The 72,089-nt window shown below is 39.0% G+C and overlaps 1 protein-coding gene and 2 pseudogenes across 3 annotated transcripts in view; 1 reads left to right on the top strand and 2 right to left on the bottom strand.

Moving 5' to 3' along the window:
- The first annotated feature begins 17,168 nt into the window (after positions 1–17,168).
- LOC308494766 (DNA-directed RNA polymerase III subunit RPC10-like) lies at positions 17,169–19,630 on the top strand (annotated as a pseudogene). The gene is made up of 2 exons (XR_013995426.1): positions 17,169–17,493; positions 18,237–19,630. The product of XR_013995426.1 is annotated as a DNA-directed RNA polymerase III subunit RPC10-like (transcript).
- A 16,936-nt stretch (positions 19,631–36,566) lies between these two features.
- Positions 36,567–37,118, bottom strand: LOC308495107 (ferritin heavy chain-like; the record flags this gene model as incomplete). The annotated part of the gene is made up of 1 exon (XM_081043048.1): positions 36,567–37,118. One exon carries the CDS (start codon positions 37,116–37,118, stop codon positions 36,567–36,569), a length of 552 nt encoding a protein of 183 aa, XP_080899174.1.
- A 34,302-nt stretch (positions 37,119–71,420) lies between these two features.
- The window catches only part of LOC308495106 (ferritin heavy chain-like), a 762-nt pseudogene continuing 93 nt past the window's right edge, over positions 71,421–72,089 (bottom strand). Inside the window, exon 1 of the transcript in view lies at positions 71,421–72,089. This exon is cut by the window's right edge and continues 93 nt beyond it. The product of the transcript in view is annotated as a ferritin heavy chain-like (transcript).

Below are 72,089 nucleotides of genomic sequence, written 5' to 3'. Positions count from 1 at the left end.
AGCATTTTGTCAGAAGGTGGACATAATTCTGTTTATGTCTGTCTATCTTTCATTAGAAGAGCCATGACCCTGAATTGAAATGAGTCTAATGTCACTAGCCACTGGCCAACGCATGGAGTATATAAAATGATTGTGACAGAAAGAAATGTTAGTGGAAGGATGAAGTTGCTCAGATTTATATTTTAAATAGCCTAATGGGAAAGATAGTAGAGCAGGACTGCATTTAAATTGAATTAAATTCTTATAAAATGAGATACCTTTATTTTTTCCTGAGCATCAGTGTAATGAATAATTTTAAATGCCCATTCTCTTGTTAGAATTGCAGAAAGCAGTGAATTTTTCATATTCACTTGACAGGTTTATTGGCTAATATTGTTCCTTTCTTCAAAGAGGTCATCTTCCTGCTGAATTGTATTTTTATCATTTTGTCAATTATGTTTGAGATAAAATTCACATAACATAAAATTCATCATTTTAACCATTTAAAAATGGAATAATTTTCTGTACACAATGTGAGATAGGAGGTCAAATTCATTATTTGCATGTGGATATCCATTTGTTCCAGAACCATTTTTTAAAACACTATTCTTTCCTGAATGAATGATCTTGACACTTTTGTCAAAAATCAATTAACCATAGATGTATGAGTTTTTGCTAGATTCCTACTTCTGTTTCATTGATCTATATGTCTATCCTTATGCTAGTACCATGCTGTTTTGATTACAGTAGCTTTGCAGTAAGCTTCAAAATTGGAATGTGTGAGTCTTCCAACTTTGTTTTTATTCCTCAAAACTGTTTTGGCTATTCTGTGCCTCTAGCATTTTCACACGAATTTTCAGATCACTTTGTCCATTTCTGAAAAAAAAAAAAAACACGTTTGGAATTATGATAGTGATTGTATTGACTCTGTAGATAAATTTGGGGAGTACTGCCATTGTAACAAAAGTAAATTTTCTAATATATAAGTGTAGGATGGCTTTCCATTTGTTTAGGTGTTCTTTAAGTTCTTTCAACAATGCTTTGTGAATTTCAGTATACAAGTTCTTCAATTCCTTGTTTAAATTCTTTACTAAGTATTTTATTCTATTTGATGCTATTATGATTGGAATTGTATTCTTAATTTCATTTTTGGGTTATTCATTCCAAATGCATTGAAATACAACAGGTATTTGTATATTGATCTCAAATCCTGCAACTATGCTGAACTCATTTGCTAACTCTAATAGATTTGTGGATTATTTAGAGCTTCTATATATAAGGTCATGTCATCATTAAACACAAAGTTTTACTTCTTCCTTTCAAATTTGAATGCACTTTATTTCTTATTCATTCCTAACTGCCATGGGTAGAACTTCTAACACAGTGTTAAATAGAACTGGCAACAAAAGACATCTTTGTTGTATTCCTGATTTTAGGGGGAAAGTATTCAGTCTTTGGCCAGTGTTATGTTAGTTATGAATTTTTTATAGATGCCCTTTATCAGGTTGAGGAACTTCCCTTGTATTCCTAGTTTGTGGAGTGATTTTGTCACGAAATCATGTAGCGGATTTTGTCAAATGCTTTTTCTGTATACGTTGAGATGATCATGTGGGATTTTTTTTCCATCTTTCTATTTATATGGTGTATAATATTGATTGATTTTCATATGTAGATCCATTTTTGCACTCCAGGCATATATCCCATTTGATCAAGGTGTCTAATCCTTTTAATATGCTGCAGGATTTAGTTGGCTAGCGTTTTGTTGAGTGCTTTTACATCTATCGTCATATGGGAACTTTTTCTCTAATTTTCTTATGATGTCTTTGTCTGACTTTGGTATGTGGTAATACTGACCTTATAGAATGAGTTAGGAACTGTTCCCTTCCCTTTCATTTTTTGGAAGAGTTTAAGAAAAATTGGTGTTAATACTTAAATGACTGGTAGAATTCTTCAATAAAGCCATCTGGTCTGGGTTTTGCATTTGTTTATCTCTTCACTTATTATGGGTCTGTTCAGATTTCCTATTACTTCATAAGTCAGGTTTGGTAGTTTGTATTTATAGGAATTTATCCTTTCCGTTTAGGTTATATAATTTGTTGACATACAGTAGCTTATAATATTCTCTTATAATCTTTTTTAATTTCTGTAAGGTCAGAAGTGGTGCCCCACTTAAATTTCTGATATTAGAAATATGTCTCTTCTCTCTTTTTTGTCTTAGTCTGTGTAGCCAATGGCTTGTCCATTTTTTGTTTTTGATATGTTCAAAGAATCAACCTTTAGTTTTGCTGATTTTCTCTATTGTTTTCTATTCCCTGTCTCATTTATCTTCACCCTAATTTTTATCATCCCTCCTTCTGCTTGCTTTGAGTTTGGTTTGATCTTCTTTTTCTAGTTTCTAAAGGTGGCAAGTTACATTATTGCTTTGAGATAGTTATTCTTTTTCTAATGTAGGCATTTATAGCTATAAATTTCACTCTGAGCCCTACTTTTGATGTAAATTATGTTGGATCTGCCGGCAGTTTCGGGTGTGGGCCGGGATCCTGTCTCGTGAAGCCTAAGAATGGACGCACGGACCAGGGAGAGGCAAAGAGTTTTAAAAAGAGGATAGTTTATTGAAAGCAAAGAGTCAGAGCTCGCGAGCAGAAGGGGATCTCGAATGGGGTGCCCCATTACTGAGGCAAAAGTTCTTACTTCTGTACCTTCCTTTGCCTGCTTGGGGAAGGGGGCTGGAGCCTTCTAATTGAATTCATCTATCAGGTTTGTCCTGTTTGCCCATACTGAAGAGATTAACGAAATAACCCATTCCTATCTATCAGATCAGCTCCTTTGTCCAGCCAAAAGGTATTTGAGGTAATTTATTAACTTCAAGGCATGTTCTCATATCTTTGTCCTGGAGTGAAGGAGACATTTCAGAACCTGAAGTTTCAGGATATGGCTGTTTTTTTGTTTGTTTGTTTGTTTATTCCACCAGGGACCTCCCTGTCTACCTAGCAACATACTAACTAACCTGTCTCGCTTTCAATGCATCCCACAAATATTAGTATATTGATTTGTTGGTTCTTTTTAAATTTCAAAGTAATTTCTAATCTCTTATCCCTTTTCTCAGGTGGCCTGGGCTAGTTTATTTGCCATTAAATGCTTTTAATAAATGCCTACTGGGAACCCAATCCAGCCGTGAGAAAGTTCCATGGTGGGCAAAACAAAAGCAAGCCTCTGAACTAATCACTCAGAAAGCTATAATATCAGACAAGACAAAACTCCAGTTCTTTGAGAACTAAGTTTGTATTGAACTAAGCCCTCTGGTAGTTGCAAGCTGCAGTCAGAACTACTAGCACTGCAAAGCTGATAGGGACCTTGAGAAATTTTCCTCCTCTTCTACAGTATTTGTTCAAACTTTTCTAACATATTTCTGATCTTAGTAGTTATAAAAATTCTATCTTTTCTTCTGGACTTTAAATCCATGAAGTTGGATTGTGACTTCACTAATCTGTCATTTTTGGCCGGCCCGGTGGCTCAGGAGGTTGGAGCTCTGTACTCCTAACTCCGAAGGCTGCCGGTTCGATTCCCACACGGACCAGTGGGCTCTCAACCACAAGGTTGTCAGTTCAACTCCTCGAGTCCCACAAGGGATGGTGGGCTGAGCCTCCTGCAACTAGCAACGACAACTGGACCTGGAGCTGAGCTGCACCATCCACAACTAAGACTGAGAGAACAACTTGAAGCTGAACAGCTCCACAACTAAGATTGAAAGGACAATTTGACTTGGAAAAAAAAAAGTCCTGGAAATGCACACTGTTCCCCAATAAAGTCCTGTTCCCCTTCCCCAATAATAATAAAAAAAAAAATCTTAAAAAAAAAGAAAACAATCTGTCATTCTCCAATAGCTTTGACAGTGCCTGGCATATAATAGGTACTCAACAGATATTTGTTAATCAAGTCTTCTCTTTAAGGTAGAGAAACTAAGGGCCTGAAAAATTGATATAACTTGTAGCATCTCACATAGCCACTCTAGAAGGAAACGTAGCAGAAACCCTGGAGCTCCCAGTAAAGATATTGTGTTGTTTATTTACTACTGCTAAAAAACAATTAATCTGAGTAAATTTGAAGATCTAATTGACCTTATTAAGCGATACATGAATCAGGCAGCATCCCATCTGGCAACTAGAAGGGTGCTCCACAAGGGTTGTACAAAATGGAAGGTTGTTGTAGGAAAAAGGATGGGGCAAGGGAGCGATTGACAAAAGAAAAGGAAGAATTATTTTTAGACCAGGGCATCTTTTTTCAGCTCTTGGAAATTCAGTAAGGTAAATCCTTTGTAGCAAATGTGACCCTGTGACAGTATATACTACCCAGAGAGGAAGAAAAGTATAAATGTGTATCACAGGAACCTAAGGAACAAAGTGAACCACACAGATCTGCTAGATTTGATATAATACAAAGGGCGTCCCTTTCTCGTGCATAACACCTCTGAGAATGTTATCATTCTAAAATGCTCATGCTTACTCGGTGCCCTCAGACCTTGCCCTGATCCTCTAGGGGAGCAGTTCTCTCTGACTGTGGGCAGTGGTTTAGTCACCAGTAGGCAAGGGCATAAAACTGATAAACATCAGCCCCTCAGCCCTTAGCCAGGGAAACAGTAACTTCAACAGATACACAGTTAACAGGCTGCCCAGCTAGTGTTCTAAGCTACCCCAGTGGGGAATTAAGTCCAAATATGCACCCATGTGTCCCAAGCAGATGAAAAGCCCAGACAGAAGAGAAAACCAAGATAAAAACTGCAGCCTACCCCAAATTCAACAAGAGGCTTAGAAGTGCACGGTAAGCATAACAATGTGTTCAGGTCAAATACTAATACTTCTGCCCTTGGAAGTCTGCCAACAACTGCAGGCACTTGTTTAAAAAGGGAAGTCTTAATGCAAGCGGTGGGGAGACAGTATAGAGAGAAAAGACAAACGTTCTTGTGGCCAGCAGTCCATGTTTTGTTTTGTAGGATGTAAAATTTACTTCTTGCTTCTGAAAATTGTTTTTCAGCCATAAAGCTTTCAAAAATATAGTGTACCTAACTCAAAGCCTTTAAAATTTATGTTATAAAATTTATTTCAGTGCCCTTATAAATCAGTGCTTGTAGTAACAAATGATCAGAATGAGCTGTATATTAAAAAGACAAATTAGAATTTAATAGTGGAGATAGAGGTATTTTCAAATCAGGCAGCCAAAGCACTAACTAATGGGGACATTTGCAAATGTGACAGTGATTTATAGCAGGGCTCTTGGTTACACGCATAAATCCAGCAGAAGATTTTGCATCTATCAACTGGGAGTTTTGGTTCACTGTTTATAAATCGAGAAGTTAATGAGAAGTCAGGGGTCTGTAAATCCAGACACTAAATTAGAAATTTGTAACTTTTGTTTTTTAAATTAGTAACCTCAAAAATTACATATATATATACATATATATATACATATATGTGTGTATATATATATATATATATATATATATATATATATGTATATGCAGGAAAATAAGTTGCATTTAAAATCAGGTGAAAGTTAGCATTTATAAATCAGTTGTAAATAAAAAGATTACCAATACCAACTCAAGCGGTTCTACAATTCTGCATTTCGTAAGACCACAACAGGGGGGCATAGAGCAGAACGGCAACACTTAGCAGCTTCAGGGAAATAATTAGCTCCTTATTCTGTTCATTCACATAGAGAATTTTTTTTAAGTACAATATTTACATTTAAAAAATTTTGCTCTGCCAAAAATGGATAAAAAATGGTTTATGTGGGGAAGGAGAAAAATTCACCTTTCTCTACTCTGGTTCTTTTGGCGGGTCAAATAATCAAATCAACAAGAAACACTTTGACAAGAGAAAATCTCATTTAATTTCCGGCACACAGGAACCCCACATACATGAGAGAGTCAGAGACCCTGCGTACCTGACAGGTTCAGAGACAGAAAGGGAAATTTGAGGTATTTATGACATTCTAAGAGATAAGGGATAAGATAATACACCTCGGGGCTTCAGAAGGCAATTTTACAGAGGGCATAGGTTCAGTAATTATTAGTTCACCTTGACATATAGGTAGATAAAAAGTCATTTCTGGTGATAACTCATGTTGGTCTTGGTTCCTAAATTAAATTCTTCTAGATAGTTAAAAGGGGAGCACAACTTTCTCTTGAGCCTGTATGGCCACAGCTGCCTTTAGCTCACAATAATCCACACACCATCTTACGGTGGCTTATTCTGAACCCCCACAGTTATATGGTAAATCATAATCTGGAAAGACTCCACCTAGTTATATACATGAGGTTCAAAGATCTTTCTTTTCCCTTCAGACACACACAAAACACACACACACACACACACACACACACACACACAAACAATCCCAGGTAAGAACAGTGCTCTCAATGTTTTGCTTGTCTTCCTAACTTCACCTCACAGTGGAATCCTAGACAAGCTCATGTCGTTTGAGGGGCAGGTTGCTCAAGCCCCACGTGGTCACTTTACACAAGCCACAGGCTGTGACACTGGAGCACATGAGCTTGAGGGACTCTCACAGACCTCCTGTCTGCTTAACCCCAGATGTCTCCTGAAATAAGCGGGAAGACTCATCACAAAAGAACTCCAGTGAGTGTGAAGTTCAGTAATATGGAATGCCAACTATTATTTAACTTCACACTCACTGGAGTTCTTTTTTGATATTATGTATATTATATATATATATATATACACATATATATCATATATATGTATATTATATATATGTATATTCACAGGATGTGGAGTACAGCATAGGAAATATAGTCAATGGAATTGTAACAGATATATACGATGTCAGAGGGTGTCATGCGGGGTGGCCTGCGGGGCCTCTGGTCCCGCTCCCCACATAAGAACGCAGGATATGGTGAGGCCAAAAAGGAACACCCACGGAGCCATAGGTGGGGGAGTCTATACTCTCTGGCAGCCTGTCGAGACACACGCAGTAGTAGCCACACAATCCGCAGTCTGTCATTCACTTCTCTGCCTGCCAACCAACCAACCAATCAATGCAGCCCCACAGTTACATCAGTAGCCAGTTGGCTAACTGGTGGCCAACCAATCAAAGTTAATGGCGATTCACCACCCGAGCCAGCGCCTCCCCACACGAGGCTAAGAGCCTGGTAACTGCTCTCTGGGACTCTGTCCACAGAGGGGTAGTAGATTGGGGGGCTTATCACCTTGTGAGGAGTGTAACAAAAGCAAACAACCTGCAGTGAACCAGGATCAAGGAAGGATAGTGAGCACAGGGCTAAGAAACCCTGACAGGTGACTGACTCAGAGATCAGGTTGAACAGGACGTGTTTGCCTTTCCGGGCTCAGTTTCAGAGACCCCACTGCTGGACTGTGCCCCTGTGAGTGACATCACTGTGGAAGAGCTGGGCCCAGTTGGGTTTCCAAGGCTCATCCTGTCACATCTCCTCTCTGTCCCTGCTCATCACATCCCATCCTCCTTTGAGAGTCAAGTGTATTATTTTGCTGGCTTCCCTGAGGCTGAGGTGAAACATCTGACCCCCCCCCCAATTCTTTTTTTTTCTTTTCTTTTTTAATTTATTGGGGTGACAATTGTTAGTGAAATTACATAATTTCAGGTGTACAATTCTGTATTACATCATCTATAAATCCCATTGTGTGCTCACCACCCAGAGTCAGTTCTCCTTCCATCACCACATATTTGATCCCCCTTACCCTCATCTCCCACCCCCAGCCCCCTTACCCTCTGGTAACCACTAAACTATTGTCTGTGTCTTGCCCCCCCATTTCTGATGGCAGCATCCCTCCCTGCCTATGTCCTCTTCTCTCCATACCATGTTAGTTAGTTAGTTAGTTAGTGTCTCTGCAGTGTCCTCTTCTCTTCATACCGCATTAGTTAGTTAGTTAGTTAGTTAGTGTCTCTGCAGTGTCCTCTTCTCTCCATACCACATTAGTTAGTTAGTTAGTTAGTTAGTTAGTGTCTCTGCAGTGTCCTCTTCTCTCCATACCACGTTAGTTAGTTAGTTAGTTAGTTAGTTACTTAGTTAGTTAGTGTCTCTGCATTGTCCTCTTCTCTCCATACCACGTTAGTTAGTTAGTTAGTGTCTCTGCAGTGTCCTCTTCTCTCCATACCATGTTAGTTAGTTAGTTAGTTAGTGTCTCTGCAGTGTCCTCTTCTCTCCATACCACGTTAGTTAGTTAGTTAGTGTCTCTGCAGTGTCCTCTTCTCTCCATACCACATTAGTTAGTTAGTTAGTTAGTTAGTTAGTTAGTTAGTTAGTGTCTCTGCAGCGTCCTCTTCTCTCCATACCACGTTAGTTAGTTAATGAGTTAGTGTCTCTGCAGCGGCCTTTTCTTTCCATACCACGTTACTTGGTGTCTCTGCAGTATCCCTGCCTGTGTCTTCTCTCCATACCAAGTTAGTTAGTGTCTCATTAATCAAAATCATTTATGCTCCAGATCTGAATGGTCACTAATCCGTGACCCCCACATGGGCTAGCATCTTTACATGTTAATAGGGACCTTCAGGTGCTCTTCCTTAGGGAGGTAATAATATGGGACTTTATACAGGGAGAAGGGAGGGGTAATAGGTGGGAGTAGATGGAGGAAAGCTTATGTTGAAGGTGTCTGGGAACAGGGACACCTGTCCTAGAATCACCGAGAAGATACCTCATAAACCACTGCTCACTCCCTGGACTAGAGGGGTTAAATCAGACCTCAGCAGCCACTGCATCGTGAGCACTAAGGACTTGGGTAGAAAGTGTCCACTTTTCCCTCCTGTTTTCACTGACTAGTCACTCACGGATGTGGACACCCTGGACTCCCCACATACCTCTTACACAAGGTCTGAAATTGTACCATCTCCAGGAAGACACGGTCTTCTGTGAGGAGCGAGGAATAGAACAGGGGAGCCGAGGCTTATCCTTCCATTCCCGTTCTCTGCCCGGACTTCATGGCATGTCCCTTTTTTTTCTCACTTCACACGGTCCTTGCTATGTATACAGCCTCCCCAAATTCACGTTTATGGAGTGTGCACTTCTGTTGATTCTCTGATTTTCAGTTTGGCAACTGTGCTGCTCTTCACAGCATGACATTGTCTGGGGAAACCATGTGAAAATCTAAATGTCAATTGTGTCCTCATCTCCGGCTGCAGATACAACCACTTGTCCTATTATACCATGCAGGTCCCTTGGGAGGGCTTGCAGAAAAGTCACCTAATATTATTTGTTAAATTTAACAAACACAAGCTAAAGACACAGTGCATTTCAACTGGCTGATTTGTAAAAGAGATACTCTGTCAGCAGATCACTAGAGACCATTTGCAAAGAGATAGACATAAAGGCTATTTAAATAAATAAACAATCAAACAAATAAATGGCAGCTAGAATCCGTCACTTTGCAAAAAGATCAACCAAATCATGGTTTGGGGTCTCTGGGGGATATGTTCCATCTGCCCCTGGGCACACTGACAGCCATGCTGTGCTCTTCTCTGTCTCCCGGGAGGCTGAGCGCTGCCATGTACATCACCTGGGCCCCTCTGAACTCAGGCTTCTGTTGGGTTTGGCCAATGGGAGGTGTCAGCAGGATCTTAGAGGGCAGGAAGGGCGCAAGGTCATGGAATTGCTTCCTCTCACCTCCTCCCGACTAGGGCATTTATGGCAGTGGCTCTGCCCCTCCACAGCTACAGCTCCTGCCAAGGACCCCTGCTGCCAGCTGCCAGAACGCCTGTCCCCTCAGGTGTGGTACAGGCTTCTGTTGGCGCAGGTCCCTGGGTGCCTCAACATCCTTCCCTAACCCTGTCCACATGTCTGTAAACAGCCCTACACTCAAAGAAGTCACCTAAGGGATCATGTTGCCAACCACCCTGCTTAGTTTTTAATAGATGAAATTAGTCAAATATTGTACAGCTATTGCAAATTAGGGTTAGAACTTAAGTCTCTGGACTCCCAGGCTAGGCAGTGCCGCACAAAACCCTCTGCCATATTCCCATATTGAAAGAGGCCCAGCAGGCAGGTGTTGTAGTGGTAAGAGGAACGGCCATGGCACATCCATAGTGGAAAGGGTAAAAGGGCATTAAGAGGGAGGAATGGTCCGGGCACCTGCATTGGCATCAACAGTACTGTGTTGGGGGCTACATACTTTAGATGTAGAGAGATGCAATCTTCTCACAGAAAAGCACTCATGCAGATTTCACGCCTCCCCCCATAAGGGTCAGCTCAAATTCCACCTTCTTTTTGAAGTGGTACTAGAACTGAACCCTACAATCAAAGTTAAATTCCCATATAACTAAATGAGATAGTGCATATTGGAATGATTTGCAGAAAGTGATAGATTTGTAGTATTACTGAAAACCATTAATTAAAGATGAGAATCCTTGCCTTCTAGATTTGATGTCTATTTTGACATTAAAGGAAACATGTAAAAAATACTATCTGAACCTGTAATTAATATTTTTCAACTTTCTTCATAGGGCTCAATGAAGAATGAATAAATAAACTTAAGTTGGCTTAGATTGTCATCAGAATTGTGGCTTCAGTGTCTGTTTTCGTCTGGGATTATACATCTGGACCACAGTCTGTAGCAGCCAGTTTTTCTTTAGGTAACAAACTAATGGTGAGGTGGTCTCCATAGATTCTGAGAGAGTCTGTCTCATGGGCAGGGACACAATTTTCCTGACTGTTGAATTCCCAGAACATAACTAGAACCTTTGTTGGATAGATTACATCATTTCCAGGAGATTTTTCACAACCCTCCAATTAAACAGCTCCCACACACAAAAAAATGAGGATTTACTAAATCATATTTTTCAGAGGAATCACTTGACTCAAGAAGAAATACTGCAGAGGCAGTCAACTCATTATCCCCAATTTGCTCTGAAGAAATTCTGCCAGTTGGTATTCATTGAGCATGAGTAGATGCAGAATCAGAATAGAATTCTCTGTGTGCATGTATTAAATTTGATTTTCTCCTGTTAATCTGCTGTATGTCATTTTAATTATGTGACCAGCCATGAGAACCAAGAGGGAAAGGGGAGTAGATTCGCTCCCCAACACATCTGTTCTGTGTAAACTGCAGAGTAATCTCCTAGAAGTGTCACCTGGATCATGCCATCTCCTCCCCGCATCTTGACAAGGATTTCCCATTGTGCCTAAAAAATAGTATCTCGAGTCCTTTGGGAACTGACCTGTGCCTTCCTCTACAAAGTCCACTCCAGTAGCCTGCTCTGCCTTCCCTATGCTATGGGCTTCTAACCTCCTGTAATTCCGTAAAACACCCAAGTGCTTACTTTAGGGCTTTTGTACATCTTTGTCTTTGCCCTTTCCATGTCTGGCTTCTTCTCATCCTTCAAGACATATTGTACATGATGACTTCTCAGAGAGGCCTTCCTTGAGTTTTCAATGGCAATTAGGTTCCTTAGATAATAAAACAAACTTATGCTTTATACAGCACTCATCAGGACTCTTAACTGAACCTAAATATGTTATAATTCATTTATCTGTCTCTCCTAGACAATAAACTATGGATGTACAGGGGCTTTTTCTGTTTCATTCAACATAGTATCCTTAGAGCCTAGCACAGTGCCAATATTTCTTAGTATGAATGCATCAATGCTATCCCATTTATCCTTTGAATAACGTATCAATAACAAATTTGAATAACATTAAACAAAGGTTAGTACTTCTGGAAGAGTTCCTTGGCAAACAGTTGTTTTCTGACAGATTGTGACTGATTCTTCTGCTTCTTGGAAGAATCAGGTAGGACATGTTATGGTGCATTAGTGATTATTAAAAGTTTGTGTATATGGAAAAAACATATACACACAGACATCAGTGAGCCGTAGAACCATATCTCAACTTCCATCAATGGCGCCACTCATTTATACATCTGTAGATTGGGGAGGAGGCAGGGAAAGGGATGACGGCTAAGATCCAGGCCTGATGCTTGTTTCTGTTGCTTTCTCCACACACAAGTAAGAACTCACAAGGTGTGGAGACATTGGCTAGACAACTATCTCCAATGTACAAAGAAATTATAGTATTAAATAGATCTTTTTAGATGTGACATTTCTTTTGTCAAATTTTGGATTGGTGTTCACTGTAGCACTGTAGGAGCTTTTCTTTATCTTTCTTTGTTTTCCCTGAATGTATGCAAAACATATTATCCTATTTTATTTAAATGTAGTATTTATGATTGTACATGCTCAAGAATTTAGCTGATGGTTTAGTCCCTTAAAAAAAAAAAAAAGCAGACGAGGGGCATGAAGGAAAAGAGGCTCTACATAGAAAATGTATTCTTAAATTCCTCAAACTTACTTTCTGACCAGTGGCTAAGGAAGTATCCACCTCTACGGGATCCCCTACCCCACCTCACTCCTCCATTCCACCCCATCCACCCAAAGTGAGCTAGGTGTGCTTGACTCCTTACCTCCAGGAGAGGCCAGTGAGAATTCTCCTCATCACAGTGTCTGGAAATGGTTATTACATCCATGGATCTGCCATGGCCGAATTAAGATGACATTTCCATAAAGACGCCAGAAAGGAGAAAAAATACCACATGCAGTTGGAAATGTCCCATTTTCCAATGGTTGGTGGCACTCCCTTCCAAGTTAGGTTTAGTATCAGTAAATTAGTTTGAAATGTTTATCTGAAAAAATCTGTCATAAACTCCTTCCTTCTATATCCCCTGCTTAGAATCTGTCTAAAAGGAATAACAGAATGTTCTAAGCTTTGATGACAGGCAATGCTCTGGAACTTTTGCTGCCACTGCACTTAGCAGTTCTAGGCTGTACCGCTCACCCTGGGTTGAGCGCTGTAGATTCGTTCTATTCCTGCTCGTGGGCAAAGCTGAGTAAGCAATGGCAGTTGCATTTCAAATTGAGGTACCATTTAGAAATGATTTAAGCTTGAATAATGGGAACACAGACTTTTAAGATTCAGTCATTAAGAGGCTTGTTTTTACTTTTTTCATGCTTGAAGCAGGTCCTAAATAATGTTCTATCGACCTGTTATAAAGCATTATAAATGGCATTGCATAGAATTCTTTACATGTCTCTTGAATGTGATCAACATGCATTTTATAATAAATTATTGTATAAAAGGCAATGCTACTAATTATTCCTTAACTGTTAACTGATTGATCAGTGTTTCTTTACATCAAAGTGGCATATAAATAGGTATTTCATATTGAAAAAAGTCAACTGAAATAAGAATTTCATTTTTTTCTAGATTCTCAACTCTGGACTGAAACAGAATTTTACCTTTTAAAAATTCTATTTATAGGTGTTAATGTAGGTGAAAAGAACATGTTTGAATTTGATAAGGCATACAGCCTCTGGTGTATCAAAGAGCTCTGTGAGAATATAAGTGAGGTAGGAAAAATTAAAATTGGATTGTGCACTATAATTTTAAAGCATTCTCTATAATTCTTAACCAGGAAAGTTTCTCTAAATATTTTTTCATGTTTCTATTTAATATATGTATGTCATCTTCTGGCAATGGTCCCTTGAGCTAGAAATATTCAAATTAACAAGCTCTGATAGCATCAAATAATTTGTATTTCCACGCAGAATCACTAGCTGATGTTTTTCAGGTTGAATGGAATGCTGTAAAACTGGAACAAGGCCATATAGTGACTCTCCTAAATAAATAGAAATAGGATGATTTTACAAAATTAACATAAAGTCTTTCAGTCTGTTAGTCCCCATATACCAGAACAGATTCTACACACTCAAAAAAAAATGTAAAAATGAAACATTTGGAAAATAGCAACTATTCATGACTAGGTGGAACAACCAGAACTCTCTTTCACACAGTGCTGGTAGAAGTATAAATTGGAAAAGAGTTTGGTATTGTCCAATAAAAGTAAACAAAAGCATACTTTATGATCCACAAGTCCACGCTTTAGTACTTAACATGTACACATTTGCCTTAAGCAGTGCTTACAGAATGTTCTTTTTTTTTTTCAGGTGTACAATTCTGTATTACATCATCTATAAATCCCATTGTGTGTTCACCACCCAGAGTCAGTTCTCCTTCCATCACCATATATTTGATCCCCCTTACCCTCATCTCCCACCCCCCTTCCCACCTTACCCTCTGGTAACCACTAAACTATTGTCTGTGTCTATGAGTTTTTGTTTTTCATTTGTTTGTCTTGTTCTTTTGTTGTTTTTGGTTTATATACCACATATCAGTGAAATCATATGGTTCTCTGCTTTTTCCGTCTGACTTATTTCGCTTAGCATTATACTCTCAAGATCCATCCATGTTGTCACAAATGTTCCTATATCATCTTTTCTTACAGCCGAATAGTATTCCATTGTGTATATATACCACAACTTCTTTATCCATTCATCTATCGAAGGACATTTTGGTTGTTTCCATGTCTTGACCACTGTAAATAAAGCTGCAATGAACATTGGAGCACACATGTCTTTATGGATAAATGTTTTCAGATTTTTTGGGTAGATACCCAGGAGAGGGATTGCTGGGTCATATGGTAATTCTATTCATAATTTTTTGAGGAACCTCCACACTGCCTTCCATAACAGCTGTACCAGTCTACATTTCCACCAACAGTGTATGAGGGTTCCTCTTTCTCCACAGCCTCTCCAACACTTGTTACTATTTGTCTTGATGATAGCCATTCCGACTGGGGTGAGGTGATATCTCATTGTGGTTATTATTTGCATTTCTCTGATGATTAGTGATGTTGAGCATTTTTTCATATGTCTATTTGCCATTTGTATGTCCTCTTTGGAGAAATGTCTCTTCAGGTCCTCTGCCCATTTTTCAATTGGGTTGTTTGAGAATGTTCTCAACAGCATTGTCCTTAAAGGCAAAAATGGAATCAGTCCAAATGGGCTCCCCTTGGAGAATGGATTAATATTCATTCATTGTATGAGTATGCACTGGAATATTACACAACAGAAAAAAATGAATGAACAGCAGCTGCCTGTTCAAAAAAGTCACAGAAAAAGGCATGCGCTAAGGTTATATTCATACAGCACTAAATGAGATAGAACTAAATAACAAATTGTTTATATGTTAAAAATATAAAATAAAAGCAAGAAAATAATATAAATTTTTCGACCATGAGTACATCTAGATTGAAGAGAGGAATAGGAGATCAGTGAGGAGCATACAGAGAGCTCTGAGGTCCTGATAATATTCTGTTCTAGATTTGGTGTTTCGTACATGGCACTTATTTAATTGCTATTGATTAAATTAATACATCCCTTTTTGTAAGTATGCTTTTTTAAAAAACAATAAAAGATATGATTGTGAAGCAAAATGGTTTTAGGGTTGGCAGTTTGCTCAGAGATAGACTCTGTCAGATGTAGACTTACTTCTCTAGACTGGAGGGTATCATTTACAATATTTACAGTGATTGGGACATAATACCCCCTAAGTACCTGCCTATGCCATTTTAGTCTTGGTGTCTAATTTTGTTATCCACTGTTGAATTTCATTTGCCAATATTTTGTTGAGGATTTTTGCATCTATATTCATGAGAGATGTTGGTCTTTTTTATTTTTTATTTTTCTCATAATGTCCTTGTCTGATTTTGGTATTAGGATAATGCTGGCCTCACAGAATGAGTTAGGAAGTATTACTTGAGCTTCTATCTTCTGGGAGAGTTTGTAGAGAATTGATGTAATTCTTTAAATATTCTGGAAGAATTCATCAGTGACCCCGTCAGTGCTTTCTGTCTTGGAAGGTTTTTAATTATTGATTCAATATCTTTAATAGATATAGGCCTATTCATATTGTCTATTCCATTATTGTTAGGTAGAAAAACAAGTCAGACACTGAGGAGTCAACCTATATTTATACTCTATCTAGATTGTTTTCAGATTATTTGAAGTTTTACCATTGCTTTTTCCACATTTAATTTGACAATTTTCAAAAATTGTCTCATCTGTATGGAATCATAGCAAAGTATTCAACTTATTTTTCATATAAGCTACTCTCTCTTATATTGTTTTCTTGCTTTTAAATATTAATTAAATTATGCATTTATCAAAACATATACAAGTACTGTAAACAGGTATCATAACAAACACTGATCATCTTTGGTAAACATTCATCTCCCGTGGGAGTGGGCTTACAGTAGAGTAGCCTACTAGCCCTGAGTTTTGAGTTTACCCTGGCATCAGTTGGCTTGCTTTACAGAGACTGTGGAGAGTGTTAAGTTAATTTGGTGAATTAGTTGAGTAGACATAGGTTTGTTAAATGAACTCTGATATATATATATATATATATATATATATATATATATATATATATATATAACATATAACATATTGTGGTACAAAGAAGATCTGAACTAGAAAGCACAGGTGGCCATAAAAGATAATAAAAGCACATTTATTATCTCTCAGTCTTCCAGGACTTCAGGTATCTTCCTGTACAATGGTGATAACAGCCTTGCCCACTGAAGGGTTGTTCTAGAGACTTGGGAATCTCTTGGGATTCCGTGGTGGGGTGATAAGGAAACTGGAGAGGAATAACACATTTATAGTGTGTTTAAAGAGTTTGCATGGATTATGTAATACAACGCTATCTTTAGACTACACAAGTCTGAGGTACTTATTTTAATCAATGCAAAGTAAAAGGCTACTTCTGTAAAACAAGATTATTTTTACAACACAACAGACGGACAAGAATAATGACATTTTAAAACTGATTATAACAAAAGTACATTTTTTAAAATTCCTACATGCCAGATATCTTCACTCATCCCTGGGGGTTAATGTATTGGTCTACACTTTTTGTTGGTTTTATTATTGAGATCCCACTTTACGAAATATCAGATTGGTGTGTGTTTTTTGCAAAGATTCCTAAATCTGAAAAATTAAGTCTCAAGGCAGACAGCGAAGATGGGCTCTGAGCCCCTGGGCAGAGACCAGGCAGCTCGCGCTGGCTTCAGCCTCTTGCATAGGAAGCAGGAGCCTGATACCCGCCGGGTGCGGACCGATGCCCTGCCCTCCGCTGTGCTGCTTCCAGCGGCTCAGGGAGGGGCGGGGCAGAGCACAGCGGGTGCAAACCGGTGGCAAAAGTCCTCAGCAGGATGACGCCACTGCGGCTGTCAATGACCCCCCCACCCCAGGCGGCCCCTTAAGACCCATCTACCCACGGCGGGGCTGGCGGGGGGGAGGCACGCGCGGCGGGGCTGCTTCCCTCCAAGGGAGGTCGGCCTCCCGGCTCTCCCGACCCGCCTGGCGTCCTCGCCTCCCACTGGCCGTCCGGCTGCGGCGCCCGGGACATGGCTTCGGCGGGCAGCGGCATGGAGGAGGTGCGCGTGTCGGTGCTGACCCCGCTGAAGCTCGTCGGGCTGGTGTGCATCTTCCTGGCGCTGTGTCTGGACCTGGGGGCCGTGCTGAGCCCGGCCTGGGTCACGGCCGACCACCAGTACTACCTGTCCCTGTGGGAGTCCTGCCGGAAGCCCGCCAGCTTGGACGTCTGGCACTGCGAGTCCACGCTCAGCAGCGGTGAGGGCCCGGCGCGCCGCGACCCCTGCCTCCCGCCCCGCGCCCCGCGCCCCGCGCCCCGCGCCCCGCGCCCCGCGCCCCGCGCCCCGCGCCCCGCGCCCCGCGCCCCGCGCCCCGCGCCCCGCGCCCCGCGCCGGCACCGCCTCCGCCTCTCCCCGCACCCTCCGTGGCCCCTACCCTTGTCCGCGCCGTCCTGGCCCTTCGGGGATCCTCGGGCTCCAGCCGCCTCCCCGATGTCCACCCCTTCCCTCTCCCCGGTCCTGGTCGCCAAACCCAGTGCCACGTCCCGCTCCCTCTTCCTCCTCCCGTGACCATTCCTCGGGCTTTGGAGTGACACGCATGCTATTTGGGGTGATGGTTGTCACTTAGGGCGAGAACCGTGTGGCTGTGTTAAAAATGCAATGCCTTCCTCAGCCCCGCTGAAAAAGGGGGCAAAAAACGCCTCAACTTCGCCGGGATGCCCTGGGTTCTCTCGGGCTTCCGCGCTCTCTCCTCCCTCCTCTCAGGGAGGCGTCTGCTGGAGTAGTTCACCTTAGTGCCCCCGTTCCTGTCTTTTCTCCTCCCCTTCGGCTGGGTTGTCCCCAGTGAGTTTCGGTTTGGACTTCTTTTCCTTACATTTTTGAGGGATATGGGGCGTTGGGAGAGGGACAGGCTTGATTTCCTTTCCTTTTTTGGTGACACCGTCCTTGGTTGTGAGTTGCCCTTCCTAATCTCCCACTCCGAGTACCTCCTCTCTCTTCCAGACCTTTCTTTCTCTTCAGGAACTACTCTCAGGAACCTGAAACTTCATAGTATATTCAGCCAGCACTGGAAGCTGCAAATGGATCTCCACTGTGACAGTGCCCAAGACAGAGTTGATGCCTGACGTGGATGTTGGAGTGGAAACAAAAATGCTATGAAGGACATTATTAGAATGATTGTCGAGTTCAGATAGGGATATTGGATAATACTGTATCAATGTTAAATTTCCTGATTTTGGTCATTGATAGTGATTAAGTAAAATATCTTTTCCAGGAAACACAATGAAGTATTCAGTAGTAGAGAGGCACAATAATTCAATTTACGAGTACTTTCAAATGATAGAAAAAGAGTGAATGAGTGAGTGAGTGTGTGTGTGTGGTTGTGTGTGTGTGTGTGTGTGTATGGGGAAGAGAGAACAAAGCAAATGCAGCAAAATGCAATTGGCAAATATGGGAAAAGGCCATTCTTGCAACTTTTGTAAGTTTTAAATTATTTACATTTTTTAATTAAAAATAGTTTTTTTCATTGATAGAAAGCACTTTCAGCACAATGCATGTCAAAGCAGTACTTGCCTTTAGTGGAGAATGATAAAGTATGATGAAAAGGCATATTAGCTTTGTGGAAATTGTAGAATATCTAAAATTTATATTCCTTGGAAAAACACAATATGAAGAACCAAATTTGTTTTTTTTTCCCTCCCCCCACCCCGTGGTTCACTACATCCATTTTTTTTTTAATTAAAGTTTCTTGGAGTGACAATTGTTAGTAAAGTTACCTAGGTTTCAGATTTATATTTTTAAAAAGATGAGCTGTATTGTACTCCAAACGTTCTGTGATATTTGGTATAGGTAGTGAAGGTTCTAAATAGCATTTAGGTTACATTGACAAATGGCACTTTATTCTGTTTAGAGTATAAAATAGTCATGATTGGTCTAGGAATATGACTGCTTTAAGACAAAGCCAGCTGTGGCCCCAGCTGTCATGGGGCCTGCCAGGAGCCTGGGAGGCTAGTCCATAGTCATGCTGTTCTTCTGCCCTGGCTGCGGGCACTGGCTTATCATGGAGGAGGGACACTGCTGCCACCGTTTGGCCTGTAATACCTGCCCCTACATGCACAACATCGCCCTCAGGGTAACAGATCGGAAGTATCCAAAGCTGAAAGAAGTAGATGATTTGCTTGGTGGAGCTGCCTGGCAATGTTGACTCTACTGCAGAGCCCTGTCCCAAATGGGCACATCATCATGTCTATTTCATGCAGCTTCAGACCCACTCTGCAGACAAACCAATGACCACCTTTTACAAGTGCTGCAATGCACAGTGTGGACACCGCTGGAGGGACTAGGGCCAAGCCAATGCTGCTGCGTCAGTGTCTGTTTATCTTGTTCCCCATAATGGATTCCCAGATAGGAGTGTGTCCTGAGGGTCTTTTCTGGTGTGGCGGAAAGCTAACCCGTTTAGGGTTGTTGACCAGGGTGTCAGGAATGGTAACCCACCTGCCAATCAGTGGATGGACTCATTAATGTCCAGGGATATTTTGTGTTTGGCGAGGAGTATCCATAATAAAGTGCACTCTGTTTAAGGTCCTGTCCATTCATCTTTTACATTTATTAGACAATAGACATTCTCTCACCATCAACCAACACTCTAAAATATTTACACTTTGTACAACTAATAGAGTAAAACTTATTAATTTAGTACATTAGAAGTTTCTAAATATTTAACTGTTAATTGCAAACCTATTTAATCAAATTTTTTTCTGAATAATTAATTAAAATGGAAAAAAAAGACTTGTCCAAAAAAAGACAAGTCTAGTTATGTTAAAACACACACATACACACACATTCACCCACACACTCACAAAAAAATCATGTGAAGCAATATGAGAATGAGCCACAAGATGTATTTGATGTGCCTCTAACACATCTGACATCCCTTGTTTAGCGTCTAATGTTATTTTCATAGTGGGATACCAGGGTGGATTCCCAGCTGGAAGTGTGCATTGTGTGTCCTGAGGGTCTTTGGACCTGTATATAATGGCTACCTCTGGTAATATAATTTACAACTGCAGAGCAGTTCCACAAATTTACATCACTGCCTTGTGCTTTCCCATCCCTGCTCTCTTTTTCATTTTTTAAATTAGTTTCAGATGTACAAAACAACATAATGATTAGACATTTACATCCCTTACAAAGTGATACCCCCAAATCTACCACTCATCTGACATTGTGTATAGCTGTTACTATACCATTGACTATATTCTCCATGCTGTACTTTATATCCCATGACTATATATGTGTGTGTGTGTATATACACACACAAAAAAATATAATATGTGTTGTATTATAATACATATAATATAAACGTAATATATATATAATATATATTTAATATACAGAGGGTGCCAAAATAATGTATACACATTTTAAGAAAGGAAAAATCTATTAAAAGTGTAACACTCAATATATACCAATAACAAAAGGTGAATACAAGTCACGTTTAACTTCTGCAATTCAAGAGGTGCTCAAAGTGGTTACCATCAGCATCCAGACACTTCTGATTATGGCGAACTACTGCTTGAGAAATGTTGACCAAAGTGTCCACTTCTAGACATATGTATAATATATATAATATATGCATATTATATATATATAATATATATATATATATGAAGTCGGACAATTAAGTTCACGAACTCATCCTAGAAAAAGTTCTACATACCTCATTGCTGAATATCACCACGGTCACCTTCGAAATTCTTCCCTTGGGAAGCTATGCACCAACACCAGTGCCTAGTCCACCCTTCAAAGCAATTTTAGAACTCTTTCTGGAATGGCCATCAGAGCTGTCGGTAGTATTACCCTTGATGTCCTGAATGTCATCAAAATGTCTTCCTTTCAGTATTTCCTTTATCTTTGGGTAAAGAAAGAAGTCATTGGGGGCCAGATCTGGTGAGTAGGGAGGGTGTTCCAATACAGTTATTTGTTTACAGGCTAAAAACTCCTTCACAGACAGTGCCATGTGAGCTGGTGCATTGTCATGACGCAAGAGCCGTGAATTGTTGGTGAAAAGTTCAGGTCATCTAACTTTGTTATGCAGTCTTTTCAGCACTTCCAAATAGTGAACTTGGCTAACTGTTTATCCAGTTGGTATAAATTCGTAATGAATAATCCCTCTGATGTCAAAAAAAGGTTAGCAACATCATTGCAACAAGTTCATGAACTTAATTGTCAGATCTCGTATTTATAATTATAGTTGACAATCAATAGTATTTTATATTAGTTTCAGGTGTATAGTGCAGTGGTTAGGCATTTATATCCATGCTCTCTTTGAATAGCATGCAGACCACAGTAAAGAGAGGTGAAGGGGACCGTTCTGACAGAGTTGGGAGGGGAGTTCAGGTATTCTTTTCTTTTATATAAGAAGCAAAACATTTTAAAACAGTGTCAGCATCTATTAGCTTCCTCCACATTTTTTGTCTGATTAGGCAGAGTACAGGAATTATGTCATCTACAACTTTCCCAAACGAAGCCTCCTGTAAAACAAATGCTTCCCCTTGCTAAGATGATAAAGCTCAGCTCTACAGAGTCCTATGGAAATAGGACCCACAAAGACAGACAAACATTTAGGGACACGAACCTAGTTCTCCTACCCACAGAGGATTTTTTGTTAGATGCCACTTTCAGAGTTCTTCACATGGGTAATTTTTAATTGCTAACAATGCACACTATTTGGGAATGCAGATTACAAACATACATCCGAAAGATAGGCAAATCTGAAAAATCTTTTAAATTGCCAATATACTTACAGTTTTTCATTATTTTCAAAAGCTTCTCTTGCTTCTTCAAATGTGCAGACTTCTTTGCATTCACACTCAGCGTTGCCCTGTCTTATTTCTTCAAAAAGTCCTTTAGTTCTTGGGTAGCATTCTAATACTGAATTGGCTTTTTCTCTGATGAGGAAAACTAAAAGAGATACAACAATATGCATACAATTGTAATAAAAAAACATGTGGGAAATTAACATACAAGATGAAAACTGCTAGATGCTCTTTAGAAAACAAAGCCAACATCCTAAACCTCTCCAATAAGTGACATTTAGCTCCAAACCACCACATCTGCCATCTTCCTCATCATGTGAGTGTGTCCTTTTAGCAGCAGTTGTCCTGGGCAGGGACAGTGACATAATTAACTGTTATATTCAGCCACCCATGGGTGTTTAAGTATAGTAACACTGATACCACTACTTATAGCCATTAATATAAGTGGATACCCTCAGGCACTCTGCAGTTAGAGAACAGCAAGCACATAGAAATCCGGTCTCTGCAGTATGGGTCTTTGTCCCTCAGGCTAAATGCAAATAAAACTCCAATGAACCTAACAATATAAACCCAGAGGACCTTTACTTGTATGAAAAGAAGAGGTGACAGAACAGCATTGAGAAGTTAACTATTGCGGTAATCCATTCCTAGGAAGAACTAATAATTTTGTTCTAAATGTACTTAAATAATAGATAACGTGACACTTGAACATATCTCACCCCATCACACTCTCCTTCAGAAAAAGAAAATTCTGCCTGGTATATAGAGATACACAATCAAAATGCACACTTAAGGTATCCTGTACAATAAAAAACCAATAGCTATATATACACTCTTATGGAGAATTATTTTTATTTTTTATATAAGTAAATTTAATCTACAATTCAACTACACATTTGTAAAACAATCTTCCTACTTTGGAGGCATAAACATACTGCCACCAGAATTTAATCCCTGTTAATGTAAAGGACTAAGAAAATATTTTTAATCTTATGTACTTATAAGACTGGAAAAGGGCATATTACAGACATTTCAAGATTTTTTTTAGTCTGTATTTTCCAAATAATTTTTTTAAAGTATTGATTTTCCAAAGAACATTTTGAAGTAAATGAAAGAAGTGAGTGCTTTAAAAAAAAAATGACTAGGATAGCAAGGAATTTAAATTTTATTTAATTATAGAAATGTGTATTTCATGTAATAGAAAATATAGATTTCTCCCCTAATTTTTTTTAAGTATTGAAATTGGAATCAGCTAGATGACACTTGCACATAGTAACGACAGTAGGCCCACAATGAATGTTTCCCTCTTCCCACACCTCATTAGTGTAGCCATCTGGAAAACAGACTTTGAGCATGGTTGAGTGAGGGAGTCCGTGAATTCTCATCCCCAGAAGCACCAATAAACTGGAAAAAGTTGTTGAAAACAACCATTTCAGTACTCTGGAAATTGACAAAAAGCATACAACAAATTGAGAATATTTATTCAAAGAAAACAGTGGGAAGTTGTGCCATTTAAAGACTGAGCTGCTCCTATTCTGCCTTGCCACCCACAGCTTTGTGGTGTAGCAGTCCAGTGCCCTGGAGAGGGTAGGGTTTCCAGGCAGAAATTCCTACTCGTTCTCAGGAATTTTTTTCGCTTTCCCGTTCCCAAATCATGAGATATAAACTATTTTCTGTTCTCCACGATGAATTGTTTCCATAAAGTGACGGCTGATGCTACCAACCACCTGGGTTCAAGGATCCGATTTTCCCAATTTTCTGACCAACTTTTCTTGGGATTCAGAAACGGAAAAGCAAAAAAAAAATTCCTGAGAATGGGCAGGAATTCCTGCTTGGAAACCCCAGGAGAGGGTTGATTTTATTTACAATGTGAAAAAAATCTATGCTGAGGTTGTTATTGAAAATAATAGCTATCTCCTTGGCAAACATTTAGGAAGAACAACATCACAGCTAACCTGGGGTTGAAGTATGGGTTGGTATAAAATACAGACAGGAATATCAGCAATAAATGTAACAGATCTGGCAACAAGGCAGCAATCATAGACTTTAGTAAGTTCCCACATATTTCAGCTGTTCTGGAAGGTTTTGTCCATGTATAAGGCTGCAAGGCCGTGGGCACTCTCAGAAAACACCAGAGAAGGTCCTAACTAGCTACTTGTCCCTGGCTGATTGTGAGGCCTTACATACCCAGGAAGTAACAGCCAAGCCAGACTTGTAAACTTCCTTAACTTTGAGTGCATTTCCCAATTCATATACACAGATCCATCAACAAAAGCCTTACTGGATCAGGTTGTGTTATGGAGTAAATGTATGTGTCCCTCCCCCCTGAAATTCATACATCGAAGCCTCAACACCCAATGTAACTGTATTTGGAGATAAAACCTTTATGGAGGTAATTAAAGTTAAATGATATCATAAGTGTGGGGTCCTGATCCTACAGGATTAGTTCCTTATAAGAAGAGACACCAGAGGATTTGCTCTCTCCCTCTCCACCATGTAAGGACACAACAAGAAGTCTGCCATCTACAAGCCAAGAGAAGGGACCTCAGACTGAAACCTACTTTGCCAGCACATTGATCTTGGACTTTCCAGCCTCCAGAACTGTTAGAATACCAGAATGGTGGCTTTCTTTAAGCCACGCAGCCAATGGTATTTTGTTATGGCAGCCTAAAATGACTAAGACATGGTGTTTAAGCACAAAATCTGATCAAAGGCTGACCACTAAGCTGTGCTGACATATGGATTACCTCCAGGTTTAAAATTAACAATAAAAATAAAGAAATGAGCAGAGACATCAGCCCCCACACACCATAAGGGAGACAGACTCTACAGGAGAAATCCAGACAGAATCTATAGATACTATAATACAGTACCTAAAATGTTCACTTTTCGAAACAATTTTAAAACATGCAAAGAGACAATAATTTTTGACACAGGAAATAAAGCAGTAAATAGAAGCTCCCTGAAGGGGTTTACATAGCAGACATAGATGATAAAGATGTCAAAGCAGCTTTTATAAATACATTTAGAAAAGGAAATCAGATTTAAAGATTAAAAGGAAAGTATGAATATACTAATTTGTCAAAAAGAGAGTTAAAATAACGATAAAGAAAATATTTTAAAAACTTGAAATTCTGGAGTACAAAAGCACAATAATTGAAATGAAAAAATTCCCCAGAGTCATAACAGCAGATTTGAGCTGGCAAAGAGAGAATCCAAGAAGTCAAAGGTAAATCACTAGAAATTATGTAATCTTAAGAACAAAAAGGAAAGAGGAATGAAAAATGAACACAGACTCAGAGACCAGTAGAACGCCATCAAGCACATCAACATATGCATAATTGGAGTCGGAGAATGAGAGGAGAGAGAGAGAGGCAGAAAAAGTATTTGAAGTAGTGGATGAAAATTTCCCAAATTTGATGATAAATATTACTCATCCAAACTGATCAACCAAATCCTCTTTTAAAAAACACAGAAATCGACCCCTAGATACATTAAATTTCTGAAAGACAGAGACAATGAGAAAATATTGAAAACAGCAAGGAAAAAATGATTCAAAACCTGGCAGAGAACCCACAATAAGACCCTAAGTTGACTTTTCATCAGAAACAATGGAGGCCAAAAGGCAGTGGGATTCAAATTATTGAAAGGATAAAGAAAACCTTGTCAACCAAGAATGCTATATTAAGCAAAACTATTATTTAAAAATGAAGGCAACATAAAGGCATTCTCAGATGAATGAAGACTGACAGAAATCATTGCTAAGAACCTTGCCTTATTAAGAAAGTCTAAAAGAGTTATTCTATTTGAAAGGCAACAACACCAGGCAGTAACTATAATATACACAAAGAAATAAAGACCACAGATAAAAGTTGTTAAACATAAAACACTGTATGAATATTTCCCCTTTTAGTAATTGTTTTTAAAGAGAATTGCATAATCATCATAATAAAAACATTGTATTGTTGAGTTTATAACATATGTAGATGTATGTGACAATAATAGCACAAAGAATGATGCAAGAACTAGAACTATAATGGGACGAAGTTCCTATGTTTTACTAGAATAAATTAATATTAACATAAAATGTAGATTGTGACAAGGTGCATATTGTAATCCCTAGAGCAATCATTAAAAAATAACTTTAAAGCATAAGAAAGAAAACCAGCAAATGAATTAAAACAGTACAATAGAGAATATCTATTTCATACAAAGAGCATAGAGGAAGAACAAGGAAATAAAAAAAAACAAGATAAATAGAAAATATATAACGATATGGCAGACATAAATTAATATCAATAATAATATTAAAAGTAAATAGATTAAGGACTCCAATCCAAAGATAGATATTGTCACAATGGATAATAAAGAAGATCCAACTCTACACTGTCTACAAAAGATACATATTATAAGAGCCAAATAGTTTGAAAGTAAAAAGAAAGAAAGAAGATATACTATGCAAACAATGACCAAAGGAGGGCGGGAGTGGCTATACTAATTTCAGGAAGAAAAAAAAAGAAAAAATATATATATATATAGTTTAAGACAAAAACTCTTACTAGAGGCAAAGAGAGACATTTTATAATGATAAAATATTCAACTCATCAGGAAGAGATAACATTATAAATGTACATACACATAACCAAAGAGCCTCAAATGCATGAAACAAAAACTAACAGAACTGAAGAATGAAATAGATAAGTCAGAAATGATAGTTGGAGACCGCAATTCCCACTTTTGGTAATGGGTAGACTAGGGAAAAAAGCAACAAAGAAGTAGAAGACTTTACTAAAACCATAAGCCAACTAGACCTAACAAATATCTGTAGAACAATCTACCCAACAATAGCTGAATACTCTTCTTCTCAAGGACTTAATGAAATATTCTCCAGGATACAGTATATTCTAGGACAAGCCTCAATAAATTTAAAAGGATTGAACCATGCAAAGAATGTTTTTTGACCAAAGTCAAGCAAAATTAGAAATCAATAACAACACAGGATAATTTTGGAAGTTGGCAAATATATGGAAATTAAGCAACACACTTCTAAATGGGTCAAAGAAGAAATCACAAGGGAAATTAGAAAATTCTTTGAGATGAATGAAAAAGACACATACCAAAAATTATGGGATACAGCAAATGCAGTGATTAAAGAAAAATGTATTGCTGTAAATGCTGATATTAAAAAAGAAAAAGATGTCAAATAACCTAACATTCCAAAATTTTAAAAATATAGAAAGATAGAGCCAACTAAATCCAAAGTAAGCATAAGTAAGGAGATGTTAAAGATTAGAACAGAAATAAAAGCAATATGCAACAGAAAAACAACAGAGAAAAAAATCAAAGGGAGTATTTTTAAAATTCAACAGAATTGACAACTTCTAACTAGACTGACAATGAAAAAAATGACAGAAAACTCAAATTATTAAAATTGGGAATGTAACAAGGACATCACTACCTGGTTTATGAAAGTAAAAAGGATGGTAAGGGGATAATATGAAGCAGAACTAGATAGGCCACCTAGATGAAATAGACAAACTCCTAGTTAGACACAAACTATACAAACTGACTCAAGAAGAACTATAATATTGAATAGACCTATAATAAATAAAGTTATTACGTTAGTAATTTTAAAACTTTCCACAATCAAAAGCCCAGGCCCAAATGATTTCACTGGTAAGTCTATCAAAAATTTAAAGAAGAATTAATACCTATTCTTTGCAAAATCTTCTGAAACATAGAAGAGGGAACATTTTCTAACACATTCTGAGTCTGGTGTTATGATTGCAAAAGCAGTTAAGGGCATCACAAGAAAACTAAAGACCAATATCCCTTATGAATATAGATGCAAAAATGTAGATTTGGCTTGTGAGCTATAGTTTGACAACCCATGCTATAAAAGAAGCCAGTTTGTGATAAAACAGCAGAATGGATAAGTGTGTGTGTGTGTGTGTGTGTGTGATCTATAATTATTAATTCAATAATTGTTGTTGAAGTTAGAGTATGATTTTAATGTAATTCGTCTAGTACTGCCATGATGGCGTGACTGACTGAACTGTGTAAATCAAGGCATCAGTATTATTTTCCAGCTTCCCAGGTGATTCCACAGTGTAGTCATGTTTTAGTACCAGGATGTAAAAGCAATATTTCTCAAATGTCAGTGTGCATATTCATCTCCAGGGAACTCGTTAAAATGTAGATTATGATTCAGTAGGTCTGGAGTAGGGCTTCAGAATTTGCATTTCTAACAAGTGCTCAAGTGAGGCTGATTCTTCTGGTCCATAGACCATACTCTGAGTAGCAAGGTGCTCCCACTGGTTTTTATTGTCTGGGAGGTTAGGTCCTGCCCCAAGACACTCTGATGTATTTGGTTTGGGATATGGCCTGTACATCAAGATGTTTTAAAGTTTCGCAGGTGACTCTAATGTCAGAAAAGCTTAAGAACCTCTGTGCTAAAGCTCATGGTATTTTATAAATTTTAATGTTGATATTATCAGTTGCCCTAATATGGTCCCTTTTGCCCACTTTCGCCTGTTAGACACCTCTTTATGTCAAAACATCCATATATATGGTGGGAATCAGAGTGAGCACTTTATCCTTTTGCTCTTTTCCATCTCTGAGAATTAACAAGTAGTTCATGATGGAAAGAGAAGGATCAGGCAACCTGGATTTGGGAAGAATAAGCAAAACGTGTTCTAGGGGGCTATTTTAAAGGAAAGCTAATGGAGACAAAATGGAAAGATTAGCATAGAAACTTATTACAGTAGAAATCACTTCCTGGCCAGAACTTGGGGCAAGTAAACAAAAACCTTCCTTCCTTGAGTCCTGGATGCACCTGACAACCAAAGAAGCTACACAAAATCTTTTTTATCTTCTCAATATGCAAGGTGACATGGTTGGCTAAAGTGCAAGAGACACGCCCAATAGCAACGTACAGACATGCAATCTTTTCCCCCGATGAATAAACCACACAAAGGAACTTAAGAGTGACTGGAGAGTGATGATAATGGTGATGATGATATAATGAAGATGATATGGCTAATACATAAAGTACTTGCACTGTGCCAGACACTGTTCTAAGAGATTTACTTGTACATATATTAACTCATTTAAATTTCACAGTAACCCAAAGGAGTTGACATTTACTACTCTTATTTTAAATGTGAAGAAACTGAGGCACAGAGAAATTAAATAACTTACCCAGGTTCGCCCAAGATAGGGGCTAAGCTGGTATGTGAACCCAGGCAATCTGAGGTTAACCACTACAGCAAACTGCCTCTCCAAAACAGGAACGTAAGAAGGATCTTCAGTGAACTAACAGTTTTCAAGTCACAAATTGGCCTGCGCTTCTTCATATCTACGAGAGAGCTGTGTATTGAAGTGTATGTATACATATATATGTGTATATATATATACACATATACACATATATATGTATATATATATATATATATATATATATATATATATATACACACACATATATATGTATACATAGCAAATGTGCCAGAAAATGTATACAAGTGGACACTTTGGTCAACATTCCTCAAGCAGTAGTTCGCCGTAATCAGAAGTGTCTGGACACTGATGGTAACCACTTCAAGTAACTCTTGTAATTGCAGAAGTCAAACGTGACTTGTATACATCTTTTGTTACTGGTATACATTGAGTATTACAATTTTAATATTTTTTTCTTTTCTTAAAATGTGTATACATTTCTTTGGCATCCTCTGTGTATGTGAGATCTGAGATAAACTTAGAGGAGTCCTCAAAGCAGTCATATAAAGAAATATATTGAGAAGACCAGGTTTGATAACAAAGGGTATAGGGACGATCAGATTTTCTAGAAATGGAACTCAAAAGACCATAATCTTCATTTTTCCCTAAATTTATTTTATTTTTAAAAGATTTTTATTGGGCCAGCCCGGTGGCTTAGGCAGTTAGAGCTCCATGCTCCTAACTCTGAAGGCTGCCGGTTCAATTCCCACATGGACCAGTGGGCTCTCAACCACAAGGTTGCCAGTTCAATTCCTCAAGTCCCGCAAGGGATGGTGGGCAGCACCCCCTGCAACTAAGATTGAACACAGCACCTTGAGCTTAGCTGCCTCTGAGCTCCTGGATGGCTCAGTTGGTTGGAGCATATCCTCTCAACCACAGGGTTGCCGGTTCGACTCCCGCAAGGGATGGTGGGCTGTGCCCCCTGCAACTAGCAACAGCAACTGGACCTGGTGCTGAGCTGTGCCCTCCACAACTAAGAATGAAAGGACAACAACTTGAAGCTGAATGGTACCCTCCACAACTAATATTGAAAGGACAACAACTTGACTTGGAAAAAAGTCCTGGAAGTACACACTGTTCCCCAATAAAGTCCTGTTCCCCTTCCCCAATAAAATCTTAAAAAAAGAGATTTTTATTAAAATATAGCTAACATACATTATATTAGTTTCAGGTATACACCATAGTTATTCAATATTTATGTACCTAAATAAGTGGTCACCATGATAAGTCCAGCAACCATCTGACACCATACCAAGCAATCACAATACTATTGACTATGTTCCCTATGCTATACATTACTTCCCCGTGACTTATTTTTTTTATATCTGGAAATTTGGACCTCTTATTTTCCTTCACCTTTGCATAGTGGTTAGACATTTGTATAATTTAAGAAATGATCCCCTAACTAGTCTAATACTCATCTGGCACTAGTTATTACCGTATTTTTTATTATATTCCCTGTACTTTACATCCCCATGACTGTTTTTTAACTATCAGTTTGTACTTCTTACTCTCTTCATATTTTACACCCTGTCCCCAGTCCCTTCCCATCTATCACCCCAATAAATCTAGTACCCATCTGACACCATACATAGTTATTACAATATTATTGACTACATTCCTTATGCAATACCCTACATCCTTATGACTACTGTGTAACAACCAGTTTGTACTTCTTTCTCCCTTCCCCCTTTTCACTTCTCCCCAACCCCCATCCCATCAGGCAACCATCAAAATGTTCTCTGTATCTATGAGTTTGTTTCTGTATTGTTTGTTTATTTTGTTCTTTAGATCCCATATGTAAGTGAAATCTCATTTCATCTGTCTTTCTCTGTCTGACACTCCATTCAGCACAATTCACTTAAGGTCCATCCATGCTACTTCAGATGGCAAGAACCCATTCCCTTCCCTGCCAAGCAATATTTCATTGCATATATGTACTACCTCCTCTTTATCCATCCATCAACCAACAGAAACCCAGGCTGCCTCCACATCTTGGCCATTGTAAACAATGCTGCAATGAACATATGGAGGCACACATCCCCTGGAAGTAGCATTTGGGTTTCTTCAGATAAATACCCTGAAGTGGGATTACTGGGTCCTTCTTTGTCTCTTGTTACAGCCTTTGGTTTTTTTTCTTCGTTTTTTTTTCTTGTTGTTTTTTTTTGTTGTTTAATTTATTTATTGGGGTGACAATTGTTAATGAAATTACATAATTTCAGGTGTACAATTCTGTATTACATCATCTATAAATCCCATTGTGTGTTCACCACCCAGAGTCAGTTCTCCTTCTATCACCATATATTTGATCCCCCTTACCCTCATCTCCCTCCCCCCACCCCCCTTACCCTCTGGTAACACAGCCTTTGTTTTAAAGTCTATTTGGCTGGTATAAGTACTGCTACTCCAGATTTTCTTGTTTTCTTTTTAATTTCCATTTTCATGAAATACCTTTTTCCATCCCTTTACACTTTGTCAGTGTGTGTCTCAGTCTGAAGTGTGTCTCTGATAGGCAGCATATGTAAGGGTCTTGTTTTCTTATCCATTCAGCCATCCTATGTCTTTTGAGTGGAGCATTTAATCCATTTACATTGAAAGCAATTGTTGATAGATATGTAGCTATCTTCATTTTATTATTCATAATTTTGTTCATCATGAAGACTTCCTTCTAACATTCCTTGTAATACTGTTTTGGTGATGTTGAACTCCTTTAGCTTTTTCTTGTCTGGGAAGCTCTTTATCTGTCCTTTGATTCTAAATCATACCTTTGCTGGGTAGAAGTAATCTTGGTTTTAGATCCTTGCTTTTCATTACTTTGAATATTTCCTGCCAATCCCTTCTGGCCTATAAAATTTCTGTTGAGAAATCAACTGACAATCTTATAGCAGCACCCTTATAATAGTTGCCTTTCTTTTGCTGCTTTTAGGATTCTCTCTTTGTCTTTAACCTTTCTCATTTTAATTATAGGTGTCTTGGTGTGGGCCTGTTTGGGTTCATCTGGTTTGGGACTCTCTGCACTTCCTGGGTTTGTAAATCTATTTCCTTCACCAGCTTAGGAAAGTTTTCAGTCATTATTTCTTCAAATAGTTTCTCTATCCCTTGCTTTCTCTCTTTTCCTTCTGGTACCCCTATGATGCAAGTGTTATTACATGTGATGTCGTCCCAGAGGTCTCTTAAACTACACTCACTTTTTTGGATTATTTTTTTCTTTTTGCTGTTACTATTGGGTGTTTTCTGCTACCTTGTCTTCCAAATCACTGGTTCAGTCCTCTGCTTCATCTAGTCTGCTGGTGATTCCTTCTAGTGCAGTCTTCATTTGTTATTGGATTCTTCACTTTTGACGGATTCTTTTTATGGTTTCTATGTCCCTTTTTATGCTTGCTATCTCTTTGTTGAAGTTCTCACTAAGTTCCTTGAGCATCCTTATAACCATTATTTTGAACTCTGTATCTGGTAGATTGCTTGCCTCCATTTAATTTAGTTCTTTTTCTGAAATTTTCTTCTCTTCTTTTATTTGGGATGTATTTCTTTGTTTCCTTATTTTGGCTGCCTCTCTGTTTGTTTCTGTGTATTAGGTAGATCTGCTACATCCCCCAATCTTGGCCAGGTGGACTTATGTAGCAGGTGCCCTGTGGGGCCCAGTGGCACAATCTCCCTGGTCACCTGAGCTGGTTACTCCAGGAGTGTCTCTTGTGTAAGTTATATGTGCCCTCCTGTTATAGTTGAGCCTTGGTTGCTATAGTCATGTTAATGAGTGGGATTAACCCTTAGGCTGGTTGGCTGTGTGGTTTTGCCACATCCACAACTTATAGGCTGCTGTGCAGGGGGCTTAACCTACTGTGTATGATTTGGCCCAGCAAGCTTTGGTGCCTGTTGAGACCACCCTTTGAGTGTGCCGCTTGTCAGGCTAATTGGGCAGTCCTTTACTGTGGTCTGAAGACAACCTCCAAGTATGTTGGTTCTGGGGCCTTTTAGGAGGGGCTTGGGTGCAGACCCAGGTCACCTACTGCCTGTGACCAGCCACGGACTACCTGGTAAGAGCTACAAAGTGATCTGCAGTTGTTGTTCTCTGCCTGTGCTAGCCCTGGAGGTGCATGGGAGAGGCCACACTGAGAACCAAAACATCGGCCACCAGTACTGGGCCTGGGGTAGCTCTCCAAATGCCAGGACACCCTGAGGCCTGCTGCCATCTGCCACCTCCCTTAAGTTTCAGCCACTGATAAAGCCTCATGTGGTATGCAAGTTGGGTGAGGCAGAGTCTCAGAGAATCACTAAAGTGGGAAGAGTTGTGGTCACTAGATTAATGTAAATTCTGATTTGGTGCCAGTGCTGAGCCTCAACTACTCAGCAAAAGGCTCAGAGAACACCAAGGCCAGTTGCCACCTAATTGTGGGCTCTGTCAGACTCTGATAGTTTTCCAAGAAAGAGTGTGCAATTTGGACAGGGCTGGCTGCTCTTGGAGAAAGTGCCTCCTGAGTTGGGTTTGGTGGGTTCCTCATGAGTCAGCAGGGTGAAGCTGTGGAGCTCACCAGACCAATCAGATTCAGATTTGGCTGGAAGTGTAGGGGGAGGGCTGCACACCAAAAAGATGGTGCTAGCCTGGTAGCTGCATGGGACAAGGACCCCTCACAGGGAAAATGCTGACTGTCTTCTAGCCCTCATTCTGAAGCCACACAACTCAGGCTGCCCCCATATGTCTCCAACACCCCCCAAGTCACTGTCCCTCCACTGGAGCCTAAGGTGAGCACCTGGGAGTAAGAGAGTCTGTGTGTGGGACCTTTAAGAGGACACCTGGGTTTCCCACCGCCTTCCATCCCACCCAGATGGTCGGCATCCCCACTGTTTTTCACAGCCACATATTGGGGCCTGGGTGGGGCTCCTCTTGCTGGCACCAGTATTCTAGGCTGGAGAGGCCAATGTGAGGCTGGGGTCCCTCGCTCCTCAAGGGGGGGATCTTTCACAGCCAAGATATCCCTCCTGGTTCTCAACTGCCACACATTGGTTTGGGGTTAGCCAGTTCTGTCTTTGCCCCTCCTACCAGTCTCAACATAGCTTCTTTATATCTTATACAATTTTTGTTCATCCATACTTCAGATAGTTCTCCAGGTTGATTGTTACATAATTTAGTTGTAATTTTAATTTGTTCACAGAAGGAAGCAGGCACAGTGTGTATCTACTCTGCCATCTTGTATCTCCCTTATAAATAAGTCCATAATCCTCATTTTTAAGAATGTGTTAAAATGCAGTCATGGGGAAAGGTAGAAGGAAATGATGGCTTAGCTAAACTTGTTAATATTTTACTAAATACTTCAAAGTAATCTGCTAGCTTTAAAGAGTCTCAAGCTACCCAATGTGTCTTTGACTATAGGATACAGTCTATACATTTTTAACTTTGATCTTTGTAAACTACACATGCCATGAAGAAAAAAAGTGTTTTAAGTATTTTTTTTTCCTAGACATGGACAATTTTAGGGTTTACATGGGTACAGATTTCATCTGGTCAAATAGAAAGTGGACTGAGAGGGGAAGAGATTTTAGGGGGGGGGCGCAGAAAAAAAACAGAGAAAAAGTCTATCATTTCTCTGTGAAATCTTTTTATTGGGAAATTATTTCTTTCAACCCATAGCCATGAAGACAAGGTAATATGTTAACTCCTCTGCACATCATGCAAGGAGAAACAAGAGGACACATTGAGGTTAGAAATAAGCTGATTTGGAGATAAACTCTAAGCACACACAGCTGGACATGTTCTAAAATGAGGTCATGGTCCTGGTGGGGCCAGCATCCCCCTGGCTGTTCCAACACCTCGACCCATCATCTAATGTTAGCTGTCCTGGGCTTGGAGTTGGCTGGACCATACTCTCTACACTTTCTTTCTGGTGAGTTTGTTTAGTCCCATGACCTAAATGCTATCTAAAGCTCATGTCTCCCATAGATATATTTCCAAACCTGACATCCCACATGAGCTCCAGATTCATTTTTCTGGCTACCTGCATGACATTTCCACTTGGACCACTAATAGCCATCTCAGATTTTATATGATATGCCTTCCCCACCCTTTGTGTCCCCCTGCATATGTCCCCAGATTAATAAACAGCACTACCGTCAAACCAGGTGTTCAAATCCAAACTCTAGAACTGACATTGTTTTCCCCATTTCCAATCCTCATCTCTAGTCCATAAGCAAATTTTGCCAACTGTCCAATTTATCTGGAATTTGTCTACGTCTCTTCATTTCCTCAGTTACCACCATGGTTCAAGCCACCACTGTCTGTCATCTGGAGCAGCTACAATATCTCCTAACTGGTTTATCAGTTTCAACTCTCCCCACCCCTATATTGTTCAAAGCAGTGAGTCACTAACTTAACATTCAGGGCACGGGGGATCAGGGGGAGGGTGATTATTCTACTTAAAATTTAATATCAGAAATTTGACCTTCAGCCTTGATCTTATATTTTTCAGCCCTTCTAATGAGGTAATTTGTGTTTTCTGGTACCACATTACCTTAGTTTTAAAAAGGATACAACTGAAGGGGAAAAAAACTGTATTTGGATGTTTTGTAAGGGCAATAGGCTTACAAAGGGAAAGCCAACCTAAGGCTCATTTCCCATTATTACTGTTGCCCACAATGATGTTTTTAAAAAGGTACTCTGTCAGGATGGCTTCCCATGTTCCCTTCTTGCTATCTTGAATCAAGAAATGTTAATATTTGCATATTACAATAAACTAAGTTTTCAGGTCAAGTTGAAGACCCTCTTTATTTTAATCCTTTCCAAATCCCATTCCCTTCACTCTTTCCCCAGATCAATCCGATTCGTGATTTTCAGACCATAGTTCTATACTGTTAATATTCACATGCCCCCCCCACATTCTCCAGGGCCCCAAACCACCCACCTCGCAGCATTGTTTATAAGGGGAAGATTAATTTTGTGATTTCCAGGGTCCCACGGAGTACTTTCTCCCTCCATCCTTGCAGATCTCGAGCTGCATGTGTATGGGGCATGGGTCTGTGTAGAGACTACTGAATAACTGTTTTAAAAGTTAAAAGATGAGGGTTTTGCGCATACCAATCAACCAGAGACCTTTATTTTGGAACCAAATAACTTTATTGGGAAAAATGGTAAAATTGGAAGGAAAAAACTTAAGTGAATGTTTTACATTGGCAACACTGCAATGTGCATGCTTGGCATGGTGACCAGGGGAAGTCACCCAGTGGCTATGGGGCAGGCAGTCCAAACTCAGTTCTTTTTGTCGCTGTCGCCCAGGATGAGCTGGTCAAAGAGGTAGTCTGCCAGGCCGGATCCCGGGGCTCCCATCTGGCGCAGGTTGGTGATGTGGTCCCCCAGCTCTTTGATGAGCTCCACCTGCCCCTGCAGGCAGTAACTGCTCAGGAAGGCGCACAGGTGGGCGTCCTTCTTCTCGGTGGCCAGCTGGTGCAGGTCGAGCAGGCTCTGGTTCATTTGCTTCTCCAGGTTCAAGGCGCACTCCATGGCCTTCAGGCCGTTCTCCCATTCATCTTGCTCTGGCTTCCTGATGTTGCGCAGGCAGAGTTGACCCCCGTGCTGGTTCTGTAGCTGCATCAGCCTCTCCGCGTTCTCCGTCTCCTCTCTCGACCGTTGTAGGAAGAACTGGGCAAAGTGCTTCAAGGCCACATAGTCGCGGTCAAAGCAGAAGGCCATGAACAGGTACGCGTAGGAGGCATGGAGCTCTAGGTTGATGTGGTTGTTAATAGCGTCCACGCAGTCAGGGTGGTAGTTCTGGTGCCCAGACTGGGGCAGTGGGGTCGTCATGACTGGCGGTACTGGCACAGCAAACACCAAGGCTAAGGCAGTGTGAAAGCAGCAGCAGTGGGGACTCAGAGTGTCCCTGAGTTAGGCCACCAGGGCTGCCAGACAAGGGCGTGCTCTGGTGTTAGGGCACAGGCGGCTGGCCGTTGGCGGTTGTCTCTGAAACCCGACCTCAGACGTAACTTTTACCCCATAAGTGGTGTGTGGGGGTGGGGGCGGGGGGGAATCCGTTGGTGCCGGCGGGCGGGGCTGGGGTCGGAGGGGTCCGCCTGTCATCGACCTGCTCCTGGTTCTGTCAGAGTCTGGGTGGGGCAGGGAGAATCTGCCCTGAGTGCCTGGTGTCTGAGTTTTTAATTTTGCAATTATATTTCTTTTTTGCAAGGACTTTTTATCTGGCCTCCAATCTTTTCCTTCTGTACAAGACGTCTTTTATTTTGTATATCCATTTTCTCCCCTTCAGTTTCTGAGAAAATGAATGCGAATTTTTGGTACAGTTCTCTTCTGTTTCCTGTATTGCATTTGGGGTTCCCCTGCCCCAGAAAGAGTTCTGTTTGGTAATCATGAGCTTCTCTTGTACTTTCCTCATATATCTGGCAAAACTTTGTTCGTTTATATTTAGAGATAAAGGACTTATTTGATCAACCAGATACTTAGCATGGATCTGATCGAGAGTTGTGAGGTTCTGCTGGAAATGGGAGGGCAAAATATGTCAATTATTCTGTGGCTTTCTCCTTTGGGGTGTATATGGCATGGAGTTTACAGGTAGGTTAGGGACACTCCCTGTTCCAAAACAAATAGTATTTTTCTGACTAGTGTTTTCCCTTCTAGGCACATGTATCCTATTGTTTCCCTTTTCTTCAGGTCTGCAGTTATCTGAAGCTCATTCACTGTCTTTAGAGTGTAGTTTGAGGAGATTGAAGGAGTCAAATGTCACAGGTGCTTATTGCCCTATGTAAGTATGGGTGGGGTATGGTCAGAGCAGGGTAGGGTAATACAGATCTGTTCACAGAATACCTCTTTAATCTCACAGTTGACCAAGGACCCTCCACAGTGTTGCAATTTCATTTACTCTGTTCTTAAATTTCTTTGAATGCGATCAGGTTTTCTATTGCAAATTTTTCAGGTTCTCTAAATTAACCTGTCTGGTAGCCTTTGCTTTTCCTGTCTTCCAAGAATTCCTCACAATTTTTTGTCTCCTAATGGCACCTTTTCGTGTGTGTGTGTGTGTGTGTGTGTGTGTGTGTATGTGTGTGTATGCAGATAATTTTTGTCTTTAGTTTACCAACATGATTCAATTATCTTTTTTTTTTTAACTCTTTCAAAATGAACATACCTACTTTCTAAATAGGTAATACATTTACACAGTTCAAAAACCACAGAGTTCTCTCTGCAGGCAACCATTTGGTATTATTTGTTATAATCAGGAGGAGAAAAGGACTTTTTATAGAAATAAACAAGCAGACTGTTAAATTAATATGGAATGGCAAAAAAAGTAGAATAGCTGAAACACGTTTAAAAAAAACAAAGTTTGAAGACAAACACTGTATGATTTCAAGCCTTACTATACAACTACCATCATCAGAACAGTATAGTACCAACAAAAAATTATATAGAGATGAATGGGACAGAAATAAACCCACATCTGTATGGTCAATTAATTTTTGACAAAGGTGAAAAAGCCATTAAATAAAGACGTTATTTTCAGCAAATGGTGATGAAACAACTCAACATCGCTATGCAAAAAATAAAAACAAAAACTTAATTCATTTTACTCAACACATAAAAATTAACTCAGTGTGGGTCATATACCTAAATGTAAAACATGAAACTGTAAGATTTCTTGAGAAAGCATAGAAGGTAATCTTTGAGACCTTGGGTAAAACAAAAATTTATTAGACACTGAACCAAACAAAGTATGATACATAAAAAAAGAAAATGATAAATTTGACTTTATTAACATTAAGAACTTTTGTTCTTATAAAAGCACCATTCTGAAGATGAGAAGACAATGCACAGTTTTGGAGAAATTATTTACAAATCACATATCTGATAAAGAACTTGTATCCAGAATAATAAGGCAGAGAAAGAGTTAACAAAAAGTGAGCCCGAGGTGGCTAGCAGACGGTGATTTGATCAGTATTTTGCACTGCCTGCATTAATTCCCCAGGGACAGCCTTGGCCCAGCCCCTAGAGATAAATTTTTCTGTTGAAACACCCCTAGAAAAAAAGATATAAGACCCCAGAATTTGTCCAGGTTTTGGTGCCTGTGCAGACTGCTGGAACCTGCCAGTAGACTGACCTCCAGCCTCATTACAATAAAATTATAGTAAAATAAACATTATGGCTCGCCCTTCACCCCCCATGGATTTTTCTGTATGCATTCTAGGTAAGGGCCTGTGAAGAAAGAAACCGGTTATATAATCTGTGCATGTCAATCAAATGACCTCGGTCTATATGCCAAGTGTCCTGAGTTTGTATGTCACATCCTCTGCTGTAAGAAAATTACTTACACTTTCCTATATAAGAAAAGCTAACCTGAAGTTTGGGGCAGCCATCTTCTTTGGACACTGCCGTGTGCACCCTCGCTGCCTGACTTTCAATAAAACTTTTCCTGCTTTCTTACTTTTCTGAATCTCGTGAGTTTTTTCACATTCTGTGAATGACCAGGGATATCCAAAAACAATACACACAATACACAGAATATGTAAAGAATTCTCAATAAGAAAAAAAGAAAACCAAGTGGAAGACTTGAACACACATTTATATATATATGACAAATAAGCATATGAAAAGAAGCTCAAAATTAGTAGTCACTAGAGAATTTCAAATTAAAACCACAATGAGATATCACTACACAATTATTAGCATGTCTATAATTGAAACACAATGAGGATGCAGAGAAGCTGGAACTTTTATATATTGCTGATGGGAGTGAAAAATGGGACAGCTACATTGGAATATGGTTTGGCAGTTTCTTACAGAGTTCAACACACATTTACCATATGACTCACCAATCCTAGTCCTAGGTACCATGTTTCTCCGAAAACAAGACCTAGCCGGACAATCAGCTCTAATGTGTCTTTTGGAGCAAAAATTAATATAAGACCCAATCTTATATTATATTATATTATGTTACATAAGACCCGGTCTTATTTTACTATAATATAGTAAATATAAGTAAAATTTATTATAGTAAAATAAGACCGGGTCTTATGTTAATTTTTGCTCCAAAAGATGCATTAGAGCTGGTTGTCTGGCTAGGTCTTATTTTTGGGGAAATATGGTATTTATTCAAGTGAAATGAAAACACATATTCACACTAAAACCTCTATGTGGCTGTTTATACCTGCTTTTCTGTAATTGCCAAAATCTGTAAAAAGCAAATATCATTCAACTGATGGATGGGTAAATAAATTGTGTTATATCCATATAAGGGAATTCTACTCCACAATAGAAAGGAATGAATTACTAACCCATGCAACAGCATGGATGAATCTATATTGTGTTAAGTGAAAGAAGGCAGACTCAAAAGGCTACATACTGTGTGATTTCATTTATATGACATTCTGGAAAAGGAAAAACTATAGACACAGAAACCAGACAAGTTTTCTGTATGTGGGAGGAGAGGTTCACTACCAAAGGACACAAGATGGGGGATTTTGGGGAGGGATGGATCTGTTCTATATCTTGATGTTGTGGTAGTTACACAAATGTGTGCTTTTGTCAAAAATCTCAGAACTGACCATTTAAAAAAAATGTGAATTTCATTGAATGTAAACTATAACTTAATTTTTAAAATGAACTAAATCATAGGGACAGAAGAGAAGAAACCAGGATTTTAGCCAGGGAAACACAACACATATACGTACACATGCACACACATATAGAACCTAAAAGTATTTACAAAGAAATATTCAAATAAATATACATTCATGTACAGTGATATAAATGGCATCCATAGATGCTCTAGAAAGACATTAAACCAATGATAAGTATTTATAACAAAAATCATAACTGCTGGGTGACCAGATAGCTTAGTTGGTTAGAGCGCGAGCTCTGAACAGCAGGGTTGCCGGTTCAATTCCCGCATGGGATGGTGGGCTGCATCTCCTGCAACTAAAGATTGAAAACAGCAACTGGACTTGAAGCTGAACTGTGCCCTCCACAACTAGATTGAAGGACAAGTACTTGGAGCTGATCAGCCCTGGAGAAACACACTGTTCCCAATATTCCCCAATAAAATATTTTTAAAAATCGTAACTGTGCTGAAAACTATTGGTAGTCTGGTTTAATTGTTCTTCAGTGTCTAGATAAAAATGTCATGTGATACAGATGGAAAAGCTTAACATATTCCACATCAAAATATGGATAAAGAATACTTTCAAAATATATGTGTACTTTTTAAAAGAATGCATGTTGACCCCTTGGAATTTAGTGATGTATATAAAAAGTATTAACTTCAGTTTTAGAAAAAGGAAACAGTGACTAATGCATATTTATTAATTTGATGACTTTTGTGTAGTTCTTTTGGCCTTATCCTCATTGTGGGTGGGAATTAATAGGGGAATTTGATGATTCTTTTTCCTCTTGGGAAAGAGATTATAATGTTTGCATGTCTATATTTTGCTCTGCTTGTGTAGAGAAAATGAATTAATATATCTCTGGATAAGGGAAAAATCTGTAGCATAAAATAAAACCTGTAGACAATTAAATCAGTGCTGCCTGCAGCATTTTGTAAAATTCTGAGATGGCATATGGACTAAACACAAATTAACCTAAAGGAAACCCTCTATCATGCAAATTATTTTCATTTGCATGAAACTCCTGAATATATAGTACTCTTTATAGGAAATTGTTTTCATGGAGGCACTGTAGAGCATTTTAGAGAACAGCCTTGTGCAAAGAACACCGGATTAGAGACAAGGAGATACACAAGATTTATGGACAAGTCAAGCCCTAAAGACTCTTAGATTTGAAAACTCCATTTGATAACTGTACAGACTTAAGATGAGAAGAGCTAATGAGGACCTACCTATCATTTGGCAGGCACTGAGCTATAAATAAAGTTTATCTCTTTTGAATTTCAGGATAGCAAATCTATAAAATGGGACCATATATACAAGTAAAATTGGTAAGTATTAGTGGTCCCATTTTACAAATAAGGAAAGTAAGATCCAACAAAATAACTAAATTGCCTAAAGCCATGTGGCTAGTGGCAGAACTAGAAGTAAATCCCAGTCTACATAATGCTAAATAACTTTGTCACTTAAAGATACATTTTCTGAAGAGAGAGTCTAGTTATTAGAACTAGAGGGTCTAGCATAGCAGTGTCCACTAGAAATATAATATTAGCCATGAGTGCAAAAGCCACATATGTAATTTTTAATTTTCTGGTAGTCACATTACAAAAGCTAAAGAGAAACAGGTGAAATTAATTTTCATAATATATTTTGTTTAACCCAATATATCAAAATATTAAAATTTCAACATATAATTAATATAAAAATTAACATGATATTTTACATGCTCCATTTTTTCAACTAAGTCTTTGAAATCCAATATATATTTTACGTTTATGGCACATTGTAGTTTGGACAAGTCACTTTTTCTGTGTGTTTAAACCATAGACATTTATTTCTCAGTTCTGGAGGCTGGAAGTCTGAAATCAGGGTGCCAGCATGGTCTGGTTTTGGTGAGAACTTGCTTCCTGGATTGTAGATAGCTGCCTTCTCACTGTATCTTCACGTTGCCAAGAGAGTTCAAGGTCTAGTTTCCTTCTCTCCTTTTTTTCATTATTAGTTTCAAGTGCACCAAACAACATAGTGATTAGGCATTTACATACCTCACAAAGTGATAATCCCAACAAGTCTACTATCCATCTGACTATATCCATCTACTATATCCATCTGTATATAGCTATTATAATACCATTGACTATATTCCCTTTACTGTACATTCCATGACTATATATTTTTTATAGTTGACATTTAATGTTATTTCATAGTAATTTTAGGTGTACAAAATAGTGGTTAAGCATTTATATAATTTATGAAGTGATCCCCCAATAAGTCTAGTACCTATCTGACACAATACATAGTTTTTATGCTATTATCGACTATATTCCCCATACTGTATTTCACATCCCTGTGACTATTTTGCAACTACTAATTTGTGCTTCTTAATCCCTTCACCTTCCTCACCCATCCCCCAACCCCCTCCCTTGTGGCAACCATCAGTTTGTTCTCTGTATCTGTGAATCTGTTTCTGTTTTGTTTCTTCATTTAATTTAGGTTCCACATATAAGTGTAATCATATGACATTCGTCTTTCTCTCTCTGACTTATTTCACTTAGCATAATATCCTCTAGGTCCATCCATATTGTTACAAGTGGTAAGATTTCATTCTTTTTTATGGCCGAGTAATATTCCATTGTATATACTGAGGTCTGACAATTAAGTTCGCAAACTTGTTGCAATGATGTTGCTCACCTTTTTTGATATCAGAGGGATTATTCATTATGAATTTGTACCAACTGGACAAACAGTGAACCAAGTTTACTATTGGGAAGTGCTGAAGAGGCTGCGTGAAAAAGTTAGACGACCTGAACTTTTCACCAACAATTCATGGTTCTTGCATCAGGACAATGCACCAGCTCACACGGCACTGTCTGTGAGGGAGTTTTTATCTAGTAAACGAATAACTGTATTGGAACACCCTCCCTGCTCACCTGATATGGGCCCCAATGACTTTTTTCTTTACCACAAGATAAAGGAAATATTGAAAGGAAGGCATTTGGATGACATTCAGGACGTCAAGGGTAATAAGATGACAGCTCTGATGGCCATTTCCAGAAAAAGAGTTCCAAAATTGCTTTGAAGGGTGGACTAGGTGCTGGTGTTGGTGCATAACTTCTCAAGGGGAGTACTTCGAAGGTGATCCTAGTGATATTCAGCAGTGAGGTATGGAGCACTTTTTCTAGGATGAGTTTGCAAACTTAATTGTCAGACCTCATATATAGCACCTCTTCTTTATCCATTCATCTACCAGGGGACACTTAGTTTGCTTCCCTATCTTGGCTATTGTAAATAATGCTGCCATGCACATAGGGATGCATATATAGCTTTTTGAATTAGTACTTTGGGATTTTCAGGTAAATACACAAATGTGGAATTGTTGGGTCATATGGTAATTGTATTTTTAAGTTTTTGAGGAACCTCCATACTTTTTTCCATAGTGGCTGCACCAATTTGCAACCCCACCACAATGCACAAGGGTTCCTTTTTCTCCACATCCTCACCACACTTGTTTGTTGATTTATTGATGAAAGCCATTCTAACTGGTGTGAGGTGATATCTCATTGTGGTTTTTATTTGCATTTTTCTGATGATTAGTGATATTGAGCATCTTTTCACATGTCTATGGGCCATCTGTACGTCCTATTTGGAGAAATGTCTATTCAGGTCCTCTTCCAATTTTTTAATTGGATTGTTTGTTTTTTTCATGTTGAGTTGTATGAGTTTGTTATAAATTTTTGAACCAGTAACTTTTAAAAGCCTCGATTGTGTCATTTGGCTAGTATTGGACAGAGTACTTGTAGAGGCAGACATGGCACAGGGAGCACGTTGGAAGTGGTTTGGAAGAGACAGGCTGAGGTGAGCGTTGGCAAAGTAGCTTGTATCAATTCTAAGGGACTACAAAGAGAGAAATGGAAAAATATCAAGCTATTGAGGTCTGTAGAAAATCAGAAAGTGATTTATGATCTACTTTATGACAAGGTCAAGAAGTTGAGGACTCTGAATAAAGCAGGGGTGTAGGAAGTCTACTTTTACTGGAGAGTGACCTCAGGGAGAGGCCAGTAGGTCATCTTTAAGCACTATGGCTGGACTGGTCATTTGGAATAGAGGTCTATGTGGGATTCTTTTCCCATTCCATTATGCTAAAGGACACCAGATCAAAGACATGGTACAGAACGAGTTTTCTTGGTAGGCTCTAGGCCAAAATGAATTGAACCAACTAGCCAAGACTTAGGCCTTTCAAAGGTCATTCCCTGCATGGCTAGAACCAGGTGGTTAGACAATTACAGTCAAAATAAAATTAAATGTTCAACACCTTGACCCTAGGGAAAAAGATAGAAATCCATCATTTAGGGTAAGCTTACCCTTGAACAACATAATTTCTCTTTTCTAGCTGGTCTTAATGTTTCTTTTATTTTAATTTGATGTATCCAAAATGTGCACAATGAAAAGAACATTATGATTTTACTAGGTCCTACTCTCTTGCCCTTTCACTAGAAAGGGTTTACATATTTGCACTACAAATTGGAAAAAGATGTATCCTACTATTCTGTACAGATGCTACATTGTTTTCTCTTCAGGCCAAATTCTGCAAAGGCTGAATTTGAGGGAGGAATGGTGGTGATGATGGTGATCACTGTCGTGTTTTGAGGGCATGCACAGATGGGGGAGAGAGAGAGAGAGAGAGAGAGAGAGAGAGAGAAATAGTCAACCTGTTATTTTTCTAATGAAACGGAATCCAAAGGACTCTAGAGAACTCAAGTCACTGTTATAAGACCTGTTAATAAAGAAACAAAATTTAAGCTAACTAGTAAAAATGACTTAGACATAGGTCGTATATGCTCTGTATTTCATTTTCATTCTCCCTTTCCATCATGATCAGTTTTACTTTATCTCTCTCTCTTTCCTTAAGTTTCAGTACCTAGAGATCCAGGAAGTACTTTATCTCTCTCTCTTTCCTTAAGTTTCAGTACCTAGAGATCCAGGAAGTAGAGTGATATAGAGAAAGATGGAAATTCATAATTACTTAACAACAGAGCAACTTAGGTAAAGTGGAAAACTCTAAATGGTACAGTGCCAAATTCAGACAAAGACATCATAAGAAACTGTAAATCATTATTGCTTATGAATATAGATTAAAACTCTTCAACAAAATCCTAGCAAACTGAATCCAGCAAATAGAAAAGGAACTATATTTCACGATCATTTTGGATTAATCCCAGGAATGCAAGATTGGAATGATATCAGAAAACCAATCAGTGTGATACATCATATTAGTAGAATGAAGTACAAAATACTCATTATTTTCCTCAATATATGGGAAGAGCAAAATGCAACAACCTTTGTGATAAAACAAGACAAAACACTCAACAAACTGAAAATACAGAGGAATTCCCTCAACTTGATAAAGAGCTCATCCGTGAAAACCCCCCAGATAACATACTTAATGGGGGAAGACTGGATGCTTTTTGCCTCAGATCAGAAACAAGAGAAGGATCCCTGCTTTTACCACTTCAATTCAACATGTTACAAGAGGGTCTAGCCAAGGCAATTAGGCAATAAAAGGAAATAAAATACGTCCAGTTTACAAAGGAAGAAGTAAATCTCTATTTGTGGACGGCATAATCTTGTATATAGAAAATCCCAAGGAATCTACTAAAAACCTATTAAATCTAATAATCTATTAAATCTTGATTTCAGCAAGGCTGCAGTATTCATCAAAATTGATTGTATTTCTTTACCCTATCACTGAATACTCTGAAAAAGATATGTTAAAATTTTAATTATAATACCATCAAAAGTAATAAAATACTTAGAAATAAATTTAACAAAGTAAGTGCAAAACTTGTACACCAAAAACTACAAAACACTGTCAAAAGTCATTAAAGAATACCTAAATAAATGTGGAGATATCCCATGTCCATGGGTATAAAGAATTAATATTAAGTTGGCAATACTCCCCAAATTAATCTACAGATTCAGTGTAATCCCTATCAACATCCCAGCTACCTTTTTGCAGAACTCAGGATGCATCCTGATCCTAAAACTCAGAAGGAAATGCAAGGAAATGCACCCAGAATATACAAGACTATCTTGAAAAAGAAGAAAAAATTTGGCAGATTCACACTTATCAATTTCAGTACTTACTAAAAAGATTTAGTAGTCCAGGCAGTGTGATTTTGGCATAAAGGTTCTCATACAGATCAAATTAATAGAATTGAGAATCCAGAAAGAAACCTTTACTTTTGTGGTCAATGGATTTTCAACAATAATACCAACAATTCAATGGTGAAAGAAGAGTCTTTTCAACAAACAGTGCTGAAGCTGCTGGATATCCACCTATGAAAGAATGAAGTTGGATCCCTACCTCACATGTTATACAAAATTAGCTCAAGATGGATGATAGACCTAAAGATAAGAACTAAAACTATTAAACTCTTAGAAGAAAGTGCAGGAATAAATCATCATGACCTTGGGTTAGGGAATGAATTCTTAGATACAACACCAAAAGCGCAAGCAACAAAGCACAATATAAGTTCCTCAAAACTAGAAACTTTTGTGCTGCAAGCAATACCATTAAGAAAGTCAAAGATGATCCACCCAATGGGAGAAATTATTTTTAAAACGTGTATCTGTCAAGGAAATAACCAAAATATGAAAGAAATAAAAAAGCACCACAGAATTCAATAATAAAAAGGTAAATATCTCAATTTTTTAAATGGGCAAAGGATTTGAATAGACATCTGCACAAAGAAGATATAACAATGGCCAGTAACTACATAAAAAGATGCTCAGCATCATCAGTCATTAGGGAAATGAAAATCAAAACTACAACGAGCTAAATACAACTTTATACACACTAAGATGACTATAATAAAAAAAGACAGACAATAAAATGTGTGAGTGTAAATATTGAATAATTGGAACCCTGCACATTGCTGGTGGGAATATAAAATAGAGTAGCCACTTTGAAACACATTTTGGCAGTTTCTTAAAATGTTAAACATGTGGTTAACATATTACCCAGCAATTCCACTACTAGGTACTATCTACTCAGGAGAAATTAAAACATATGGCCACACAAAAACCACACATGAACATGTATAGGAGCATTGTTCATAATAAAAATTTTTGAAAGAAACCAAGTTCACATCGACTGATAAATACACGAACAAAATGTGGATTATCCATACAATAGAAAGTGACGTGGCAATAAAAAGGAATGAATTTCTGATACATCCTGAAACATAAATGAATCTTGAAAAGTAAAGATCTAGGCAGCCAATCTAAAGAAACCACATTTTGTAGATTCCAATTGTATGAAATGTCCACCATAGGGAAATCTATAGAGATAGAATGTAAATTAGTCTTTGCCTACCGCTGTGGTCAGAGGGAATGGGGAGTGACTGCTAATGAGTACAAGGTTACCTTTTGGACTGATGAAAATATTCTACAATTAGATTTTGGTGATGGTTTCATAATTCTGTCAATGCACTAAAACCACTGATTTTTTTCACTTTAAATAGGTATTATGTTATTTCACTTTAAACAGGTATTATGTTATTATATAAATAAATATTATGTTATTTGAATTGTATCTCAATGAGGATTTTAAAAATAAAAAATGTAATTTCTTTCTAATGTTATTGAAAAATAAATTCCTAATAGGACACTTTGCCTACTTCTAGTTGTTTGGCATGTTTGGAGGTATGATTTTTATTAGGGGAGTTGAATCTGCTGCACATTCTTTGCTGACAATCTGTAGTTTTAGCTCAAAGAAGCATTTGAAATACATGTCTGTTTAACTCAATTCTTTTATATAGTTAATCTTTCTTTACCATTAAGAAATAGGATGTTTATATTTAATTACAACTGTTTTTTCAGTCTTTTAACCTACAAAAGCCTGTTTGTTACTTGCTACTTATATACTTCACATACAGATATGACTGTGTCAGGCTCATTCTACTGGTGGGTAGATGATAAATGCCCCTTTTGGGTAAATTACACCTACTGTGTATAAAGGGGTTAACATAGCAGGACTGAGACCACTATCTTTAGAAAGGCCTCTTTGCGAGGTTGGACCTTAGGCCTCGTATCTGGGAACTTTGAGTTTGGGAGTGTTCCCACCTTTCCCTAACTGATAAAACTGTTTCATTGTGCCTGGCATGTACAAACAATATGGTTTGTGCTGAACACATGTTTTCTTTCTGTGTATATGGAGTGTTGGGACTTGCTAAGTAGACAGTGCCTACATGCCCAGCCCCCAGTACAGACTTTGAGCACTGAGTCTATAAATAGCTTCTCTGGGACACATTTCACATGTGTTGTCTCAACATATTGCTGAAGGACTTACGTGTGATCTGTGTGAATCCACTGGGAGAAGACTTTTGTAGGTTTCCACCTGATTTCTGGTTTCCTCTTAGTTTTGTCCCAGGTATCTTTTCCTCTTGTGGATTTTGCTTTGTAACCTTTTCCTGTAGTAAATCATAATCTTAAATACAACCATGTGCTGTGTCCTGAGAGTCCTCCTTGTGAGGCATCAATCCCGGGCATGGTCCTGGAGACCCCCAACATGGTGGTGGCAGCAGTAAGATCTGCTGACTCTGATTCACTGAAATCCAGTGAAAGCATAGTTTGGGAGATGGAGGATGAAGGGGTGAAATAAGGGGACCCTTTGGTGCCTGGGTGGCCATGGACTCATCCACAGTATGAAATAGTAGTTGAGCTGCTCTCTGTGATGGGTGGTAAAAGTTAACTGTGGAATTTGAAAGTAATATATCCAAGAGAGTTGGCTTGCTAAATCCCGACTGTTGTTGGCTGTGCAAGCTAACTGAGAAAAACTGTGTAAGTAGCCTTTGGTGTTTGTATTTCCTGCAGACTGCAGGAGAAAGGGCCCCCAAATTTCCAGAGGTAAGCCTGGAGGCAAGCCCAAAATGTGAAAAGTCAGCATTATTCTTTCCTCCAAGTGGGAGGAAAATGGTTAAATTCCCAGGACTGGGACAAATCTTTCAATAGATAAACCAGACAGGTAAACAAGGAGGGAGGGGAACACTCTAGCCATTTCTTGGCCTTAGCAGCTACTTCAACAGTACTGCCTCCCCCACCCCCCACCTCATTCCAGTCTGTATCTCAGGGACCTGTCATGTTAAACCTGTAAATCTGAATTTCTTGTTAGGGGTTTGATTGAATTTGTGATGAGAAAGGGAACTTAAAAAAATGAATTTGTAACTTGTGGCTATTGCATCTGGGTGTATCATAACATTGATTATATAAATGATACTGGAATCATCCCCAATCAGGGAAAACTGGGGCGAGGGGGCGGGAAGACATTAGTGGAACACAACTTTCTTGCTTTTTGCCATTGGTAGACTAACAGAATTTGAAGTCTTTGAATAGTGAAAATAATAAATCTTCATAAGTGATGATTTTTGCCTATCAGGGTCTCTGGGAAAAGGGAGACAAATGAAAGTGAAACAATCTCCAGTTGGAAATACACTTTAGGGGGTTTAAAAAAGCAGTTTTAATTATTAATGACATTTTATGAAATCAGATGTCTGACACTTAGAAGCTAATGATTTCCTAGCCTGATGTGCATATTTTTAGTGGGTCAGTTTCAACTCTAAGACTGACAATACAAAATGGGCTTAGGAAATGAAGCAAGGCTGACAGTCTATCCCTGCAATTTCTAAGCCTTTTTAGAATCTTGAATTCATAGATCCTAATTACATGGACCTGGCTGTAAACTGAAAGCAAATACTGTCTACCATGAACTATTCCAGCCTCAGCACTACCTGTGTGGAAATAAAATCTGACAAAGTTGCTCTACTCAATGAGTAGAAGTCACAATCTGGGAGTTTATTTCAGATTTAGGACACTCCTCTGTGGGGCCCTAAACTAGAAAAACCTCACAGATGCTGCTGAACTGTCTGGGTCACATACAAACGCCTTCAGGAGAGGACATGTTCTCTGATGTGACCATCTAATATTAAGATGCTGACCAGCTCTATATTCCTGATACAGAGACTGTTGCATTCCTAACTTGTGATTCCTGCTGAAAGATGCAAGTTGAGAGAGGACATATTCCAGGTTCTGTGACACCTCTGGTCACTTTTGACAAAATGAACACATGACCCCACTCGAGGATGTCTCATGGCTGTTGGCTATTGATTTTTTGTGTTTGGCATTTCTGATTAGTTACAGTTTGTAATAATGAATGGACAGCTTAAGTCTATGTCCCTCACCTTTCTCTTGGTACACACACCTTGGAAAAGCAATCTGATTATTAAATTCAATATAACTGTCCTCAGAAAAGGATTACTCTTCTCTAGGCTACTCACGGATAAATGATCAGGACAAAAGAGGTAGAAGGTTACTTAATTTCATTTTGGAAAAAGAAAATCAGAATTTCATCCTGACCAATGCCTGAACACAATGTATCTTTCTGGTTAAATTATATAAAACTTATTTTTAATGAAAATGCTTTTGTTCCCTTTGCGCACAACAATCCAGTCAAAAGGGCTGGGTAAGATTAGAGGATGGCTTAAAAAATGTAAAGTTATAATTGTTGAATGGGACATATTGAATTTATAATAATGGAGAAAAACAAAACCCTGACAGCTGGAGAGATACAGAGGTCCAGGAAGGCATTAATGATCTCTGTTTTTTCTAACTGTTCTGGAATCTACTCCTCTTTTTGAAGCAAATCTCCCATGCAACCTTTCTAACTTCTGCAAGATCTTTGAACTCAAACTGACTGCTAAGCCTAAATCACAGTGGACAGCATTGACCATGAATCAGCAGAAGATGGCCCCATCTCCTGCATTTTTCTATACAGAACATCTCCAGATGTTGTCCATAATTATGAGGAAGATAAAAAGTATTGTGGATAAGCAAAACTGTTTAGAAGTATGTTAATTTGTTAGGGCTACCATAAGAAAATATCACAGGCTGGGTGGCTCAAACAATAGAAAATTACCTTCTCACAGTTCTGGAGGCTGGAAGTGTAAGATGAAGGTGTTGGCAGGGATGGGTTTTTTGAGAGGTTTCTTTCTTTAGATGGCTGCCTTCTTGCTGTGTCCTCACATGGTGCTTCCTCTGTGCATGCCTATCCCTGGTGTCTCTGTGTGTCCAAATGTCCTCTTCTTATAAGGACACCAGTCAGATTGGATTAGATCCCACTATAACATCCTCATTTAAACTTAATCACCTCTTGAATTGAAATGGTTTGTGTATGTTGAACCATCCTTGTATTTCAGGAAAAAATCCCACTTGGTCTTGGCGCATGATCCTTTTCATGTGCCATTGAATTTAGTTTGCTAGTATTTTGTTCATGATTTTTACATCCAAATTCATCAGGATTATCAGTCTCTAGTTTCTTTTTTTCTGGTGTCTTTTTTCTGGATTTGGTATCAGGGTAGTGTTGGCCTCATGAAATCAGTTTGGAAGTATTCTGTCATCTCTAATTCATTGGAAGCAATTGAGGTCTTAGAATTGGTGTTATAGCCTTTGAATGTTTGGTAGCATTCACCAGGAAAGCCCACTAGTCCTGGGCTTTTCTTTTTTTTGGATATTTTTGGTTACTATTTCAATTTCCCTACCAGTTATGGGTCTGTTCAAATTTTCTATTTCCCAAACTGTAAAACTCCTAGAAAAAAAGGTAGGGGAAAAGCTTCATGACATTGCTCTTGGCAATGAATTCATGGATGTAACAACAAAAGCAAAGGCAACAAAAGCAAAAATAACAAGTGGGACTACATCAAACTAAAACGCTTCTGCTCTGCAAAGGAAACAATCAATAGAATGAATAGGCAACCTGCAGAATGGGAGAAAATATGTGCACACTATATATCAGATAAGGGATTAATTTCTAAAATATGTACAGAACTCCTATAATTCATAGCAAAAAAAAACCCACAAAAAATCTAACAAACAGATTTTGAAATGGGCAAAGGACTTGGGTAAACATTTCTCTGAAGAATATATACAAATAGCCAACAAGCATATGAAAAGATGCCCACTGTGACTAATCATCAGGGAAATGCAAATCAAAACCACAAAGAGATATCGCCTCATATCCATTAGGTGGCAATAATAATAATAATAATAATAATAAAAAGACAGGTGTGGACATATTGTAACCCTTGCATACTGTTAGTGGGAATGGAAAATGGTGCAGCCACTGTGAAAAATAATATGAAGTTTTCTCAAAACATTAAAAATAGAACTACAATATGATCTAGCAATCCTAATTCTGGGTACTTATCCAAAATAATTGAAATCAGGATCTAGAGGAGATATTAGCACTCCTATGTTCATCACAGCACTGTTGACAATAGTTAAGATGTAGAAACAACATAAATGTCCATCTATGGGTAAATATATTTTAAATGTATTATATACATACAACGAATTACTATTCAGCCTTAGAAAGAAGGAAATCCAGCATTATGGGGAAAGTAGATAAACCTTGAGAACATTATGCTAAGTGAAATAAGCCAGGCACAGGACAGCTACTGTATTATTTCACTTGTATAAGGTATCTCAAATAGTCAAACTCATAGACTCAAAGAATACAATGGCACTTCTCAGAGGCTAGGAGGAGGGGCAAGTGGGGAGTTGCTAATCAAGGGCTATAAAATGTAAGTTATGCAAGATGAATAATTTCTAGAGGTCTGCTAAATGACATTGTATCAATAGATAGCAATATTGTGTTATACACTTAAAATCTGTTAAGAGAGTAGTTCTCATGTGAAGTGTTTATATGGCAGTAAGGTAACATGAGGAAGTTTGCTTTTAGGCAAGTTATGTTTGAGATGTCTATTAACAGGTGGGAAGGCAAAATATATGGATGCAGAAGCGGCCAGGTGAGTAGGTGAGGCGGTGCAGTCTGTGAAATCCTCATAGTGTTACAACTGTCTCAGTCCAGTAGGAAGTAGGTCACTAGCTGGGGGTGGGAGTGGGAGAGGAAGTGTTAGAATTTTGAAGAGAGATAATAAGGTATAAAATGGTCGTCTAGGACCTTGCTCCTCACGGGTCACTAGTGTCGTACTTTACTGGGAAATTTGTTAGAAACACAGGGTCTCATACTCCCTGGCAAGATCAGAAAGTGTATCAAGATGGTAAGGTAATTTATAGCAGACTGAAGTTTGAGATACACTTCAGGGATAGTGACTAGATTAGGAAAGAACAGTCTGACAGCCCAGATGCATTAAGAGCCCACATGAGGTTTCAGGCATGATTTAGATTTAAAAACAGAGACCCATCTGCATGACTGTGGGTTTTACTCCAGCCAAATGCACTAGCAGGGCACAGCTGCCAAAGAAAGCGGAGAGCTAATTGTGACTAAGGTTTTAGTTGTTACAAGGAAGTAAGTTTGAATGAGAATGAGTCAAGGGAGTCAAGGATATATGAGGTCCAACAATTAAGTTCACGAATCCTAGAAAAAGTGCTACATGCCTCATTGCTGAATATCACTAGGGTCACATTCGAAGTACTCCCTTCGGAAGCTATGCACCCACGCCAGCGCCTAGTCCACCCTTCAAAGTAATTTTGGAACTCTTTTTTGTGGAATGGCCACCAGAGCTGTCATTGTATTACCTTTGATGTCCTGATTGTCATCAAAACGTCTTCCTTTCAATATTTCCTTTATCTTCAGGTATAGAAAGAAATCATTGGGGGCCAGATCAGGTAAGTAGGAAGGGTGTTCCAATACAGTTATTTGTTTACTGACTAAAAACTCCCTCACAGATTGTGCCATGTGAGCTGGTGCATTGTAGTGCTGCAATAGCTATGAATGGTTGGTGAAAAGTTCAGGTCATCTAACGTTTTGACGCAGCCTTTTCAGCACTTCCAAATAGTAAACTAGGTTAATTATTTATCCAGTTGGTTCACATTCATAATGATAATCCCTCTGATATCAAAAAAAGCTTAGCAAAATCATTCCAACAAATTCACGGACTTAATTATCAGACCTCATATGTAAATGCATGTGTGTGTGTGTATAATGGAGATACAACTAATATGTCACTGATACAAATTCAACACTTTACTACTACAACTTAATAACTTTTTCCAAGATACAAAAAGTTTAGAGAATCCTGACTTATATGCTATTAACTAAAGCATTACTTCCTCCAGAGATATTTCTTTTCAGTGGGGATTTGGTAAGTCAACATATTTTCAAGATGCAGGAAAATGAATTTTTATTAAGTTTATTGCGGTGACAATTGTTAGTAAAATTACATAGATTTCAGGTGTACAATTCTGTATTGCATCATCAATAAATGCCATTGTGTGTTCACCACACAGAGTCAGTTCTCCTACCATCACCACATATTTGATCCCCCTTACCGTCATCTCCCGCCCCCCTCCCCACTTTACCCTCTGGTAACCACCAAACTATTGTCTGTGTCTATGAGGTTTTTCTTTGTTTTTTTTTTATTAGTTTCAGGTGTACAAGACAAGGTAATACTTAGACGTTCATCATTTATATCCCTCACACTGTGAACCCCCCTCCCCCCATCCATTATCGCTCCGACCTCACACACAGCCATCACATTATATATATAAAATTATAGTTGGCATTCATTAATGTTTAGCTTCTGGTGTACAATGCCATGATCAGGTATCCACATTATCTCTGAGGTGGTCTCCCAAATAGGATGCATGTCCATTGGATACCCAACAAAATCTTTACAACATTATTGAATACCTTCCCCAAATTAATTTTCAGAAAACCCTGAGGCCATCTTGTGGTTACCAGCTGCTTCCTAATCCCTTCACCTTTCCCCTTATCCGCCCCCCCCCACCCCCGCCCATCAAACAACTCTCCGTATTTTCTTTGTGCCTTCAAAACTGTCTCTGATTAGTTCATTCACATATTCTTTTCTTTAGATTCCGCATATGAGTGTTTTTTTTTAATTAAATTTATTCGAGTGACAATTGTTAGTAAATTTACATAGATTTCAGGTGTACAATTCTGTATTACATCATCTATAAATCCCATTGTGTGTTCACCACCCAGAGTCAGTTCTCCTTCCATAACCATATATTTGATCCCCCTTACCCTCATCACCCACCCCCCACCCCCTTACCCTCTGGTAACCACTAAGCTATTGTCTGTGTCTATGAGTTTTTGTTTCTCATTTGTTTGTCTTCTTCTTGTGTTGTTTTTGGTTTATATACCACATATCAGTGATATCATATGGTTCTCTGCTTTTTCCGTCTTATTTCGCTTAGCATTATACTCTCAAGATCCATCCATGTTGTCACAAATATTCCTATATCATCTTTTCTTACCGCCAAATAGTATTCCATTGTGTATATATACCACAACTTCTTTATCCATTCATCTATCGAAGGACATTTTAGTTGTTTCCATGTCTTGGCCACCGTAGTAAACAAAGTTGCAATGAACATTGGAGCACATGTGTCTTTATGGATAAATGTTTTCAGACTTTTTGGGTAAATATGCAGGAGAGGGATTACTGGGTCAGATGGTAAGTCTATTCGTAATTTTTTGAGGAACCTCCACACTGCCTTCCATAGCAGCTGCACCAGTCTGCATTCCCACCAACAGTGTATGAGGGTTCCTTTTTCTCCACAGCCTCTCCAACACTTGTTACTATTTGTCTTGTTGATGATAGCCATTCTGACTGGGGTGAGGTGATATCTCATTGTGGTTTTTATTTGCATTTCTCTGATGATTAGTGATGTTGAGCATTTTTTCATATGTCTATTTGCCATTTGTATGTCCCCTTTGGAGAAATGTCTCTTCAGGTCCTCTGCCCATTTTTCAGTTGGGTTGTTTTTGTTGTTGTTGTTGAGTTTCATGAGTTCCTTGTATATTTTGGATATTAGACCCTTATCAGAGGCACTGTTTGCAAAAATCTTCTCCCATTCAGTTGGTTGCCTCTTTATTTTGTCGATGGTTTCTTTTGCTGTGCAGAAGCTTTTAAGTTTCATATAGTCCCATATGTTTATTTTAGCTTTTACTTCCATTGCCTTTGGAGTCAAATTCATAAAATGCTCTTTGAACCCAAGGCCATAAGTTTAGTACCTATGTTTTCTTCTATGCAGTTTATTGTGTCAGGTCTTATGCTTAAGTCTTTGATCCATTTGAATTAATTTTGGTACATGGTGACAGATAGCAGTCCAGTTTCATTCTTTTGCATGTGGCTAACCAATTCTCCCAGCTCCATTTATTGAAGAGGCTGTCTTTCCTCCATTGTATGTTTTTAGCTTCTTTGTCAAAAATCATCTGTCCATATTTATGTGATTTTATTTCTAAGTTCTCAATTCTATTCCATTGGTCTATGTGTCTGTTTTTCTGCCAATACCATGCTGTTTTGATTAGTGTAGCTCTGTAGTACAAGCTAAAGTCAGGGAGTGTCATACCTCCAGTAATGTTCTTTTTTCTTAAGATTGCTTTGGCTATTTGGGTTCTTTTCTGGTTCCAAACAAATCTGATGATTTTTGGTTCTATTTCTTTAAAAAATGCCATTGGGATTTTGATGGGGATTGCCTTAAATCTGTATATTGCTTGAGTAATATGGCCATTTTAACTATGTTGATTCTTCCAATCCATGAGCATGGAATGTCTTTCCATTTCTTTGTGTCTTCTTCAATTTCTTTCAAAAATGTCTTATAGTTTTCAGCATATAGGTCCTTCACATCCTTGGTTAAGTTTATTCCTAGGTATTTTATTCTTTTTGCTTCAATTGCAAAAGGAATTGTTTTTTGTATTTTTTTTTCTGAGATTTCATTGTTAGTATATAGGAATGCAATGGACTTTTGTACGTTGATTTTGTAGGCGGCAACTTTACTGTATTCGTTGATTGCTTCTAACAGCTTTTTGGTGGACTCTTTAGGGTTTTATATATATAGCATCATGTCATCTGCAAAGAGTGATAATTTAACTTCTTCATTCCCAATTTGGATGCCTTTTATTTCTTTCTCTTGCCTGATTGCTCTGGCAAGGACTTCCAACACTATCTTGAAAAGCAGAGGTGATAGGGGACAGCCCTGTCGTGTTCCTGAACATAGAGCAAAGGGCTTCGGTTTTCCACCATTAATTACAAGATTAGCTGAGGGCTTGTCATATATGGCCTTTATTATGTTAATGTATTTTCCATCTATACCTATTTTATTAAGTGTTTTAATCGTAAATGGATGTTGTGTCTTGTCAAATGCTTTTTCTGCATCAATAGACATAATCATATGATTTTTGTCCTTTATTTTGTTTATGTGATGTATCACATTGATGGATTTGCGGATGTTGAACCATCCTTGTGCCCCAGGGATGAACTCCACTTGGTCATGATGAATAATCTTTTTAATGCATTGTTGTATTCGATTTGCTAGAATTTTGTTTAGGATTTTTGCATCTGCATTCATCAGAGATATTGGTCTGTAGTTTTCTTTTTTTGTATTGTCCTTTCCAGGTTTTGGTATCAGGGTAATGTTGGTCTCGTAAAATGAGTTAGGGAGTACTGTCTCTTCTTCAATTTTTTGGAAGAGTTTGAGCACGCTTGGTATTAGATCCTGTTTGAAGGTTTGGTAGAATTCACTAGTGAAGCCATCTGGTCCTGGACTTTTGCTTTTGGGAAGGTTTCGGATGACTGATTCAATTTCTTTACTGGTGATTGGTCTGTTTAGATTTTCCAGTTCTTCATGGTTCAGCTTTAGAAGGTTATATGTTGCTAAAAACTTGTCCATTTCTTCTAGGTTATTGAATTTGGTCACATGTAGTCCTTCATAGTATTCTTGGATGATCCTTTTTATTTCTGTGGTTTCCGTGATAATTTTCCCTTTTTCATTTCTGATTTTGTCAATTAGTGTCTTCTCTCTTTTTACCTTAGTGAGTCTAGCCAAGGGTTTGTCAACTGTGTTAATCTTTTCAAAGAACCAAGCTTTTTGTCACATTATTTTTTTCTATTGTCTTTTTGTTCTCTATTTCATTTAGTTCTGCTCTGATTTTTGTTATTTCCTTTCTTCTGCTGACCTTGGGTTTCACTTGTTTTTCTTTTTCTAGTTCTTTAAGGTGTAACATGAGGTTATTTATTTGGGATTTTTCGTGTTTCTTGAGATAGTCCTGTAATGATATAAATTTCCCTCTAAAAACTGCTTTCGCTGCATCCCAAAAACTTTGGTAGGATGTATTTTCATTGTCATTTGTTTCTATGTATCTTTTGATCTCTCCTCTAATTTCTTCTTTGACCTAGTCTTTCTTTAAAAGTATGTTGTTTAATCTCAATGTATTTGTGTTTTTTCCTGCTTTCTTTTTGCAGTTGATATCCAATTTCAAAGCCTTGTGATCAGAGAATATGCTTGGTATGATTTCAATCTTCTTAAATTTGCTGAGGCTGATTTTATGTCCCAATGTGTGGTCTATCCTTGAGAATGTTTCATGTACACTCGAAAAGAATGTATAGTCTGATGTTTTAGGATGAAGTGCTCTACATATGTCAATTATGTCCAATTCATCTAATGTGTCATTTAGAGCTGCTATTTCGTTATTTATTTTCTGTTTGGATGATCTATCCATAGCTGTCAGTGATGTATTTAAGTCCCCTAGTATAATTGTGTTTTGGTCAATTTCTCCCTTTAGTTCTGCTAGTAGTTGCTTGGTATATTTTGGTGCTCCTTGATTGGGGGCATAAATATTGATGACTGTTATGTCTTCTTGTTCCCTTTACCATTATGAAATGTCCATCTTTGTCTCTTGTTATCTTTTTTACCCTAAAGTCTGTTTCATCTGATATCATTATGGCTACGCCTGATTTTCTCTGGGTACCATTTGCTTGGAGTGTCAATTTCCACCCTTTCACTTTGAGTCTATGCTTGTCCTTGTAGCTGAGATGTGTCTCTTGGAGATAGCATATGGTTTGGTTTAGTTTTTTGATCCAATCTGCTACTCTGTGCCTTTTTATTGGTGAGCTCAGTCCATTTACATTTAGGGTGATTATTGATATGTGAGGATTTCCTGTCATTCTATCTTTAGTTTTCTGGTAAGGCTGTGTCTCCATTGTTTCTTTGCCTTTTGGTTGTTGTCTATTATTTCTGTGTGGTGGTATTCTATAATGTTTCCCTCTGTTTCTTCTTTTATTACCGTATGTATTTCAGTTCTGGATTTTTTTGAGTGGTTACCCTTCAGTTTATGTAAAAGAAAGTTTGAAATTTAGAGTATTCCATTTTCTTCAGCACGCTTACTTTCTCCATTCCCATATTCCGGTTCAGGCCTTTACTCTCCCCCTTTTTATGTTGCCACAAATTGTCCCTGTTGATGATGGTCGAATAGGCTCCTTGAGTATTTCTTGTAGTGCAGGTCGTGTATTAGAAAATTCCCTCAACTTCTGTATGTCTGGAAAGGTCTTTATTCCTCCTTCATATGTGAAGGATATCTTTGCTGGATATATTATTCTTGGCTCATAATTTCTCTCTTTCAATAGTTTGAATATTTGGTTCCACTCCCTCCTGGCTTCTAGAGTGTCTGCTGAAAAATCTGATGATAATCTAATGGGCTTTCCTTTGTAGGTTACCGTCTTCTTTTCCCTGGCTGCCTTGAGGATTCTTTCTTTGTCGTTGATTTTAGACAGCTTCAATACAATGTGCCTTGGAGAAGGCCTGTTGGGATTGAGGTAATTAGGTGTTCTATTTGCTTTTTGGATTTGAGGATCCAGTTCTTTCCACAAGTTTGGGAAGTTCTCATCAACAATTTGTTTGAATATATTCTCTGTTCCCTTCTCTCTGTCTTCTCCTTCCGGTATGCCCATTATTCTTATGTTGCTCTTTCTGATAGAGTCAGAAAGTTCTTGTAGAGTTCTTTCATTTCTTTTAAGTCTCAAGTCTCTTTCTTCTTCCATCTGTGTAATTTCCAGGTTTCTATCTTTGATGTCACTGATTCTTTCCTCCATCTGGTCAACTCTACTACCTAAGATGGTTATTTCATTCTTAATTTCTTCTATTGAGTTCTTAATCTCCAGAAATTCCATTTGGTTCTTTTTTAAATTTTCAATCTCTTTCATAAAATGCTCATGTTGTTCTTTGATTGCTTTTCTGAGTTCATTAAACTGCCTTTCTGTGTTGCATCTCATTGAGTTTTTTCAGAACTGCAATCTTTAATTCTCTGTCATTTAAGTCACATATCTCCATATCTTTAAGTTTCTTTTCTGGAAACTTTTCACTTTCTTTCTGAGCTGTCTTGTTGCCTTGGTTATTCATGGCAGTTACTGATTTATTATTTCTCTTCCTAGACATCTATAGGAGTGGCTTCTGCAACAGGTTGATAGGAAGAGGTCTTTCTTTTGTTTCCCAGTACTTGTTGGTAGAATGTTTTATTTTCTCTCTGACTGCAGCCTTTTTTTTCTCTGACACTGTAGTGCTATGTTTTCTCTGCACTATTGCAGCTTCTCACACAATGGGAGAATTCCCTGGGAGACGGGCTTCTTCTCTGTTGTCAGTTTGCCCAGGTCACAGGGAGCAGTGTCCGTGTGGGGATGCAGAGAGCTTTTGAAGTTCCAAAGCTCTTCTTGCACCAGATTCAGAGCCGGTATATTTCAGCAGCTCTGTTTACTCCTGCAGGGATTTGCCCTGATAGGTGGGGCCAGGGGCGGGGTGAGTTGTGAGAGGTGGCCCAGAGCAATGGCGGCAACCACCACCACAGCCAGCCCTGCTTCCACAGCTCCCCCCCCCCACTTTGTCGGAGCTATTTGGGCTGCAAATCTGTGTCTGCGGTCCACAGTTCTCAGAATAGCAAATATTCTGTTCTTTTGATCTGACACTGTTACTGTTCCATTTCTAGCATCAGGCATGTGGGGGTGGGGAGAGCTCTGGGAGGGTAGGGAGGGGCGGCTAGTCTCAGTGCCTAAGGCTTCCGTTCTCTGCTCTGCAGTGAGGGCTTAAACCACCGTTTTCAGCCTTCTTCCCTCAGTCTTTGCTCCAAGGTCTCTGCCCTGAGTGTTGGGTTCAGCCGTGTATATGCTGCCCCCTCAGCCCTGTGGGCCGTAAGCGGAGCCCTAGGAGTCCGAGTTCTTCCCTGTCCCGCAGCTGCGGAAGATCCGGGATGCAGAGAGCTCAGTGCACTGAGCTAGGTCTGAGTCCTGCTCCCCCGCGGCTCCGTCTCAGCACTTCTCCTTTCCCTCCTCCCGCGTTCCCACGATTTGCCCACATTTAGGTGAATTCAGTAGTCGGCCTTTTCGTGTTGCCTGTCTGCTGTGCAGGGATCCCCTTGTGGAGTTATAGTTGTTCGATTTGTTATAAACTCCAGGGGGCATTTACAGAGGCTCACCTCACACCGCCATTTTGATGACGTATGGAAAATGAATTTTTAATAGTATAATGTCAAGAGTTCTTGTCAGTTGGGACAAAGGACCTTTGTGGTGTGCACTGAAATCACATCCAATCTTTAATAGGGTCTCTCATGGAGGTAGTGTCTTGATGTTTGTCACATAACCCTTAAAGATTAATTGTTGGGTTGGAAATTTCAAGCATGAATATTGCCAATGCAAAGATTTTGTCTCCAAATTTAGGGACCGCCTATGTGAGAAAATATTATGAAATTAGCCCTCAGTGCTTGTGAGTGCTCCCATGGTTCCTGCTACAATGCTCAGAAAAAAATTGAGAGACATTGGGCAAAGATCACTCTTGCTTTTACTTTGGCTTTCAGTTCAGCAGTTTCTAAGCCATAGGCACAATGGAAAATGTCTAAGTTAATAGAACCACAGGGTCAAGAATTTTAGTACAAAGAGACTCTGTAGATCTTCAGGTTCAATGTCTCCTCTGGTCTATAGACACATGTTCATCTAGCTGTGTGAATGGTCACATTGATGGGGAACACATTCCTGTCCAAGCCAGCTAATTCTGTATTTGAGCTGTTCTAATTCCTTTTTATATTGTCTCTGCATCTGCCTCCCTAAAGCTGCCACCATTGTTTTCAATTCTGCCAAATGGAGCAAAAGAGAATAATCATGACTCATGTCAAAATTTTCAAAACCTCATTACAAAAATGATAAGGCTGCCCACACATCACTGTCACTTTAGTGACTCACACTACCTGTTGCACTTGTCTTATTTATTCACATCTGTGTTAGAATGAGGACCTTAGAAACACATATATTTTCCAAATGTTTGATCATTTCTCAAATGGCAGTTCTACATCCATTGATCTGGACATGACACTCCCATTAATTTTGAGTAAGATTCAATTAACTTTTCCAATGACTCAGTTAATACTGTTAATACATATTGAGTAACAACCCATTCCCCCACCTACCCGGGTATTTTTCCCATTAACTGCTGTCAAGCTGGGTCTCCTCCATCCAGTACTAGTGATCCATCTTTCAGACTTTAATTCAGGGCTCTTGTTTTCCCTTAATAGGCTTTACCTTGTTGGCTTCACTTTGTCATTCTATCCCATCAAGCTCTTTAATACCTCTGATTGCATCATCTGAGGTCTTAGTCAACTATCCTCTGCAGAAAAGAGTAACATAGTAGGACTGAGACTGGTATCTTTAGAAAGGCCTGCTTGCAAACTTAGCCCTTGACTAGTGTCTGAGAGCCTGCAGTTCCTTTTTTTTTTGTTTTCTGGTAATAATATTTATGATAAGATTATAGTAATTAGTTCAGTGTGGTATTGGTGTTGGTATAGAATGACTTTTTAGGACAGTAAATGATGCTGGGATAATTGGTTATCCATATGCAAATAAAGGAATTGTCTTTCTACATCACTCCATACATAAACAAAGATTCTGTGTGGATTAAAGACTAAACTGTGGAAGGAAAAACTTAAAATTTAGAAGACAATATAGGCTGCTATCTTTATGAATGTGGAGTAGGAAAAAAGAAATTATAAAACAAGGCCCACACAGCACAAACCATAGAGAAAAAAATGATAAATTCTACTCTATTAAAAATAATGGCTGATAAAATATTTTAGGAGGAGCTAAGATGGCAGAATAGATGGGCTCTGTGCCAACTGCCTCCCAGGATCACACCAAAATTACAAATAATTTATACAACATTCAACCTCAGAATTCATCTGAACAGTAGTTGAACAGAACCTCTAAACTAAGAATTTAAAGAGGAGGCCACCACATTGAGATTGGTAGGTGGGGCGGAGACGTGAGGCAGGTTGACTCCAGGCCCACGTAGAGAGGGCTAACACCTGCATGGGCACCTCAGTGGCAGCGGCTTCCTCTGTTGGGGAGGGACCCTCTGGCCCCACGCCGGGCTCCCCCGAGCAGGGTCCCTTTGCTGGGAAGGAGAGTTCCATGATAGCTGGCAGAGGAGATCAGTGAGGACCCTCTTTGTTCAACTCAGTGGAGCAGAGGGTGACTAGGGACCCAGTTGCCCTCCTGTGGAGCTGGCACACAGACTGGCTCGCTGGTGAGCACTCACCTGGTCCCTTGTGGAGGGAGTGACTCTGCGGGAGGGGGACCAGAAGCCTGCGGGGAAACACTGAATTGCGCACTGTGGTGCCGGAGCTGGAGGTTTGGGGACCATTGTTCCTCCTGTGTGGAGTTTACACTTGAGTGGTGTACAAGAGGGTGCTATTTTTTCAAGGTTGGGCACTCCCACAAAGGGTCAAGTTCAGGATCGCATTGGTCAGGTGGAATCTGTGCAGGCGATGTGTGATGTGGAGCATTGTCATGATGGAGGATGAAGTAAAGACACTCACAAAAGAGGACTTCCAGAACTGCTCAGACAGTGGCAAGAACCACGGGATACGTGTGTTCGAAGTGAGGGGGAGTACCTGAGGGGGATTAATGGCAATGTGTCTTTTACTGTAATAAATTTTTTTCATGTAAATATTCATTGTATATTTCGATCACACCTCGTATATTCCCAAGCCTAACATCCCAATTGAACTTCAACTACATTTTTTCCAGCTATTATCTGCATGACAGTTCTACTTAGACATCTAACAAGCATCTCAGATTTTACATGATATACCCTTCTTACACTACTACCCCAGATAGGCCTGTAGCCAAATGTCCCCAAATTAATAAATAGCATTACCAGCTATCCAGCTGTTCAAGTCCAAACACCAGAACTCAGATTATTTTCCTCATTTCTCATTCTTCACCTCTGGTTCATAAGCAGATCTCGTAAGCTTGTCTAATCCATCTGGAATTTGCCACGTCTTTTCATTTCCTCAGTCACCACCATTTCCTCAGTACAAACCACCATTGCCTCTAATCTGGACCAGCCAAACCATCTCTTAACTGCTCTCCCAGCTTCAACTATCTCCCACCCACTACATTCTTCAAAGCAGCAAGTCATCGACTTTGTATTCAGAAAAAGTTATTCTACTTAATATTGAGTGTCAGAAATTTGACCTTTAGTTTTGACCTTATAGTTTTCAGTCCTTTTTTGATGTAATTTGGGTTTGGGGTACCATGTTACCTTAATGCAAAAAAAAGGGTGCAAAAAAACTATATTTGGATGTTTTATAAGAGCAGTACGCATGAGTGACATGGTGACTACGGGAAGTCACATTCATGTCTGTGGAAAAGTCACCCTAAGGCCCAACTACCATGATCACTGTTGCCCAGCGTGAGCTTCTCATAGGCATATTATGTCAAGTTGGTTTCTGGGGTCTCTATTTTGCTACCAAATTAATGTTCACAACGTTAACATTTACATATTTTAGTAAATTTTTAAAAATCAGGTAAAATGTAAGAACTCTTTATTTTATCCCTGCCCAATTCCATTCCTATCATTGTTTCTCCAGAGGCAAACTCAATTGTGATGTTTAGGCCATGCTTAACACTTTTACTATGCTCATGCACATACATTCACCATGGCCACAGACTACCCACTGAAAGCCACTGTTTATAAGGTAACAATTGATTTTGTGTATACTAGACTGTCTTGCATATCCCCATGGCAATCTTCTGGTTACCAATTTGTGCTTTCTAATTCCCTCATCTTCTCCCTGATCCCCCCTCCTAACTAGCAACCATCAGTTTTTTCTCTATATCTCTGAGACTATTTCTGGTTGTTTGTTCATTTATTCTGTTCTTCAGATTCCACATATAAGTGAGATCATATGGTATTTGTGAGGGGTGTACATGGCTAACTATTACATTTGATTTGTATACCTGAAAGTAATAAAAAATAATTTGTGTATACCACAGTCCCACGGAGAACCTTCTCCCTCCATCCACAGAGATTCTGAGCTGCATGTGTATGGGACATGGGTCTGTGTACAGACTCCTAGATATGTGATTTAAAACTTAACAGGTGACGGTTTTGCACACATGAATCAATGAAAGAACTTTATTTGGGAACCAATAACTTTATGGAAAAAATGGTACAATCATAAAAACAGACATATAGGTCAATAAAACAAAATAGAGAACCCAGAAATAAACCCACGCATATACAGTTAGTTAATCTATGAAAAAGGGGGCAAGAATATACAATGGGGTTAAAGACAGTCTCATCAGTAAATGGTGTTGGGAAAACTGGACAGATACGTGAAAAAAACATGAACCTAAACCACCTTCTTACACATATACAAGAATAAACTCAAAATGGATTAAAGGCTTAAACGTAAGATCCCAAATCATAAAACTCGTTGAAGAAAACAGGCAATAATCTCTTTGACATCTCTTAGTAATATTTTTTTGAAGATGCCTCATTGGGAAAGGGCAACAAAGAAAACAATAAACGTTTGGGACTACATCAAACTAAAATGTTTTTGCACAGCAAAGGAAACCACAACAAAATGAACCAACAACCTACTGAATGGGAGAAAATATTTGCCAACGATACATCTGTTAGGGAGTTAGTATCAAAAATATATAAAGAACTCATACAACTAAACACTGAACAAACAAAAATCCAATCAGAAAATGGGCAGAAGCCCTGAATAGACATTTCTCCAAAGAGGACCTATAGATGGCCAATAGACATATGGAAAGACACTCAACATCACTAATCATCACGGAAATGCAAATTAAAATCACGGTGAGCTCTGATCTCACACCCATCAGAATAGCTATCATCAATAAATCAACAACAGGTATTGGCGAGGATGTGGCGAAAAGGGAATTCTTGTGCACTGTTGGTGGAATTGCAGATTGGTGCAGCCATTATGGAAAACAGTATGGAGGTTCCTCAAAAAATTAAAAATACAACTACCATATGACCCAGCAATCCCACTTCTGGGTATTTATCTGAAAAATCTAAAACATTAATTCTAAAACACATATATGCATCCCTACATTCATGGCACCACTGTTTACAATAGCCAGGATATGGAAACAACCTAAGTGTCCATTGGTAGATGAATGGATAAAGAAGACGTGCTACGTATATACAATGGAATAGTACTTGGCCATAAAAAAGAATGAAATGCTACCATTTGTGACAACATGGATGGACCTAGAGGTTATTGTGCCAAGTAAAAGAAGTCAGACTGAGAAAGACAAATGCCACATGATTACACTTATATGTGGAATCTAAAAAACAAAACAAACAAACAAAACAGGAACACACTCATAGATACAGAGGGAAATCTGATGGTTGCCAAATAAGAGGGGGTTGGCAAGACTGGGTGGAAAAGATGAAGGGATTAAGAAGTACAAATTGGCAGTTACAAAAGAGTCACAGGGATGTGAAGTACCGCATAGGAAAATGTTGTAATAACTCTGTATGGCCTCATGGAGGGAACTAGACGTGACATTTCTATTCATCAGTTATGGAAATGTCTAACCACTATGTTGTACACCTGAAACTGATATAATATTGAACATCAAGTGTAATTGAAAAAATATATAAAATATAAATTTCTGTTGTTCAAAAGAAAAGAACAAATGCTTCTTGAATCAAATTAAGCAGACAAAGCTTAGACAAATGAAAGTTGTGGTTAGTAAGAGGGGTCAGACTCAAATGCTATTCTTGTTGAGAAGCTTACTTTAATCACCTTGTTATTTTCTAGTGTGGTATAATCATTTATGAAAATCATAGCACATTTTCCATGTTGAGACAATAATAGTTTTATATTCTGTTGCTATCTGCCCAGGAATAAAATAGGCACCTTATCCAATTCATTGGTGGTGTCACAAGAGTTGATACCTGAGAATCGTTGTGGGAACACATTTAAATTTTAAATTTTAAAATCTGCAAGAATTCATGGTTAGATATTGTCTCACAGGGGCTGCTATTTGAGACTGGTGTTTCAATTTATAGATTTGCATCATGTACTTTAGGGCAGCAGAAGAGGACTTGATAGGTCCTCTGAGGAACCCAGAGAGGAATGTGTTGAAATCAGGTGTTCATCCAACATCAAATAATGGTGTAGGTAATCATGTTGATGATCCCCATTGGAGCAAAAAGGTGAAAGTGTAAGATGCTGCACATTAAGCACATTACTCATTATTTATTTATTGAACAATCCAGGACTTTACTAATAAAGCACTTTGTACCATATATGTCTTATATTTTTTCTCATAGTTAAATGTCTGAATTGAGAGAAATTTCAGCCTCTTATTTACAAAAATATGCAGGCACCCCCTGCCTTTCACCCAAAGGTGTATTACTGATCAAAATTCAAGAATCTAGTCTGGAAAATCAAAATGAAGAATTCTTCTGCTGGTGAGATGAATACATAGGTAGAGGGAGGTGAAGAATATAAGTTACTGAGCAGCCTTTCTCTAAACTTTAAGTACTGGAAAAAATAGCAGTGTTATCATTCCAAGAAAGCCATTAATTTAAAAAATGGAAATTGGAATATGGTGTAAAATTATAGTGTTAGCAGCTATTCGTTATGAAACGAAAGGATTTGTGTGATAATCTACCCACTCTCATGGTGAGGGCCCTGCATTACATGTATTGTCCTAAAGTTTACTGTGCTACAACCTTTACAGCAAAGCTTCCCATTTCTCATAATGACTTCTTAGTGAACATGAATGAGGTTTAGCTACCAGGTATGTGCTTCTATAACAGCACACATGAGATCTCTTAACGTTGCTTCCAAAGTTTTATTCTTGGCAATATGGTTCTGTGAGAGACTTGGGAATGGGGGGGGAACCCTCCTATTAGTATGTTTGGGAAATACTGAATATTTCTCCCCATGTTATTAATTTACAATGTATATTTTTACATTAAAGACATAGAATTCCTAGTGTAAACAAAAACTGAAAAATTAAATAAAAAATCCTGCTAATCAGATTAATACCACATATATGTATATAAATGAGGTCTGACAATTAAGTTCACGAACTTGTTTCAATGATGCTGCTAACCTTTTTTGGTATCAGAGGGATTATTCATTATGAATTTGGACCAACTTGACACACAGTGAACCAAGTTTACTATTTGGAAGTGCTTAAAAGGCTGCGTAAAAAAGTTAGAGGACCTGAACTTTTCACCAACAATTCATGGCTCTTGCATCACGACAATGCACCAGCTCACAGGGCACTGTCTGTGGGGGAGTTTTTAGCCAGTAAACAAATAACTGTATTGGAACACCCTCCCTACTCACCTGATCTGGCCCCCAATGACTTCTTTCTTTACCCCAAGATAGAGGAAATATTGAAAGAAAGACATTTTGATGACATTCAAGACATCAAGGGTAATAGGACAACAACTCTGATGGCCATTCCAGAAAGAGTTCCAAAATTGCTTTGAAGGGTGGACTAGGTGCTGGCATCGGTACATAGCTTTCTAAGGGGAGTACTTTGAAGGTGACCATAGTGATATTCAGCAATGCGGTGTGTAGCACTTTTTTTAGGATGAGTTCGAGAACATAATTGTCTGACCTCACGTGCGCGCGCGCGCGCGCGCGCGCGTGTGTGTGTGTGTGTGTGTGTGTGTGTGTGTGTGTGTGTGGAGAGAGAGACAGAGAGAGAGAGAGAGAGAGAGAGAGAGATCCATTTTTCACTGACTTCCTGCTAATATTTGGTGGCACTGGCTGATAATGAACTCAGTCTTACCCTGTTTCCCCAAAAATAAGACCTAGCTGGACAATCAGCTCTAATGCGTCTTTTGGAGCAATAATTAATATAAAACCCGGTATTATATTATGAAGACCCAGTCTTATAGTAAAATAAGACCGGGTATTATATTATATTATATTATATTATATTATACCCGGTCTCATAGCAAAATAAGACTGGGTCTTATATTAATTTTTTCTCCAAAAGACACATTAGAGCTGATTGCCGGGCTAGGCCTTATTTTTGGGGACACACGGTAGAAAGGTTGGTTTAAGGAATGAAAAGCCTGCAAATTAAGAGAAAAACATTTTCAGGTGAGAAGAGATGCCTGCAGTAGCAGCCTTCACTAGTCTGTTTCCATCCAGGGACTTGCTTTTATCTTATCCCTTTCATCCTTTTGTTTTTTTCCTTTTCAGTAAAATCTGTACTAAAGATAAAGAGAAAAGTGTCATTTATTACCCTGCAAGAGCCATTTACTCCACTGTAAATAATTGCAGTGGAGCCTGATAAAGGTGTGGTGATACTAAGAACACATATTAACTTAGGTTCTCTCAGTAGCAAATAACAAAAACTAAATCAAAGTTGGATACATGAAACGCAAAGGCAGAAATAAAACCAGGCTCAGGAAAGGTCTAGAAAGCAGCCATGTCATTTTCAATAATGTAGTCATTGAACTGGTTTTCAACAAAGGTTGTCTTCCTAAGCAAACATTCAGAATCTAGTCTGGAGATTCAAACTGAACTCTGCCTACACCTCACCCCTCGCCCCCCCCCCCCACACACACACAATACAGATGAAAGAAAACATACATAAGTGAATGTATTATGCCGGCAACGTGTATGCCAGGCATTGGTGATTATGGTAAGTCAGTCACTGTTTACGAGAAATCCACCCTGAGGTTCATTTCCCATTATCAGTATTGCCCAGTGTTAGCTTGCTAAAGAGATACTCTACCATTCAGACTTCCAAAACCCCATATTGTTACCCAGACTTAACATTAGTATCTGCATAATTTCATGGACATAAACATTTCAGGTAAATCAGAAGACCTCCTTTATTTCAACCCCTACCCATCCTTTTTCCCCAGAGGCAACTGGAATCCTGATTTTCAGGCCATGTTTCAATATTTTTACTGATTCACCTGCACCCACCTTCACCAGGGCCCCACATCACCCAGCACCCACATACCACAGTGTTTATAAGGGGAAGATTTCTTTTGTGTTTTCCAGGGTCCCACGGAGTGCCTTCTCCCTCCACCCACGGAGATCGGGAGCTGCATGTGGATGGGACATGGATCAGTGTAGAGGCTACTGGAGACCTGTTTTAAAACTTAAAAGGTGAGGGTTTTGTGCGCGCGCACACACACACAAACACACACAACACACATACACACACACACACACACACACACATGAATGAAGGAAAGACCTTTATGTATTTAGCAACTGACAACTTTATTGGGAAAAAAAATGGTGAAACTGGAAGAAAACAACTTAAGTGAACGTTTTGCAAGGGCAATAATGCAATGTGCATGCTCGGCATGGTGACCAGGGGAGGTCACCCAGTGGCTATAGGGCAGGCAGTCCAGACTCGGTTCTTTTTGTCGCTGTCACCCAAGGTGAGCTTGTCAGAGGCAGTCTGCTAGGCCGGATTCCACCCCCCCCCCACCCTTTGATGGACTTCACGTGCTCGTGCAGGTAATGATGCTCCAGGAAGTCGCACAGATGGGCGTCCTTCATCTCAGTGGCCAGCTGGTGCAGATTGAGCAGGCTCTGGTTCAGGGTTCTGTCCAGGTGCAAGGTGCTTTTCAAGGCCTTCAGGCCATTCTCCCAGCGGTTGCGGTCTGGCCTCTTGAGATCACGCAGGCGGATGTGCCCCCCCCACACCCCCCCGCCCCGCGCAGATTCTGCAGCCCCATCAGCTTCTCCGCATGCTCCCTGGCCTCCCTGGACTGCCGCAGGAAGGAGGGAGCGAAGTGCCAGGTCCTGGCGGTCCAAGCAGAAGGACAGGCACAGGTACACGTAGGAGGCGTAGAGCTCCTGGTTGATCTGGTTGTTGACTGCGGCCTCGCAGTTGGGATGGTAGCTCTGCCGCACTTGCGAGGGCAGCCCGGTGGGTGCAGGCGCCAGGGGTGGCAGCACAGGCGCCACGGGTGGCAGCACAGGTGCCACGGGTGGCATTACAGGCACCACGCCTGGCAGCGCAGGCAACATGTCTGGTGGCACGGTCCCTCCGAA

Source organism: Rhinolophus hipposideros (assembly GCF_964194185.1).
Source record: "Rhinolophus hipposideros genome assembly, chromosome: X".
NCBI lineage: Eukaryota > Metazoa > Chordata > Mammalia > Chiroptera > Rhinolophidae > Rhinolophus > Rhinolophus hipposideros.
Note: the sequence above shows the minus strand (reverse complement) of the source record. Positions and strands in the feature narration are given on the sequence as shown.